Raw genomic sequence first — 72,089 nt, 5'->3', positions numbered from 1 at the left:
ATGTTGTTTGTTGCTTTTCCCTTGCTGCTTTAGTATTCTCTAATTTTTGTCATTTTGATCACAATATGTCTTGGTATGTTCCTCTTTGGTTTAATCCTTTTATGGAACTCTCTGCACTTCCTGGACTTGGGTGACTGTTTCCTTTCCCAGATTATGGAGGTTTTCAGCTATTATTTCTTCAAATATTTCCCCACACCCTTTCTTTCTTCTCCTTATTGGACACCTATAATTTGAATATTAGTGTGCCTGATGTTGTCCCAGAGATCTCTTAAACAGTACTCTTTTCTTTTCATTCTCTTTTCTTCTTTCTGCTCAGTGGCAGTAATTTCCATTACTGTCTTCCAGCTCACTGATGCATTCTTGTATAGTCTACTATTGATTCCTTCCAGTGTATTTTTTTTTCATTTCAGTTTTTGTAATCTTCATCTCTTTGGTTGTTCTTTATATTTTCTAAGTCTTTGTTAAAAACTTCTAAGTTCTCATTCTGTGCATCCATTCTCCTTCCAAGTTCTTTGATCATCTTTACAATCACTACTCTAAACCCTTTCTCAGGTAGATTGTTCATCTCCACATCACATAGTTCTTCTTCTGGTGTTTTATTTTGCTCCTTAGTCTGGAACATATTCCTCTGCCACCTAATTTTGTCTCAGTTGCTATTTGTATTTTTATGTATGTGGTAATTTAGTTACATTTCTTGACCTTGGAGATGTGGCCCTCTGTAGGAGGTGTCCTATGCATCCCAGCAGGGTACTCCCCTCTTGTCACCCAAGCTATATGCTCTAAGGGTTCCTTCTAAGAGAGCTGCATGCATCTGTCTGTTATGGTGGGATATGTGGACAGTCTGGTAAGTTTGGTTGGCCCTTAGTCTGGTTTGTTTCCAGGCCCTGCCTTGTGTGGGTGTTGCTGGCTGCTGTTCATTGGAGCCTGGTCACCAGGTGGCTGGTTGCAGAAACTTAGTGGGCCCCAGGGCTAGTGCTGGTGCAATAGTGGTCGGAGTCAGGATCCCAAAGACTCTGGGGCTATTGCCCACCAGCTGGCAGGTGAACCAGATCCTGGGGTTACTGACAGACTACTGGCAGGCACAGCTGGTTCCTGGAGTCTGTCTGCAGGGCCCAGGGACCCCAGAGCTTGTTTCAGATAGTTGTTGGTGGTGGGGATGTGATTCCTGATAGAGTTGGGAATGGGATCCAGGGTATCCAGAAGGTTGTGTTTGCCTGCTAGTAGGCAGGGTCAGGGCCCAACTTGTCCCAGGGTAGTGTCTGGCCTGCATCACAGGATCATAGTTTTCTTGCTTCTGGTGTCTGCCCCTGGTTGGTGAGGCTGGTTTGGAGGCTTGTTCAGACTTCCTGGTGGGAGGGACCAGTGCCTGTCCACTGGTGGGTGGAGCTGGGTCTTGCCCTTCTGGTGGGCTGGACTGTGTCTAGGGACTGTATCTATAATGGCCCATCTCTAGTTACCCTGCCTCCCAGGTAATGAGCATAAATGTGGCTGCAGGCTCTTTAGTCTTTAAGCAGCCTGTCTGTTGATGGGTGGGGCTGTGTCCCTGCTCAGTCAGTTATTTGGTCTCAAACTTCCCATTGCTGGAGCCTACAGTCTGTTGGGTGGGGCCAGGTCTTGGTACTAATGATCCAAGATGTCAGCTGCCAGGAGTATTAACACAGCTGAATCTTCCCCAGTATACATGCCACCGATGTTTATGTCCTTATGGTGAGCTGCAGCTGCCCACCACCTCTCCAGGAGACTACAAGACTAGTAGGTAGGTCTGGCCAAGGCTCCTATCAAATCACTACATTTTCCCTGGGTCCCAGTGCACATGAGATTTTGTGTGTGCCCTTTAAGAGTGAAGTCTCTATTTCTTCCAGTCCTATGGGGCTCCTGCAATTAAGCTCCACTGGCTTTCAAATCTAAATGCTTTCAAGGCTCATCTTCCTGGTGCTGGAAGCCTGGGATGGGGACACTGACGTGGGGCTCAGCACTCTTACTCCTGTGACAGAACCTCTGCAATATAATTATTCTCTAGTTTGTGTGTCACCTGACCCGGGGGTTTGAGATTTGATTATATTGTAAGTCCACCCCTCCTAACCATCTCATTGTAGTTCCTTCTTTATGTCTTTACCCAAAGAAGATCTTTTCTGGTAGGTTCCAGTCTTTTTCATTGATTGCTGTTCTGCAGATAGTTGTGATTTTGGTGTGCTCATGAGAGGAGGTGAGCTCAGGGTCTTTCTACTCAGCTGTGGTGGCTGCTTTCCTCTGTTTGATTTGTTCAAGTAAATAGCACAGGAATTTATTATCTGTATTGGGAACTAGAACAAAACCCCAAGTTCAGCTACAAGTTAGACAACAAAGTGCCAAGGGGTTTCATCAGGTTTAAATAGTTGTAGATAAAAAGGGAAAGAGGACTGTACTATTAAAAGATTCTGAGGAATATTCCCTGTATAAGGCTGATTGATTCCAGTCTAAAATCACCTCTTCATCACTCCATTCCATCATTGTTCTGCAGGAAGTACTCAGAGCAATCTTCATCTCTTTTCCCACAGGATAGTGGAATGGATCACTGACTGTGTGAAATTATAATAGGGAAGAACCTTTGTATTCTATTACAAGTTAATCACTCAAGGAATGTTACCTATAAGCTTAAATTATACATAATGGCCCATATCTAGTTACCCTGCCTCCCAGGCAATGAGCATTAACGGAAATACCTTTGTTTAGCTCACTGGAAAGCACCTGACCAAGCCCACCTGTGAATGGCTGCAGGAAGGACAGAATTAACACATCTCCTCCAGAGTCTGGCCAGAACCAGGACTTTACCCCTTCCTCTTTTAAATAGTATAAAGGAAGCCTGAACCCTAACTTGGGGAAGATGGTTCTTTGGGACACTAGTCCACCATCTTCTCATTCTGCTCACTTTCCAAATAAGGTCATTATTCCTTGTCCCAACCACATGTCTCGATTTATTGGCCTGTTGTACAATGAGCAATATGAGCTTGGACTCAGTAACAAGGTTTTCTGTTTGCCTTTTGTCCAGATAAATTTACAATATCTGGTTGAAGGGACCTCCCCAGAAGGGAAGACCCTTCCAGAACTTCTAATCAACATATTTGTTACCACCTTGCCATGGCTCACACTCCGCATGTCCTCACTGCCTCCCTTACCCAGGTGAGATTCCATGATTTATCATAACCTTTCCCATTTGACTGCTCACTCTCCCCCTCACTTAACACCCTCACTTTAGGATGGTGTCAGGTAGGGGCATTTCTCTCCAGTTCAAATAAATGACCACTTTGGCTCTAATCAGTAGCCCAAGGAGATATTGTTTTTATTTTAAAAATTATTTCATGAAAGGGAGGAGGGAGCCCATACTGTCATCAAATGAGAGTTGCTCTTTTCCTTTTCTCTATCAAGTTTATCTTGAGGTAAATTATCCTGCACATACTATGCAACTGATACCTGCATTTGATTTAAACCACCAATGGCAGGTGTTAAAGACAGCAGGCTCATTAACCAGTTTTTAAGTTCTTTGGGGCAAATACAGTATCATGATTCAGTGTAATCAATGCAGTTAGGAGCAAACAGCAAATATTTTCTGCATGAATTACTGATTGAATTCATTTTTACTATTCAGTATGAGAAAATACCTAACAGAAAAATGGAGTCTGGTGTAACAAAGTATGTGTTTGGTTTTGTGACACTATCTTTCCTTGAACAAATTAGAAGTTTAGAAGGAAGAATGGAGGAAATACAAAATAGAGACCAGGAAGGAGAAACTAGGAAGAGTAGGATATGCAAGGATACAGGTGTTCAAAGGAAGCCAGGCCTTCAGAGGAAGAAAACAGGACTGTGTATTTAAAAAACAACAACCCTGACCTCTCATTGAATATCTTTGCTGTCTCCCTCCCACATGCTGACAAAATGTCTCAAACGTGTTCTACAATATGTTCTGAAGTATAACCTTAAGCAGCTGTCCTATAAGCACAGAACTGAACACCTTCATTGTGCATTCTTCCTTCACTGAGAAAGATTGTCTTGCCTTATTTTTACATACATTCACACACAGAGAGAGAGACTGGGGTGAAAATGGGAGGGAGAGAGATTGAGAATGCACATACTGTGACCTTGTGAGACAATTTTAGTGTAGTAGTTATGAGTACAGAATCTAGAAATAGATGGTTAAGTTTGAGTCCTGACTATTGCTTGCTAGCTCTGAGCCTTAGGCAAGTTACTTAACCTTTTTGCCTCATATGTAAAATGAGGATAATAATTGTGCCTGCCCATAGCAGGAAGATTACATGAAAAATATAATACACTTAGATCAGTGCTTGCCACCCGATTAGTGCTATTTAATTTTTTAACGTAGCTTAATAACAAGATTCTATCTTGTGTGCATTATCTAGGCACTGCTGGGTGGATAGATCTATTGCAGGAATTATTAAGGAGATCAATGAAAAGGGAAATGGTGAGGATTCACTGGGCATGGCAAAGCTTCACTCAAGCACCTAAAAATCTATTTCAGTTAATAGAGAGTGTAGGTAAATACCATCAATGCTATGTAATTTTAATTGAGACCTTTAAATCTAGTGCCAGCATAGACTATAAATGCAGATTCCAAAAGTAGCAAAAGGGATTTGTTAATGTCTACAGACATTTCTTTCCATGCCCCTGCACTAGAAAGGCAAATAAAGTGAAACATCCAGAAAAAGAGTCAGCATGCTGAGACACTGAGAGTTCCGGTTGTATTTGATCCTTTCCATATTCAAAAGGTAAATGATTCTTCCTTCCAATGGGTTAGTCATCGAATAAGAATTGACAGATGCTACCACGCGGTCACCACAAGCTCTGAGGGGAGGATGCCCAGTTCCTATTCTGTTTGGTAATTATATCTGGTTGGGGGAAAGGCTCTACATACATCGAACAACTAGAACCATTACATGGCCATGTGGGTCAGGACCACCGGCTCTGAGTGGGGTCAGGGACAGTTGGTTGCTCTTGCCCATCACACTTGGATCTGTGTGATGGCAGGACTCCAGTTCCTGGAGTCTGGCTTGATTCGGTTGTGCATTCCCCATGCATTCAGTGAGGGGAGCTGAATGTGACAGGATCTCAGCCCTTCCAGGTGATGCAGCCACTGGTCACAGGGTCCCCCGACTCAGTTGGTGCTTCATTTGAGGTCCAGGAGAAGGCACTCACCTCCTCCCTGATGACCACAACCACCTTCTCATCAGTGGAGTGGGTACGAAAACCAAGCACCCAGCAGCAGGACCACAGACCACAGTTTACTGAATAGTACTTATTTCTGCACCCTGACGGACCCTGTGGCCCTGCCTGTGGCTCAGCCCTTCATCCTTGCCACACCTGAACTGGCAGGGCAGGTAACATGGGCTGCGAGCCCCCTCCACTCTCCTGCTGCACACTGAACCGGTTCAGCCCCATGCTCACTGCTCAACACCTGGCCTGGTGGCTGCCCCAGGAGAGAGGCCCTGGCTGGCCATGAGGCAGGGCAGGGCCCAGGACCTGTCACTTGTCACCCTGGATTCCATATGGTTCCATGTAGTTCCTCCATTGCTTCCATGCACATCCTCCACCACAAAGCTTTTTCCTAGGAGCTACAATGTTGAATCATTATTCCACTTGTTCTCTTATCTCATTTTGAATGCAAAGATCAAGCCACTGTGTCATTTGAGTTCACATTCCAATCCTTCATTTCGTCTTCTCTCCCTCTGTTGCCATTACACTACTAGTCATGACATCTTAGAGAAAATTCTTCATTTGTCTTGATTTCTTTGTTTACAGGCTGAAGCAGAAAGTCGATTTTGATAAGGAATTGTATGTACTGTCACAATATATATAATTTCGTGGTGTGGAAGAGGTCATCCACTTCAACTGCCTGTGCATAAAACTGAACCTCCATAAAATATTTCGATTAGTTTCTCTTTTTATCCACCTCTCTGGATCATCTTGCTAAATATCCACCATTAAGGGAAGTGACAACTTCATTGTAAGAGGCCTGGAGACAGAACTAAATATAAACCAATCATTTTATATCCTAGAGATTTTTTTCTTTTGGAGCAATATGCACTGGAAAATAAAACAAAATATATAAACTAAAAAATTCAGTACAAGGGGAATGCAAAAAAAAGCCTATGACCACTCTTCTTGTCTAGTTAATCTTCCCAGAACTGCCAGTTACCCTCACAAAACCCAGGTTTTTTATAGGTCCTTCCAGAGATTGTGTGCGTGTGTGTGTGTGTGTAATACAAATGAAAACAAAGTATACATACTTCACAGCATCTTGTTTTTATTCACTTTGATAATAATTTGATAGAGATCATATTAAATCTGTAGATTGCTTTGGATAATATGGCCATTTTAACAATACCAATTCTTCCAGTAAAAGACCATGTGATATCTTTCCATTTCTTTGAATCATTTTAAATTTCCTTTATCAATGTTTTATAGTTCCCAGGATATAAATCTTTTAAACTTGTGGTCAAGTTTATTCCTAAGAAATTTTTTGATGCAATTTTTAAAGGGATTGTTTTTGAAAAAGATATTGCTGTGATTTATGTCAAAAAGTGTTCTGCATATGTTTTCCAATAGCAGTTTTATACTACCTGGTCTTACATTTAGGTCTTTAATCCATTTTGAGTTTATTTTTGTGAATGGTGTTAGAGAATGTTCTACTTTCATTCTTTTACATGTAGTTGTCCAGTTTTCCCAGCACCATTTATTGAAGAGACTGTTATATAGTCTTGCCTCTTTTGTCATAGATTATATGACATTATATAGTCTTGCCTCTTTTGTCATAGATTTTCTCCATTATACAGTCTTGCCTCTTTTGTCATAGATTAATTGCCCATAAGTGCATGAGTTTATTTCTGGGCTTTGTATCCTTTTCCATTGATCTATATTTCTCTTTTTGTGTCAGTACCATACTGTGTTGATGACTGTAGCTTTGTAGTATAGTCTGAAGTCAGGGATCCTGATTCCTCCAGTTCTGTTCTTCTTTCTCAAGATTGCTTTGGCTATTTGGGGTCCTTTGTGTCTCCAAACAAGTTAAAATTTTTTTTGTTCTAGTTCTGTGAAAAATACCACTGGTAATTTGATAGGGATTGCATTGAATCTGTAGATTGTCTGAGATAGCATAATCATTTTGACAGTATTGATTCTTCCAATCCAAGAACATGGTATATCTTTCCATTTGTTTGTTACATCTTCAGTTTCTTTCATCAGTGTCATAGTTTTTGGAGTACAGGAATTTTGCCTCCTTAAGTAGGTTTATTCCTTGATATTTCATTCTTTTTGATGTGAGGGTAAATGTGATCATTTCCTTAATTTCTCTTATCTTTAATTATTAGTGTACAGAAATGCAACAGATTTCTGTGTTTTAATTTTATAACCTGCAACCTTACCAAATTCATTGATGATCTCTAGTAATTTTCTGGTAGTGCCTTGAGGATTTTCTATGTATAGTATCATGTCATCTGCAAGCAGAGACAGTTTTACTTCTTCCTTTCCAATTTGGATTCGTTTTATTTCTTTTTCTTCTTTGATTGATGGGGTCAGGACTTCCAAAACTATTTTGAATAAAAGTGACAAGAGTGGGCATTCTTGTCTTACTCCTGATCTTAGAGAGAATGCATTCAGCTTTTCACCATTGAGTATGATGTTAGCTGTGAGTTTGTCATATACGGCCTTTATTTTTGTTATGTTCCCACTATGCCCACTTCCTGGAGGGTTTTTATCATAAGTGGATGTTGAATTTTATCAAAAGACTTTTATGCATCTATTAAGATGATCATATGATTTTTATTCTTCAGTTTGTTAATGCAGTGTATCAGGTTGATTTGTGGATATTGAAAAAAACTTGCATCCTGGGGATAAAACCCACTTGATCATGGTGTATGATCCTTTTCATGTATTGTTGGATTCAGTTTGCTTATGTTTTGTTGAGAATATTTGCATCTATGTTCATCAGTGATATTGGCCTATAATTTTCCTTTTTTTGTGATATTTTCATCTGGTTTTGGCAGCAGGGTGATGGTGGCCTCATAGAATGAGTTTGGAAGTGCTCCTTCCTCTGAAAGTTTTTAGAGTAGTTTCAGAAGGACAGGTGTTAACTCTTCTCTAAATGTTTGGTAGAACTCTCCTGTGAAGCCATCTGGTCCTGGACTTTAGTTTGCTGGGAGTTTTTAATCACAGATTTAATTTGAGTATTTATAATTGGTCTGTTCATATTTTCTATTTTTTCCTGGTTCAGTCTTGGGAGATTGTACCTTTCTAAGAATTTGTCCATTTCTTCTAGGTTGTCAATTTTATTGGCCTATAGTTTCCTATAGTAATCTTTTATGGTTCTATTTCTGTGGTGTCAGTAGTAACTTCTTTTTCATTTACAATTTTACTGATTTGCATCCTTCCCCGCCCTTTTTTGATAAATCTAAGGGTTTATCCAGAAAAAAATAAATCTAAGGGTTTATAAATTTTCTTTATCTTTTTAAAGAACCAGCTTATAGTTTCATATTTTCTATTGTCTTCTTAGTCTCTATTTCATTTTTTTCTGCTCCACCCATTATGATTTCTTTCTTTCTACTAACATTGGGTTTTACTTCTTTCACTAGTTGCTTTAGGTGTAAGGTTACATTGTTTATTTAAGATTTTTCATGTTTCCTGAGTTAAGCTTGTATTGCTATTAACTTTCCTTTTAGAACTGTTTTGCTGCATCCTGTACAATTTGGTTCATTGTGTTTTCATTTTCATTTGTCTCCAGGTATTATTTTAATTTCTTCTTTGATTTCTTCAGTGATCCACTGGTTGTTTAGTAGCATATTGTTTAGCCTCCAAATGTTTTTTGTTTTTTGCAGTTTTTTTCTCATAATTGATTTCTAGTCTCATAGCACAGGGGTAGGAAAAGATGCTTATATGTTTTCAATTTTCTTAAATTTACCAAGGCTTGTTTTGTGGTCCAGCATATGATCCACCCTGGATAATGTTCCATGTGCACTTAAAATGAGTGTGTATTTTGCTGTTTTTGGATGGAAAGCTTTGTAAAGATCAATTAAGTCCTTTGGTTTAAAGTGTCATTTAAGGCCTGTGTTTCCTTGCTGATTCTCTGTCTGGATGATCTATCCATTGATGAAAGTAGAGTATTAAAATCCCCTATTATTACTGTGTCACTGTTAATTTCTCCTTTTATGCTTGTTAACATTTGCCTTATATACTGAATTGCTCCTGGGTTAGGTGTGTATATATATATATATATATATATATATATATATTTAAATTTGTTATATCTTCTTCTTGGATTGATTCCTTGATCCTTATGTTGTGTCCTTCTTTGTCTCTCATAACATTCTTTTTTTAAAGTCTATTTTGTCTGATATGAGTATGGCTACTCCAGCTTTCATCTGATTTCCTTTTGCGTGGAATACCTTTTTCTGTCCTCTCACTTTAAGTCTGTATGTGTTTCTAGATCTGAAATGGGTCTCTTGTAGACAGCATATATACTGTTCTTATTTTTGTATCCATTCAGCCAGTCTGTGTCTTTTGGTTGGGACATTTAATCCATCTACATTTAATGTAATTATTGATCTGCATGTTCTTATTGCCACTTTGTTAATTGTTTTGGATTTGTTTTTATGGGTCTTTTTTCTTTTCTCTTTTGTTCTCCTCTCTTGTTATTTGATGTTTATTTTTAGTGTTGTGTTTGAATTGCTTTTTTGTCTGTATATCTATTATAGATATTTGGTTACCATAAGGTTTTGATATAGCTCTCTCTCTCTTTCTCTACACACACACACACACACACGATTGTTTTAAGTTGCTGATGTCCTAAGTTCAAATGCATTTCAAATAGCCTGCATTTGTACTATCATCCTCTCACAATTACTCATTTAGATATAATATTTGTGTGTGGATGATTTTCTACCTTTACTGTATATTTGCCTTTACCAGTGAGCTTTTTCCTTTCATAATTTTCTTTTTTCTAGTTGTGGCCATTTATTTTCCACCTAGAGAAGTTCCTTTTAGCATTTGTTGTAAAGCTAGTTTGGTGATTCTGAATTTTTTTAGCTTTTGCTTGTCTGTAAAGCTTTTGATTTCTCCATCAAATCTGAATAAAATCCTCACTGGGTAGAATATTCATGGTTGTAGGTTTTTCCCTTTCATCACTTGAAACATATCTTGCCACTCCCACTGGCTTGCAGAATTTCTGCTGAAAAATCATCTTATAACCTCATGGGGATTCCCTTGTGTTATCTGTTGCTTTTCCATTGTTGCTTTTAATATTTTCTCTTTATCTTTAATTTTTGTCAATTTGATTATTATGTGTCTCTGTATGTTCCTCCTTTGGGTTAGTCCTTTATGGAACTCTCTGCACTTCTTGGACTTGGGTGACTGTTTCCTTTCCCATGTTAGGGAAGTTTTCAGCTATTATCTTTTCACATATTTTCTCAGACCCTTTCTCTCTCCCTTATCCTTCTGAGACCCCTATAATGCAAATATTGATGTGTTTCACTTTGTCCCAGAGGTCTCTTAAACTGTCTTTTCATTCTTTTTTCTTTATTCTGTTCTGTGACAATGATTTCTACCACTCTGTCTTCTAGCTCACTTATTCATTCTTCTGACTCATTTTTTCTGCTATTGATTCCTTCTAGTGTGTTTTTCATTTCAGTTATTGTATTCTTGAGCTGTGTTTGGTTGTTCTTTATATTTTCTCTTTGTTAAAACTTCTTGTAACTTCTCGTTCTGTGCACCCATTCTTTTCCTGAGTTCTTGGATCATCTTTATGATCATTACTCTGAACTCTTTCTCAGGTAGATTACCTATCTACACTTACTTGCTCTTCTGGGGGTTTATCTTGTTCCTTCATCTGGAACATATTCCTCTTACTTGCTCTTCTTACTTGCTCTTCTGGGGGTTTATCTTGTTTCTTCATCTGGAACATATTCCTCTGCCAACTCATTTTGTCTAAATTTCTTATTTGTATTTTTATGTATGTGGAAGGTTAGATGTTTCTCAACCTTGAAGAAGTGGCCCTCTATATGGGGTGTCCTACTTGCCCCAGCAGTGCACTCCCCTCTCATCACCCAAGGGCCAGGCACCAGCTGGTCCCAGGGTAGTTTCTAATCTACATTTGCAGCCTTGTTTGTCAGTCTGCAAGATTGTAGTTTTCTTGCTTCTGTGTCTTCCCCAAGGTGAGTGAGGTTGGTCTAGAGGCTTGTGGAGGCTTCCTTCTGGGAGGGGCTGGTGCCTGCCCACTGGTGGGTGGAGCTGGGTCTTGGCTCTCTGGTGAGCAGGGCCATGTCAAGGGGAATGTCTAGAGGCAGCTGTGGGCTCAGGAAGTCTTTAGGCAGCCTGTCTGTTGATGGGTGGAGCTGTGTTCTTGCCCTGTTGATTGGCTGGCCTGAGGTGTCCCAGCACTGGAGCCTACAGGCTGTTGGGTGGGGCCTGGTCTTGGTGCCAAAATGTTGGCTCCAGGAGACCTCATGCTAGTGTATACTCCCTGGTGCCTCTGCCAGCAGTGTCCTGTCCTCACAGTGAGCCACAGCCATCCTCCACCTTCTCAGGAGACCCTTGAAGGCCAGCAGGTAGGTCTGGTCTAAGCTCCTATGAAGTCACTGCTTTTGCCCTGAGTCCCAGTGTGCATGAGACCTTGTGTTCTCCCTCCAAGAGTGGAGTCTCTGTTTCCTCCAGTGTTGTGGAGCTCATGCACTCCAGCCTCACTGGCCTTCAAAACCAAATGCTCTGGGGGTTTCTCCTTCCAATCCAGAACTCCAGGCTGGGGTGCCTGCAATGGGGCTCAGAACTCTCACTCCTGTGTGAGAACTTCTGTGATATAATTGTTCTCCAGTTGGTGCATCACCCACCCAGGGGGTGTGAGATTTGATTATATCACAACTGTGTCCCTCCTACCATCTTGTATCTATTTTTTTCAAATGCCCATACATCCATCTTGGCTTAGAACTAATGTGTGAGATAGGATTTTTTTTATAATATTGTTTTACATGATAAGTAGTGAATTCTTACTCATAGGACCCAAAGAAAACATAATTTTTTTCTTTCTAAAAGTTTCAGAAGTGAGAAAATGAGTGTTATGACTATGCTTTTTTTCTAAATACAGAATGTAAATGATAGCCATAAATGGAAATCATTTTGCAATCAGAGAGAAAATATAGCACCATTACAGCTACTAAATAGAATAAAGTGGAATAGAGTTCCTTGCCCAAAAAAGAAAAGAAATCTAAACATTGCCTATATCTAAAACTGTATTTATAGTACCTATCCACATTTGAACCCATTCACGTGTCACTACCAAAGAAAAAAAAATGTGTGTTTCTTGAACACCAGGAGTCTTGGGGATTTTTCTTTTCCACTACAAATCCTCCAGAAAACCTCTTAGAATTCCTGTCCTTGAAGAAGGAGTCAAATTAGACAGTGAGAAATAACCCTCAATGAAGGTGAGATGGGCCCTCTCTAATCTAGTTAGTTTACTGTCCATTTCTAACAGTACCTGTCTATATTCTCATAGCTATAAAAAATGAGATTTATCAGATAAAAGAAAATCATTCAGATTTTCAGGTGCCAGATAAAAAACATGGTTATTCTCTGGAGTTTCTTTACTAGGAATAAGACTAGTATTATTAGGAAAGACTAATTTCTTTACTAGGAATAAGACTCATTCTACATTCTGGTGGTTCTCAGTAATTTTTAGCTGTTTTCTGAGAAGGAATTGTATGTATCAGTACAAGGCAGTCTTCTGAAATGATGGTAACAGCAGAGTCTCAATAAACTCTGGCTTGGTACTCCCAACACCATTCTAAATTAAGAGCATGATATTGTCATACAGCAATTTTTTCTATTTTTAAAAAATAAATCAAGTAAGGCTATAAAACAGACATATCAAAGGGCAAGATATTTTTATTCAAATAAACCTGTTTAATGAATTGTTCAGATATTTATTTATGCAACAAGTATTTATCAAGAAACTTCTATGTGCCAAACATTGATTTAGTGGTGGGGATACAATAATGAACAATGAAAAATAACCCCACACAAGTCCCAACCCTTTTGGAGTGCATTCTTTGGAAGGGTTGACAGGCAATAAACGAGGTAAATAAGTGAAAAACACATGATAGTAATAAGTGGTAAAAGAAAAATAATGTAGATGAGAAAACTTGAGGGCCATGATGAAATTTTAGATTAGGTGATCAGAGAGGACCTCATTGAAAAGTCAAGAAACTGAAATGAGAATCAAAACACTTCAGCTAACTTCATAATTACCCCCTCTCCCACCTTCAAGGACACAACTGCAAGGGAGAAGAAAACTATAACACAACGTACTAATTTGAACTATGCACATGTGTGCACAATCCAACTTAAGAAATAAAACCTTACAGATACTAATATAAAATCCCATATAATTAATGTTCTACCACTGTTTTATCCCACATTAAAAAGTAATCAGTATTCTTAATTTGGTGTTTATCACATCTATAATTTTTACTTTTTCTACATAGGATTGTATTTCTAAACCACGAGTGAAATCAAACTGTATGCATCCTTCTGTAACTTGTCTTTATTCAACATTACATATTTTCAGGGTTATCTCTAATGACAAAAATATTTCTAAGTCATTAATTTTAAACTGCTCTATAGACTTTTGTGGAATGACCATCTATTCTCTTGTTAGTTAATGGTCATTTAACTGCTTATTTCTGATATAGAGAGTGCAGTTGACTTACTTGAAAAGTTAATATGTATCTCTACCTTATTGATCATTTTAATTTTCAGTATAGACAATCATGTCATCTACAATACTTTGTTACTTCCTTTCTGATCAATATGTATCTCTACCTTATTGATCATTTTAATTTTCAGTATAGACAATCATGTCATCTACAATACTTTGTTACTTCCTTTCTGATCATTAGACATTTTATTTATCTGTCATGTTTTACTCTTCTGGCTAAAACTTCTCGTACAGTGTTGAAAAGAAATGGGCATAACAGTCATACATGTTTTGTTCCTATCTTTAAAAGAAATGCTTCAATATTTCATCATGTGATGTTATGGTTATTTGCTAGTTATGTTTGGTTTAGGAAGTTCTCTTCTTTTTTGAATTGAAGTATAGTTCGTTTACAATGTTGTGTTAATTTCTGCTGTACAGCAAAGTGATTCAGATTATATACATATATATATATATAATTTTTCATATATTTTTTCCATTATGGTTTATCACAGGATATCAAATATAGTTCCCTGTGCTATACAGTAGGACCTTGTTGTTTATCCATCCTATATATAATAGTTTGCATCTGTGAACCCCAAACTCCCAATTCATCCCTGCCCCAGCACCCCCTTGACAACCTCAGGTCTGTTCTCCATGTCTGTGAGTTTGTTTCTGTTTCATAGATAGGTTAATTTGTGTCATATTTAGGTTCCACATATAAGTGATATGATATGGTATTTATCTTTCTCTGTCTGACTTATTTCACTTAGTATGATAATCTCTATGTCTATCCACATTGCTGCAAATGGTATTATTTCATTCTTTTTTATGTCTAGGTAGTATTCCATTGTATATAGGCACCACATCTTCTTTATCTATTCATCTGTTGATGGACATGTGGGTTGTTTCCATGTCTTACCTATTGTAAATAGTGCTGCTATGAACATTGGGGTGCATGTATCTTTTGAATTATAGTTTTGTCCAGATATATGCCCAGGAGTGGGATTGCTGGATCATATGGCAAATCTATTTTTAGTTTTTTAAGGAACCTACATACTGTTTTTTATAGTGGCTGCACCATCTTACATACCCACCAACAGTGTAGGAGGGTTCCCTTTTCTCCACACCCTCTCCAGCATTTGTTATTTGTAGACTTTTTAATGATGGCCATTCTGACTGGTGTGAAATGTTACCTCATTGTAGTTTTGATTTGCATGTCTCTAATAATTAGTGATGTTGAGCATCTTTTAGTGTGCCTATTGGCCATCTGTATGTCTTCTTCAGAGAAATGTCTATTTAGGTCTCCGGACCATTTTTTTTTTTGATTCAGTTTTTTGTTTTTTGCTATTGTTGTTGAATTGTATGAGCCTTTTGCATGTTTTGGAAATTAAGTCATTTTCAGTTGCATCATTTGCAAATATTTTCTCCCTGTCTATAAGTTATGTTTTCATTTTGTTTATAGTTTCCTTTGCTGTGCAAAAGGTTGTTTGATTATGTCCCATTTGTTTATTTTTGCTTTTGTTTCTATTACCTTGGGAGACTGACCTAAGAAAACATTGCTATGATTTATGTCAGAGAATGTTTTCCCTATGTTCTCTTGTAGGAGTTTTATGGTGTCATGTCTTATATTTAAGTCTTTAAGCCATTTTGAGGTTTTTTTTGTGTGTGTGTGTGTATGGTGTGAGGGTGTTCTAACTTCCTTAATTTATGTGGGGTTCTCCAGCTTTCCCAACACCACTTGCTGAAGGGACGTTTTTCCCGTAGTATATTCTTGCCTCCTCTGTCAAGTGTTAATTGACCCTATGTGTGTTTGTTTATTTCTGGGCTTTCTAATCTGTTCCATTGATTCCTATGTCTGTTTTTGTGCCAATACCATGCTGCTCTACTTACTTTAGTTTTGCAGCATTGTCTGAAGTCTGGGAGGGTTATGCCTCCTGCTTTGTGCTTTACCCTCAGGATTGACTTGGCAATTTTGGGTCTTTTATGGTTCCATATAAATGTTAGGATTATTTGTTCTAGTTCTGTAGAAAAATGTCATGGTTAGTTTGATAGGGATTGTATTAAATCTGTAGATTGCTTTGGGTAGTACGACCATGTCAACGATGTTAATTCTTCCTATCCAAGAGAGTAGAATATCTTTCCATTTCTTTGAATCATCTTCAATTTCCTGTATTAATGTTTTATCATTCTCAGATCTTTCACCTCATTGGTCAGGTTTATTCTTAAGTACTTAATTTTTGGATGTGATTTTTAAAAGGATTGTTCTTTTACATTCCCTTTCTGATATTTCATTGTTAGTGTAAAGAAATGCAATCAACTTCTGTATGTTAATCTTGTATCCTGCTACCTTTTTGAATTTGTTTATCAGTTCTAGTAGTTCTAGTTTGGAGTCTTTAGGGTTTTCTTTATATAGTATCATGTCATCTGCATATAATGACAATTTTACCTCTTCTCTTCCTATTTGGATACATTTTATTTCTTTTTCTTGTCTGATTGCTGTGTTTCAGACTTCCATTACTATGTTGAAAAGAAGTGGTGAGAGTGGGTATCCTTGTTCCATATTTTAGCAGGAAGGCTTTCAGCTTTTCACCATTGAGTATTATGTTGGCTGTGGGTTTGTCATAAATAGCTTTTATTATATTGAGATATGTTCTCTCTATATCTACTTTGGTAAGAGTTTTTAAAATTTTTTTATCATGAATGGATGTTGGATTTTATCAAATGCTTTTTCTACCTGTACTGAGATTATTGTGTGGTTTTTGTCTTATCTTCATGTGGTTCATCACATTGATTGATTTCAATATGTTGAACCATCCTTGTGACACTGGGATGAATCCAACTTGGTTGTGGTGTATGATCTTTTTTATATGTTGTTGGATTCAGTTTGCTAATATTTTGAGGATCTTTGCATCTATATTCATCAAAGATATTGGCCTGTAATTTTCTTTTTTGATAGCATCTTTGGTTTTGGTATCAGGGTGAAGGTGGCTTCACAGAATGTTTTTTGGAGTGTTCCCTCCTCTTTAACCTTTTGGAAAAATTTGAGAAAGATCGATATAAGTTCTTTTTTATCTGTTTGGTAGAATTCGCCTTTGAAGATATCTGGTCCTGTACTTTTGTTTGTAGGGAGTTTATTTATTTTTTTATTACAGATCCTATTTCACTTCTAGTGATTGGTCTGTTCACATTATCTGTTTCTTCTTGATTCAATTTTGGTGGGCTCTTATGTTTCTAGAAACTTGTCCATTTCTTCTAGGTTGTCAAATTTGTAGGTAATTAATTGCTCATAATATTCTCTTATGGTTTTTTGTATTTCTGTGATATCGGTTGTTATTTCTCCTTTTTCATTTCTTTTGTTTATTTGGGTCCTCTCTCTTTTCTTCTTGTTGAGCCTGCACAGAGTTTTGTCAATTTTGTTTACCCTTTCAAAGAATGAGCTCTTGGTTTTATTAATTTTTTTTCTATTGTTTTTTAAAACTCTATTTTATTTATTTCCTCTGATTTTGATTTCCTTCCTTCTACTGACTTTAGGTTTTGTTTATTCTTCTTTTTCCAATTCTTTTAGGTGGTTATTTATTTGGCCTGTGTCGCTATGAACTTCTCTCTAAGAACTGCCTTTGCTGAAACCCATACATAGAGTTTGTGTGGTTCTGTTTTCATTGTCATTTGTCTCAAGGTATTTTTAATTTCCTCTTTGATTTCATCATTTACCCATTGGTTTTTTAGTAGCATGTTGTTTAGTCTCCATGTAATCGTTTTTTCTCATTTCTTTTTCTGTGGTTGATTTCTAGTTTCATGCAATTCTGGTCAGAAAAGATGATTGAAATAATTTCTATAGTCTTAAATATGTTGAGGCATGTTTTATGTCCTAGTTTGTTGTCAATCCTAAAAAATATTCCATGTACACTTGAAAGGTAAGTGTATGCTGGATTTTTTGTGTGTGTGTGTGGTGGGGGTGTGGGGGTGTGGATGCAATGTCCTGAAAGTATCAATTAAGTCTAATTTCTATTGTGTCATTTAGGATCTCTGTTGCCTTACTGATTTTCTGTCTAGAAGATCTCTCCATTGATGTGAGCAGAGTGTTAAAGTCTCCTACTATCATTGTATTCCCATAATTTTTTTCCTTTATGTCTGTTAGTATTTGCTTTACTTATTTTGGTGCTCCTATATTGGGTGCATATATGTTGACAACTGTAATATTCTCTTTTTGTATTGATCCTTTTATCATTATACAGTGTCCTTCTTTATCTTTCTTTATGGCCTTTCTTTTAAAGTCTACTTTGTCTGAGTATTGCAACCCCCACTTTCTTGTCATTTCCTTTTTATGAAATATCTTTTTACAACCCCAAATTTTCAATCTATGTGTGTCCTTTGTCCTAAAGTGAGTATCTTTTAGGCAGCATATTGTAGGCTCTCTTTTTTTTTTTAAATCCAGTCTGCCACTCTTTGTCTTTTGATTGAAGCACTGACATTTGACATTGACATTTGAGGTAATTATCAATAGATATGTATTTGTTGCCATTTTATACGTTGTTTTCCAGTTGATTCTGTATTTCTACTTTTATCCTTTTTGTTTTTCCATTTGTGTTTTAATGACTTCCTTTTGTATTATGTTTGTGTGTTCTTCTTTTTGGTTTTTGTGAATCTGTTATATGTTTTTGATTTGTGGGTATGCTATTTTTCAAGTATGCTAACCACTTCCTATTTCTACTTGCTTTAAATTATAGTCATTTAGACTCAAATGCATTCTAAAAGAAAGAAGAAAAAATCTACATTTTCTTACTATCTTCCTCCAGATTATATTATTTTGATGTCTTGTTTTACATTTTCATGTTTATCCTTTTGCTGTTCATTGTGATCATCATTGCTTTCAAAAAAAATTTATTTAAGAAAAATCTGTATACTGGCTTATATAAGTGATTTACTTTCCAATTGTGATTTTCTCTTTCCTATAGCTTCTTCTTTTCTGTTTAGAGAAGACCTTTCAATATTTCTTTTAGGATAGGTTTAGTATTGCTGTATTCTTTTCATTTTTGCTTGTCTGAGAAATTCTTTATCTCTCCTTCTATTCTAAATGATAATCTTTACTGGGTAAAGTATCCTAAGTTTCAGATTTTTTCCTTTCAGGCCTTTGAATATATCTTGCCACTCCCTTCTGGCCTGCAACATTTCTGTAGAGGAATCAACTGATAACCTTATGGGGGGGGGTCCCTTGTAATTAACTCTTCTTTTATCTCTTGCTGACTTTAGAATCCTCTCTTTATATCTTTTGCCATGTTAATTATAGCACATCTTGGTGGAGGTCTGTTTGGGTTCATCTTGTTTGGGACCCTCTGTGCTTCCTGTCCCTGGATATCTGTTTCCTTATTTAGGTTTGGGGGTTTTCAGCCATAATTTCTTCAAATACATTTTCAATCCCCTTTTCTTCTCCTTCTGGAATTCCTATTTCGCACAGATTGACCCACTTTATATTATCCAATAGTCTCTTATGTTGCTTTTTTTTTTTTTTTTTTTTTGGCTTTCTGTCTGCTGGGTGATTTCCATTATTCTATATTCCATATCACTTATTCATTCTTCTGCATTATTCATTCTGCTATTCATTGCCTTTAGCTCAGCTTTCATTTCATCTCAGCAAGAGTTTTCTAATTCTTCTTTGCTCTTTATAGTTTCTAGTTCCTTTTCATAATAATCTGCATTTCTATTGATAGTCTTTCTTAATTCCTTCAGTATTTTCATTATCTCCTTTTCAAACTTGGTGTCTACCAAACTAAAGATGTCTGTTTCATTTTTTTTTAAGGGAGTTCTCTTGACCTTTTAACTCGGAGTGGTTCCTCTAATTCTTCATTTTACTTATTTCTCTTACTCTGTGATTTTAGGAGAAATGGTTATCTACTGTGGTCTTAGAGGGCTATTTATATGTGTATCTGTTGGTTTAGTATTTTGGTTCAAGGGCTGTTTTTAGTATGGTTGTCTGCCAACTCTTTCCTCAGTGTGTCATGGCCATTATCCCCTTGATAAGGGGAGTATGACTGGTGGTGTGGTGACCAGAGCCTACACTAGATGTTGATCAGGTCATCCTCTTTGCTCTGTGGTTGTCACAGCCCTGTCTCAGGTAGGGTCTGCTCCCTAATTGTTGGAGTAGAAGCCCCCAGATTCATTTCTGAGCTGTGTTTCTGATCTGCAGTGTGAGGTAAGTGGTATCAGAGGGCTCCCACTGGGAAAGAAACTACTGAGTATTCCTCCACCAGAGCTGTCCACTGGGGAGTGCACTCTGCTGTGCCACCTGTCACAAAGTACACTGTTGTTGGTGCTTCCCTCAGCCCCTCCTCAACGCCAGCAATTGGCCCTTGTGTCACTCAGGTATTGTTTTCACAAGGCCGCTGATGTCAAGTCCCTGGACTGCAGTCGTCGTGCACCTGGACCCACTATGGGAGCTATGGAAGCAGCTCAGACCCTGGCCCAGCCTAGCCCAGCCCCCATGTGCACGCACCCACAATGTCCACACCTGCTAAGTCCAAATCCATCTCAGCCACAGGAGCACCTTTTGTCTGCTCTGATGCCCCGCAGGCACCCAGTTCACAAAGCCAGTGGTGGCTTGCACAGCTGTGGGGAGAGATTTCAGTTCTACTTCCTAAATTGTGTGGCCCCTGGGACTCAGCTATGATTTCAGCCCAGCCTCTCTCTGTGGGCCACCTGCTGGCACCTGCTTCAGGAGCCTGCTGAGGCGGCAGCTGGTACGTACACTCCCAGAGCCCACTGAGGTGGCGACTGGTGTGCAAAGAGGCTGCTGACGTGGGCTCCACCCCTCCCTTCATGTGCCACTTAACAGTGGTGCTTCACTTCTGTGGCAGGCCCTGGCTTCTTCCGTGTACACCCCTGGTTGCAGCCATACCATGCTCCAGCCCCTTCAGGCTGTCTCCGTGCAGCCAACCCCAGTCCTCTCCCTGGGTCTGTCCTCTAAACCCCGAGTTTCAGCACCCAGCCCCTGCCCTTACCAGGTGGACGCACATCTGGTGTTGGGAGCACAGGAGAGTGGCACAGACCATCTGTGCAGATCTCTCTTGTTCTGCCCGCTGCAAACTGGTTGTTGTGCTCTCCACTGAGCCTCTGAAGCTCTCCCTCTGTCCTGGTTGATCTCCCCACTGATGAGGGGACTTCTCAGTGATTGGGAAACTTTCCTCTTTCTCACCTCCCTCACAGGGGAGCAGTTCCCATCCTGCTTCCTTTTTTTTTTTTCTTTCATCCTACCCAGTTATGTGGAGATCTTTCTTGTCCTTTCAAGTTTTTAACATCTTCTGCCTGTGTTCAGTAGGTATTCTGTGAGAATTGTTCCATATGTAGATGTATTTTCCATGTATTTGTGGGAGGAGGCAAGTTCCACATCCTTCTACTCTACCATCTTGATTTCAATTCCAGAAGTTTCCTTCTATTACTGATTTGTTAAGATGATTTTATTATACATGAGTGTAGAATCTTATTAAATGTATATCTGCATATACCAAAAGGATCACATTACTTTTCGTCCTTATTCTTTCAACATAATAAATTATATTATTAGCTCTTCTGGTGCTGAGTTTTCCTTGCATTTTTAGTACAAATACAACTTGGTCATGTTTAGTTGTGTTTGTTAATATTGCTATATTCAGTTATGAGATCTTTGTATTAAGTAAACTTAGCCTACAAATTGCTTTCTTTTTTCTTTTTTAACATCTTTATTGGGGTATAATTGCTTTACAATTGTGTGTCAGTTTCTGCTTTATAACAAAGTGAATCAGTTATACATATACATATTTTCCCATATCTCTTCCCTATTGTGTCTCCCTCACTCCCACCCTCCCTATCCCACCCCTCCAGGTGGTCACAAAGCACCGAGCTGATATCCCTGTGCTATGCGGCTGCTTCCCACTAGCTATCTACCTACGTTTGTTAGTGTATATATGTCCATGACTCTCTCTCGCTTTGTCACAGCTCACCCTTCCCCCTCACCATATCCTCAAGTCCATTCTCCAGTAGGTCTGTGTCTTTATTCCTGTCTTACCCCTAGGTTCTTCATGACATTTTTTTTAATTCCATATATATAGATGTTCACATACGGTATTTGTCTTTCTCTTTCTGACTTACTTCACTCTGTATGACAGACTCTAGGTCTATCCACCTCATTAAAAATAGCTCAGTTTCGTTTCTTTTTATGACTGAGTAATATTCCATTGTATATATGTGCCACATCTTCTTTATCCATTCATCCGATGATGGGCTCTTACGTTGTTTCCATGTCCTGGCTATTGTAAATAGAGCTGCAATGAACATTTTGGTACATGACTCTTTTTGAATTTTGGTTTTCTCAGGGTATATGCCCAGTAGTGGGATTGCTAGGTCATATGGTAGTTCTATTTGTAGTTTTTTAAGGAAACTCCATACTGTTCTCCATAGTGGCTGAACCAATTCACATTCCCAACAGCAGTGCAAGAGGGTTTCCTTTACTCCACACTCTCTCCAGCATTTATTGTTTCTAGATTTTTTGATGATGGCCATTCTGACTGGTGTGAGATGATATCTCATTGTAGTTTTGATTTGCATTTCTCTAATGATTAATGATGTTGAGCATTCTTTCATGTGTTTGTTGGCAGTCTGTATATCTTCTTTGGAGCAATGTCTATTTAGGTCTTCTGCCCATCTTTGGATTGGGTTGTTTGTTTTTTTGTTATTGAGCTGCATGAGCTGCTTGTAAATTTTGGAAATTAATCCTTTGTCAGTTGCTTCATTTGCAAATATTTTCTCCCATTCTGAGGGTTGTCTTTTGGTCTTGTTTATGGTTTCCTTTGCTGTGCAAAAGCTTTGAAGTTTCATTAGGTCCCATTTGTTTATTTTTGTTTTAATTTGCATTTCTCTAGGAGGTGGGTCCAAAAGGATCTTGCTGTGATTTATTTCATAAAGTGTTCTGCCTATGTTTTCCTCTAAGAGTTTGATAATTTCTGGCCTTACATTTAGTTCTTTAATCCATTTTGAGCTTATTTTTGGTTACGGTGTTAGGGAGTGATCTAATTTCATACTTTTACATGTACCTGTCCAGTTTTCCCAGCACCACTTATTGAAGAGGCTGTCCTTTCTCCACTGTACATTCCTGCCTCCTTTATCAAAGATAAGGTGACCATATGTGCGTGGGTTTATCCCTGGGCTTTCTATCCTGTTCCATTGATCTATTTTTCTGTTTTCGTGCCAGTACCATACTGTCTTGATTACTGTAGCTTTGGAGTATAGTCTGAAGTCAGGGAGCCTGATTCATCCAGTTCCGTTTTTCGTTCTCAAGATTGCTTTGGCTATTCGGGGTCTTTTGTGTCTCCATACAAATTGCAAAATTTTTTGTTCTACTTCTGTGAAAAATGCCAGTGGTAGTTTGATAGGGATTGCATTGAATCTATAGATTGCTTTGGGTAGTAGAGTCATTTTCACAATGTTGATTCTTCCAATCCAAGAACATGGTATATTTCTCCATCTATTTGTATCATCTTAAATTTCTTTCATCAGTGTGTTATAATTTTCTGCATACAGGTCTTTTGTCTCCTTAGCTAGGTTTATTCCTAGATATTTTATTCTTTTTGTTGCAATGGTAAATGGGAGTGTTTTCTTGATTTCACTTGCAGATTTTTCATCATTAGTGTATAGGAATGCCAGAGATTTCTGTGCATTTTGTATCCTGCTACTTTACCAAATTCATTGATTAGTTCTAGTAGTTTTCTGGTAGCATCTTTAGGATTCTCTATGTATAGTATCATGTCATCTGCAAAGAGTGACAGCTTTACTTCTTCTTTTCTGATTTGGATTCCTTTTATTTCCTTTTCTTCTCTGATTGCTGTGGCTAAAACTTCCAAAACTATGTTGAATAAGAGTGGTGAGAGTGGGCAACCTTGTCTTGTTCCTGATCTTAGTGGAAATGCTTTCAGTTTTTCACCATTGAGAATGATGTTGACTGTGGGCTTGTCATATATGGCCTTTATTCTGTTGAGGAAAGTTCCCTCTATGCCTACTTTCTGCAGGGCTTTTATCATAAATGGGTGTTGAATTTTGTCAAAAGCTTTCTCTGCATCTATTGAGATGATCATATGGTTTTTCTCCTTCAATTTGTTAATATGGTTTATCACATTGATAGATTTGCGTATATTGAAGAATCCTTGCATTCCTGGAATAAACCCCACTTGATCATGGTGTATGATTCTTTTAATGTGCTGTTGGATTCTGTTTGCTAGTATTTTGTTGAGGATTTTTGCATCTATGTTCATCAGTGATATTGGCCTGTAGTTTTCTTTGTGACATCCTTGTCTGGTTTTGGTATCAAGGTGATGGTGGCCTCATAGAAGGAATTTGGGAGTGTTCCTCCCTCTGCTATATTTTGGAAGAGTTTGAGAAGGATGGGTGTTAGCTCTTCTCTAAATGTTTGATAGAATTCGCCTGTGAAGCCACCTGGTCCTGGGGTTTTGTTTGTTGGAAGATTTTTAATCACAGTTTCAGTGCTTGTGACTGGTCTGTTCATAATTTCTATTTCTTCCTGATTCAGTCTTGGCAGGTTGTGCATTTCTAAGAATTTGTCCATTTCTTCCAGGTTGTCTATTTTATTGGCATAGAGTTGCTTGTAGTAATCTCTCTCATGATCTTTTTTATTTCTGCAGTGTCAGTTGTTACTTCGCCTTTTTCATTTCTAATTCTATTCATTTGGGTCTTCTCCCTTTTTTTCTTGATGAGTCTTGCTAATGGTTTATCTATTTTGTTTATCTTCTCAAAGAACCAGCTTTTCGTTTTATTGATCTTTGCTCTTGTTTCCTTCATTTCTTTTTCATTTATTTCTGATATGATTTTTATGATTTCTGTCCTTCTAACTTTGGGGTTTTTTGTTCTTCTTTCTGTAATGCTTTAGGTGCAAGGTTAGGTTGTTTATTCGAGATGTTTCCTGCTTCTTAAGGTGGGCTTGTATTGCTATAAACTTCCCCCTTGGAACTGCTTTTGCTACATCCCATAGGTTTTGGGTCATTGTGTCTCCATTGTCATTTGTTTCTAGGTATTTTTTTATTTCTTCTTTGATTTCTTCAGTGATCACTTCGTTATTAATTAGTGTATTGTTTAGCCTCCATGTGTTTGTATTTTTTACAGATTTTTTCCTGTAATTGATATCTAGTCTCATGGTGTTGTGGTCGGAAAAGATACTTGATACAATTTCAATTTTCTTAAATTTACCAAGGCTTGATTTGTGACCCAAGATATGATCTATCCTGGAGAATGTTCCATGAGCACTTGAGAAAAATGTGTATTCTGTTGTTTTTGGATGGAGTGTCCTATAAATATCAATTAAGTCCATCTTGTTTAATGTATCATTTAAAGCTTGTGTTTCCTTATTTATTTTCATTTTGGATGATCTGTCCATGGGTGAAAGTGGGGTGTTAAAGTCCCCTACTATGAATGTGTTACTGTCGATTTCCCCTTTTATGGCTGTTAGTATTTGCCTTATGTATTGAGGTGCTCCTGTGTTGGGTGCATAAATATTTACAATTGTTATATCTCTTCTTAGATCGATCCCTTGATCATTATGTAGTGTCCTTCTTTGTCTCTTCTAATAGTCTTTATTTTAAAGTCTATTTTGTCTGATATGAGAATTGCTACTCCAGCTTTCTTTTGGTTTCCATTTGCATCTTTTTCCATCCCCTTCCTTTCAGTCTGTATGTGTCTCTAGGTCTGAAGTGGGTCTCTTGTAGACAGCATATATAAGGGTCTTGTTTTTGTATCTATTCAGCCAATCTGTGTCTTTTGGTGGGAGCATTTAGTCCATTTACATTTAAGGTAATTATCGATATGTATGTTCCTATTCCCATTTTCTAAATTGTTTTGGGTTCTATATTATAGATCTTTCCCTCCTCTTGTGTTTCTTGTCTAGAGAAGTTCCTTTAGCATTTGTTGTAAAGCTGGTTTGGTGGTGCTGAACTCTCTCAGCTTTTGCTTGTCTGTAAAGGTTTTAATTTCTCCATCAAATCTGAATGAGATCCTTGCTGGGTAGAGTAGTCTTGGTTGCAGGTTTTTCTCCTTCATCACTTTCAGTATGTCCTGCCACTCCCTTCTGGCTTGTAGGGTTTCTGCTGAGAGATCAGCTGTTAACCTTATGGGGATTCCCTTGTGTGTTATTTGTTGTTTTTCCCTTGCTGCTTTTAATATGCTTTCTTTGTATTTAATCTTTGACAGTTTGATTAATATGTGTCTTGGAGTATTTCTCCTTGGATTTATCCAGCATGGGACTCTCTGTACTTCCTGGACTTGATTAACTATTTCCTTTCCCATATTAGGGAAGTTTTTAACTCTAATCTCTTCAAATATTTTCTCATTCCCTTTCTTTTTCTCTTCTTCTTCTGGAACCCCTATAATTCAAATGTTGGTGCATTTAATGTTGTCTCAGAGGTCTCTGAGACTGTACTCAGTTCTTCTCATTCTTTTTTCTTTATTCTGCTCTGCAGTAGTTATTTCCACTATTCTATCTTCCAGGTCACTTATCCGTTCCTCTGCCTCAGTTATTCTGCTATTGATCCCATCTAGAGTACTTTTAATTTCATTTATTGTGTTGTTCATCGTTGCTCGTTTCATTTTTATTTCTTGTAGGTCCTTGTTAACTGTTTCTTGCATTTTGTCCATTCTATTTCCAAGATTTTGGATCATCTTTACTATCATTATTCTGAATTCTTGTTCAGGTAGACTGCCTATTTCCTCTTCATTTGTTAGCTCCTGTGCATTTTTATCTTGCTCCTTCATCTGCTGTGTTTTTCAGTCTTCTCATTTTGCTTATCTTACTGTGTTTGGGGTCTCCTTTTTGCAGGCTGCAGGTTCGTAGTTCCCGTTGCTTTTGATGTCTGTCTCCAGTGGCTGAGGTTGGTTCAGTGGGTTGTGTAGGCTTCCTGGTGGAGGGGACTAGTGCCTGTGTTGTGGTGGATGAGGCTGGATCTTGTCTCTCTAGTGGGCAGGTCCACATCTGGTGGTGTGTTTTTGGGTGTCTGTGGCCTTGTTATGATTTTAGGCAGCCTCTCTGCTAATGGGTGGGGTTGTGTTCCTGTTTTGCTAGTTGTTTGGCATAGGTTTTCCAGCACTGTGGCTTGCTGGTCATTGAGTGAAGCTGGGTGCTGGTGTTAAGATGGAGGTCTCTGGGAGATTTTTGCTGTTTGACATTATGTGGAGCTGGGAGGTCTCTTGTTGACCAGTGTCCTGAAGTTGGCTCTCCCACCTCAGAGGCAGAGCCCTGACTCCTGGCTGGAGCACCAAGAGCCTTTCATCCACACGGCTCAGAATAAAAGGGAGAAAAAGTAGAGAGAATTAGTAGAAGTATGAAGAAATAAAGAAAGGAGGGAAGGAAGGAAGGAAAGAAAGAATGTAAAGTATAAAAAAATTATTAAAATTAATTATTAAGAAAAAAATTAAAAACCAAGGGACGGATAGAACCCTAGGACAAATGGTGGAAGCAAAGCTATACAGACAAGATATCACACAGAAGCATACACATACACATTCACTAAAAGAGGAAAAGGGGAAAAAATCATAGATCTTCCTCTCGAAGCCCACCTCCTCAATTTGGGATGATTCGTTGTGTATTCATGTATTCCGAAGATGCAGGGTACATCAAGTTGATTGTGGAGCTTTAATCCGCTGCTTCTGAGGCTGCTGGGAGAGATTTCCCTTTCTCTTCTTTGTTCTCACAGCTCACAGGGGCTCAGCTTTGCATTTGGCCCTGCCTCTGCGTGTAGGTCGCTAGAGGGCGTCTGTTATTTGCTCAGACAGGACGGGGTTAAAGGAGCCGCTGACTCGGGGGCTCTGGCACACTCAGGCCGGGGGGAGGGAGGGGCACTGTGTGCAGGGCGGGCCTGCGGCGGCAGAGGCCGGCATGACGTTGCACCAGCCTGAGGCCCGCCGTGCGTTCTCCCGGGGAAGTTGTCCCTGGATCCCGGGAACCTGGCAGTGGCGGGCTGCACAGGCTCCATGGAAGAGGGGTGTGGATAGTGACCTGTGCTCGCTCACAGGCCCCTTGGTGGCAGCAGCAGCAGCCTTAGCATCTCCCCCCCCCCCGTCCCTGGGGCCTGTGCTTTTAGCCGCGGCTCGCGCCCATCTCTGGGGTCTGTGCTTTTAGCCACGGCTTGCGCCCGTCTCTGGGGATCGTGCTTTTAGCCACGGCTCACGCCCGTCTCTGGAGTTCCTTTAAGCAGCACTCTTAAACCCCTCTCCTCGTGCACTAGGAAACAAAGAGGGAAGAAAAAGTCTCTTGCCTCTTCGGCAGGTGCAGACTTTTCCCCGGACTCTCTCCCAGCTAGCCGTGTTGCACTAACCCCTTCAGGCTATGTTCAAGCCGCCAACCCCAGTCCTCTCCCTGCACTCCAACCGAAACCCGAGCCTCAGCTCGCAGCCCCGCCCACCCTGGAAGGTGAGCAGACAAGCCTCTTGGGTTGGTGAGTGATGGTCGGCACCCATCCTCTGTGCGGGAATCTCCCCGCTTTGCCCTCCACACCCGTTGCTGTGCACTCCTCCGTGGCTCCGAAGCTCCCCCCTCCACCTCCCGCAGTCTCCGCCCGCAAAGGGCCTTCCCAGTGTGTGGAAACCTTTCCTCCTTCACAGCTCCTTCCCACTGGTGCAGGTCCCATCCCTATTCTTTTGTCTCTGTTTTTTTCTTTTTTTCTTTTGCCCTACCCAGGTACGTGGGGAGTTTCTTGCCTTTTGGGAGGTCTGAAGTCTTCTGCCAGCATTCAGTAGGTGTTCTGTAGGAGTTGTTCCACGTGTAGATGTATTTCTGGTGTATCTGTGGGGAGGAAGGTGATCTCTGCATCTTACTCTTCTGCCATCTTCCTCTTGTAGCTTTTTTAAAAAGTTGAGGCTATTGTTGTACAGTATTATATAAGTTTCTGGTATACAATGTAATCAGTCATAATTTTCAAAGGTTATGTTTCATTTATTGTTATTATAAACTATTGGCGGTATTCTCTGTTGTACAATATATCCTTGTAGTTTATTTTATACATAGTAGTTTGTATCTCTTAATCCTCTACCTCTACCTTGACCCTCCTCCCCCTTCCTTCTCCTCACTGGTAACTGCTAAAACTAGCAGTTCTCTATATCCATGAGTCTGTTTTGTTATAATCACTAGCTGCTTTTTTTTTTAGATTCCACATATAAGTGATATCATATTGTATTTACATTTTTCTCTGTATGACTTATTTCATGTAGTATAATACCCTCTAAGTCCATCCATCTTGTTACAAATGGCAAAATCTCATTATTTTTTATGACTGAGTAGTATTCCATTGTATATATAGCCACATCTTCCTTATCCATTAATCTGTTGATGGACATTTAGGTTGCTGCAATATTTTGGGAATTGTAAATAATGCTGCTATGAACATTGGAAGTATAGTATCTTTTTGAATTAGTGTTTTGGGTTTTTTATTTACCCTGGAGTAGAAATGCTGGGTCATATGGTAGTTCTATTTTCAGATTTTTGAGAATATTAGAATATATTTTAAAAATCAAATTGGGGAATTTTTATTTATCTGTTTTTTTCTATCATCATCTGCTTCTCCTTTCCATTTTATTTTTTTGGATGGCTTGTATTTTTTTATACCTCTGTTGGTTTGGAAGTTGTATATTTTATTTCTGTATAGTAATGTTATGATTAAAAATGTAAAAAGCACATCAGATATGTTAACGTATAAAGGGTCTATGATTTGTTCTCTATTTTAGGGAAATTGGATGTAATGACTCAGAAAATATATAGAGCACCAACCTACTGACACATCATAAATGACTTGAAATCAGGATTTAGTTCATGTTTAAAATCTCCTTTTCTGTACTTCATGTGGGACAGAATGAAATGTTATATTAACTGTGAGTACATTAGGCTATAATATAACAATTCTGCAAGGTAAGCATCAGTATTTTTTATAATTAAGTTGAGGTATAAATTCAAGCAACTTGCCAGAACTCATGCTAGTTAATGGCTAAAATTTGATTCAATGTCTGCCCAGTCCCAGAGCCCACACTCTTCCCCCCACACGCTCACACTTGACCTGATGCTGCTCCTAGGTGATGACTCAATATTCGGAAAACAGAGTGGGGAGAGTGGCCATGATGGAGAATACAGAAAGACCCTGAGCTCACTTCCTCTCACAAGCACATGAAAATCACAACTATATGCAGAATAACCATCAATGAAAAAGACAGGCACCTACCAGAAAAGATATTCTATAACTAAAGACATAAAGAAGGAACCACAATGAGACAGGTAAGAAGCACAAGCTCGCGATATAATCAAATCACATAATGCCTGGGTGGATGACTCACAAACTGTAGAATTATATTGCAGAGGTTCTCCCACAGAAGAAATAGTTCTGAGCCCCACATTAAGCTCCCCAGGCCAGGGTTCTGGCACCAGAAAGATGAGCCCCCAGAGCATTTGGCTTTGAAGGCCAGCGGAGTTTAATTGCAGGAGCTCCACAGGACTGGGGGAAATAGATACGTCACTCTTAAAGGGCACACACAAAATCCAGCATGCACTGGGACGCAGGGCAAAAGCAGTAATTTGATAGGAGCCTGGGTCAGACCTGCCTTCTGGTCTTGGAGAGTCCTGGAGAGGCAGGGGGCAGCTGTGGCTCATCCTGGGGACACAGACACTGGTGGCAGCCATACTGAGGAACATTCAGCCACATTAACACTCCTGGATGCTGACATCTTGGATCATTAGTGCCAAGACCTGACCCCGCCCAAAAGCCTATAGGTTCCAGTGCTGGGACGCCTCAGAGCAAAACAACTAACTGGGCAGGGACCCAGTCCCAGCCATCAGCAGACAGGGTGCGTTAAGACTAAAGAGTCCACAGCAACCTCTGGAAATGCCCCTAGACATAGCCCAGCCCATCAGAGGGCCAAGACCCAGCTTCACCCACCAGTGGACAGGTACAGGCCTGTCCTGCCAGGAAGCCTGCACAAGCCTCTAGACCAGCCTCAACCACCAGGGGGCAGACATCAGAAACAAAACTATGATACCACAACGCAGGCCCTACCCTACCCTGGGACCAGCTGGACCTGCCCACTAGCAGGCCAAAGCAAACTTCCAGACATCCTGCTGCATCAGGAACACCCTCTCCCTGCAACGATCTGAAAAAAGCTCTGGGGTCCCTGGGACCTGCAGCCAGACTCCAGAAACCAACTCCACCTGCTAGTGGTCTGGCACTAACCCCAGGATGTGGCTTCACCTGCCAGTGGATTGGCAACAGCACCAGAGTCTTCGGGACGCTGCCTCGCCCACCAGTGAGCCAGCACTAGCTCCATGGCCCCCTAAGATTCCACAGCCAGTCACATCATGACCAGGCCCCACTAAACAACAGCCAGCAGCACCTGCACAAGGCAGGTCCTGGCAACCAACAAGACTAGGGGCCAACCAAGCCTACCAGGCTGCCCACAAAGTCAGCCGCCACAACAGAAGGACCTATGCAGACCTCTTAGGGGGAACCCCCAGAGCATAGAGCTTGGGTGACAAGAGGGGAGTGCACTGCTGGGACTCACAGGATGCCTCCTACAGAAGACCACATCTCCAAGGTCGAGAAACATAACTTACCACATACATAAAAATACAAACAGCAACTTAGACAAAATGAGGAAGGAATGAAGATAAAACTCCAGAAGAACTATGTGGAGATGGGCAATCTACCTGAGAAAGAGTTCACAGTAATGATCATAAAGATGATCAAAGAACTTGGGAGGAGAATAGATGCACGGAGCGAGAAGTTAGAAGTTTTAAACGAAGAGTTAGAAAATATAAAGAACAACCAAACAGAGATGAAGAATACAATAACAAATGAAAAATAAACTAGAAGGAATCAATAGTAGACTAAATGATTCAGAAGAAAGAATATGTGACCTGGAAGACAGAGAAGTGGACATCACTGCCACTGAAAAGAAAAAAAAAAGAAAAGAAATGAGGACAGTTTAAGAGACCTCTAGGACAACATCAAGTACACTAATATTTACATTAGAGAGTCCCAGAAGGAGAAAAGAGAGAGAAAGGGCCCAAGAAAATATTTGAAGACATAACAGCTGAACACCTCCCTATCCTGGGAAATGAAACAGTCACACAAACCCAAAAGTACAGAGTCCCACAGAGGAACACACAAAGACACATTGTAATCAAAATAACAAAGATTAAAGATAAAGAGAGGATACTAAAAGCCACAAGGGAGAACAACAAATTACAGGGCAACTCCCATAAGGCCAGCACAAAATCTATAGGCCAGAAGGGAGTGGCATGATATACGTAAGGTGATGAAAGGGAAAAACCTACAATCAAGAATACTTACCCAGCAAGGCTCTCATTCAGATTTGAAATCAAAAGGTTTACAGACAAGCAAAAGCTAGAAGAATTCAGTACCACAAAACCACTTTACAAAAAATGCTAAAGGAACTTCTCTAGGTGGAAAAGACAATGTCACAGATAAAAACAAGAAAATTAGGGAAGGACAAAGCTCACCAGTAAAGGCAAACATACAGTCAAGGTATGAAATCATCCACACACAAAACTAGTAGTGAGGTTCAAAGACAAAAGTAGTAAAATCATCTGTATCAACAAGCAGTTATGGGATACATGAAACAATTAGATGTAAAATATGATATCAAAAATAGTAATAGTGAGGGCAGGGGAATACAAATGAAGGGTATGTAAAACATCTTTGAAATGAACAGACCACCAACTTAAAAACAATCACATATATAGAGACTGCTATATAAAAACCTCATCGTAACTACAAACCAAAAATATGATATATAGAAAACAAAGAAAAAGGAATCCAAACATAACACTAAAGTTGCTCAACAAATCACAAAAGAGAACACAAGAAAAGGGAAAAAAGATCTACAAAAACAAATCCAAAACAATTAACAAAATGGCAATAAAAGCATACATATCGATAATTACCTTAAATATAAATGGACTAAATGTTCCAACCAAAAGACATAGACTGGCTGAATGGATACAAAAAAAAGACCTGTAAATATGCTGCCTACAAGAGACTCACTTCAGATCTAGAGACACATACAGATGGAAAGTGAGGGGATAGAAAAAGGTATTCCACACAAATGGAAATGAAAAGAAAGCTGGAAGAGCAATACTTATATCAGACAAAATAGACTTTAACATGAAAACTGTTACAAGAGACATGGAAGAACACTACATTATGATCAAAGGATCAATCCAAGAAGAAGACATAGCAATTATAAATATATATGGACCCAACGTATATATTTACATATAGGTCCTTCTGGGACTCTCTAATGTGAATATTAGTACACTTGATGTTGTCCTAGAAGTCTCTTAAACTGTCCTCATTTCTTTTCATTCTTTTTTTCTGTTCAGTGGCAGTGCACCTTAACATACAAGGCAAATATTTACAGATATAAAAGGAGAAGTTGACAGTAAGACAATAATAGGGGTCTTTAAAACCCACTTACATCAATGGACAGATCATCCAGCCAGAAAATCAATAAGGAAATGCAGGCCTTAAATGACACTTTAGGCCAAAGAAGTTAATTGATATTTACAGAGCATTCCACCAGAAAGCAGCAGAATACACATTCTTTTCAAATTCACGTGGAGCATTCTCCAGGATAGATCACAAGCTAGGACATAAAGCAAGCCTCAGTGAACTTAAGAAAATTGAAATCATATCAAGCATCTTTTCTGACCAAAACACTATGATACTAGAAATCAACTACAAAAATAAAACTTCAAAAAAAAACCTAAGAACACATGGAGACTAAACAATATGCTACTAAACAACCAATAGATCACTTAAGAAATCAAAGAGGAAATCAAAAAATACTTAGAGATAAATGAAAATACTACAATCCAATACCTATGGGATGCAGCAAAAGCAGTTCTAAGAGGGAAGTTTATAGCGATATGAACTTACCTCTCAAATAAACAATCTAACCTTACACCTAAAGGAACTAGAGAAAGAAGAACAAACAAAACCCATAGTTAGTACAAGGAAAGAAATTATAAAGATCAGAGCAGAAATAAATAAAATAGAGACTGAAAAACAATAGTAAAGATCAGTGGCATTAAAAACTGTCTCTTTGAAAAGAAACAAAATTGATAAACCTTTATCCAGACTCAACAGGAAAAAAAAAAGAGGGCCAAAATCAACAAAATCAGAAATGAAAAAGAAGTTACAAATGGCCATAAGAGACTACTTCAAGCAATTATATGCCAATAAAATGGATAACCTAGAAGAAATGGAAAAATTCTTAGAAATGTACAATCTCCCAAGACTGAACTAGGAAGAAATAGAAAATATGAACAGACCAATTACCAGTAATGAAATTGAATCAGTAATTAAACTCCTAACAAACAAAAGTCCAGGACCAGATACCTTCATAGGTGAATTCTACCAATCATTTAGAGAAGAGGTACCACCTGTCCTTCTGAAACTATTCTAAAAAAAACTGCAGAGGAAGAAACACTTTCAAACTCATTCTCTGAGGCCACCATCACCCTGATACCAAAACCAAAGATGCCACAAAGAAAATTACAGGCCAATATCAGTGATGAATATAGATGCAAAAATCCTCAACAAAATATAAGCAAACTGAATCCAACGATACATTAAAAGGATCATACACCATGATCAGGTGGGATTTATCCCCAGGATGCAAGGATTTTTCAATATCTGCAAGTCAATCAACCTGATATACCACATTATCATGTGGTTTTTATCCTTCAATTTGTTAATCTCAATAGACACAGAAAAAGCTTTTGATAAAATTCACCATCCTTTTATGATAAAAACTCTCCAGGAAGTGGGCATAGAGGGAATATACCTTAAAATAATAAAGGACATATATGACAAACCCACAGCTAACATACTCAACTGTGAAGAGCTAAACACATTCCCTTTAAGATCAGGAATAAGACAATGATGCCCACTCTTGCCACTTTTATTCAAAAGTTTTGGAAGTCCTAGCCATATCAGAGAAGAAAAAGGAATAAAAGGAATCCAAATTGGAAAGGAAGAAGTAAAACTGTCTCTGTTTGCAGATGACATGATACTATATACAGAAAATCCTAAAGATGCTACCAGAAAACTACCAGAGTTCATCAATGAATTCGGTAAAATTACAGGATACAGAATTAATACACAGAAATCTGTTGCATTTCTATACACTAACAATGAAATATCAGAAAGAGTAATTAAGGAAACAATCCCATTTACTATTGCATGAAAAAGAATAAAATACCTAGGAATAAACCTACCTAAGGAGGCAAAAGTCCTGTACTCCAAAAACTATAATATGCTGATGAAAGAAATTGAGAATGACACAAACGGAAAGATATAATGTGTTCTTGTATTGGAAGAATCAATATTGTAAAAATGACCATACTTCCCAAGGCAGTCTACAGATTCAATACAATCCCTAGCAAATTACCAATGGTATTTTTCACAGAACTAAAACAAAAAAATTTTAAATTTGTGTAGAAACATAAAACCCTGAAATGCCAAAGGAATCTTGAGAAAGAAAAACGGAGCTGGAGGAATCAGGCTCATTGACTACAGACTATACTACAAAGCTATAGTCATCAAAACAATATGGTACTGACACAAAAACAGACACATAGATCAAGGAAGAGGATAGAAAGCCCAGAAATAAACCCATGCAGCTATGGTCAATTAATCTATGACAAAGGAGACAAGGATATACAATGGAGAAAAGACAGTCTCTTCAATAAGTGGTGCTGGGAAAACTGGACAGCTACATGTAAAATAATGAAATTACAACATTCTGTAATACCCTATACAAAAAAAAAAACAAAACAAAACTCAAAATGGATTAAATGCCTAAGAGTGGATACTATAAAACTCCTAGAGGAAAATATAGGCAGAACACATAAATTGCAGCAATTCTTTTTTGTATCCATCTCATAAAGTAAGAGAAAGAAATAAAAGCAAAAATAAACAAACGGGACCTAATTAAACTTAAAAGCTTAAAAGCAAAGGGAACCATCAATAAAATGAAAAGACAACCTACAGAATGGGAGAAAATATTTACAAATGATGTGATTGACAAGGGGTTAATTTCTAAAATATACAAATAGCTTATACCACTCAATGTTGAAACAAAACCAAATACCCCAATCAAAAAAAATGAACAGAAGACCTAAATAGACATTTCTTCACAGAAGACATACACATGGCCAAAAAGCACATGAAAAGATGCTCAACATTGCTAATTATTAGAGAAATGCACATCAAAACTATAATAGGTATCACCTCACACCGGTCAGAATGGTCATCATCAAAAAGTCTACAAATAGGGACTTCCCTGGTGGCACAGTGGTTAAGAATCCACCTGCTAACGCAGGTGACATGGGTTTGATCCCTAGTCTGGGAAGATCCCACATGCTGTGGAGAAACTAAGCCCATGCGCCACAACTACTGAGCCTGCATGCCACAACTACTGGAGCCCGTGCTCTGCAACAAGAGGAGCCACCGCAGTGAGCAGCCCATGCACCGCAACAAAGAGTAGCTCCCGCTCACTGCAACTAGAGAAAGCCTGCACACACAGCAATGAAGACCCAACACAGCCAAAGCAAATTAAAAAAAAAGGTCTACAAATAGTAAATGCTGGAGAGGGTGTGGAGAAAAGGGAACCCTCCTATGCTGTAGGTTGGAATGTAAATTGGTAGAGCCACTATGGAGAACAGTCTGGAGGTTCCTTAAAAATGTAAAAACAGTTACCATATGATCCAGCAATCCCACTTCTGGGTATATATCTGGAAAAGATGAAAACTCCGGCTGGAAAAGATACAAGCACCCCTATGTTCATAGCAGCACTATTCACAATAGCCAAGACATGGAAGCCACCTAAAGGTCCATAGACAGATGAATGGATAAAGAATACATGATACACAGACACACACACACACATACAATATACAATGGAATACTACTCAGCCATAAAAAAGAATGAAATAATGCCATTTGCACCAACATGGATGGACCCAGGGATTATCATACTAAGTGAAGTAAGTCAGACAGAAAGACAAATATCACACGATATCACTTATACATGGATTCTAAAAATATGATACAAATGAACTTATTTATAAAACAAATAGGCTCACAAAGAAAACAAGCTTATGGTTACCAAAGGGGATAGCAGGGCTGGGGGAGATAAATTAGGAGTTTGGGATTAACAGATACATGCTACTGTGTGTAAAATAAACAAGGAACTACTGTATGGCACAGGGAACTATATTCAATATCTTGTAATACCTATAATGGAATAGAATCTGAAATATACATGTATATAAATAACTGAATTACTTTGCTGTACATCTGAAACACTGTAAGTCAACTGTACTTCAATTTAAAACAAAACATTCGGGAAACAGAACCAACTCTCAGTTAGGTGGGACGTGGTCACACAGTGCCTTACACAGTAATATTTCAGCTATGACACTCTGGCTTATTAATCTCTAATAAAAACTTTGTAGTCATCATTCTCAAAAAATGCTCTTTATTCATTCACATATTATTGCATTTAATGCTCACTTCATACCCATGAACAGAGGAAGCAGAAAGATAATTCCTTCACAGATGAAGAGTTTGAGATCCATAACAAAGTCCTTTTTCCCAATTAACAGCGAGTGAACAGAAGATCAAAAACCAGCTCTGCTTTCAGCTCTCCAACTTTACCCTTCTTTCTTGAAGACAGTGTTCAGCCCTCATTTTCACATGTTTATTGTTATTAAAAATATCTTTAGCAACAAACTTAAAGTATAATCAAAAATCCATACTTTAAAATGTAAAGAAATTATATTTACATATAATTTTTCACATTAACTCATTCAAACTGTAACTGTTATATTACAGGTGTTGGTTGAAACATCTAAGCATCTTAGCATTTTGTCTTCATGTCATGCAAACTAAGTCCTAACCACTTTCGACCACTACTGATACCAGGAGACATTCCACCAGTAATTATTCAATTGGAAAATTTCATTGAAACAATCTGAATAAATCATTTTTGCTGCAAGATTACATCCACTAAAATGTCATGAAAACGAGTGGGTAAGTAATAAACAAATTTGCAAATTGTGTTAAAGGTCAGGCCCACTATTAACATGGACTAAATCAATCTCAATAAAAGACATTTTTAAAATAAGAAAAAAATAATTCGAGTGGCCCAAATACATATACTTTGTTACTATGATTAATTACATGGGCATCTGTATTAGGATTGGTAAAAGCAGCATGTGGAAGAAGAAATAAGGTACAAGACCTAGGAAAACTACTCGAAAGGAACAAGGCTAAGATGGCCACTCAGAGAATGGGCAGTATTTCCTCCTGCTGGGGCAGGTGAAAAGGAGAACCAGTGTGTGTCTGTGTCATAATTATTCAAGTCTACACCTCATCCCATGAAGTGTAGCTTGGGCTGCAGTTAACAGAATAAACAAATTGTGACTAGCACAATTTTTTTTTTTTTACATCTTTATAGGAGTATAATTGCTTTACAGTGGTGTGTTAGTTTCTGCTTTATAAAAAAGTGAATCAGTTATACATATACACATGTTCCCATATCTCTTCCCTCTTGCGTCTCCCTCCGTCCCACCCCTCTAGGTGGTCACAAAGCACTGAGCTGATCTCCCTGTGCTATGCGGCTGCTTCCCACTACCTATTTTACGTTTGGTAGTGTATGTATGTTCATGCCACTCTCTTGCTTTGTCACAGCTTACCCTTCCCCCTCCCCATACCCTCAAGTCCATTCTCTAGTAGATCTGTGTCTTTATTCCCGTCTTACCCCTAGGTTCTTCATGACATTTTTTTTTCTTAAATTCCATATATATGTGTTAGCATATGGTATTTGTCTTTCTCTTTCTGACTTACTTCACTCTGTATGACAGACTCTAGGTCCATCCACCTCATTACAAACAGCTCAATTTCGTTTCTTTTTATGGCTGAGTAATATTCCATTGTATATATGTGCCACATATTCTTTATCCATTCATCCAATGATGGACACTTAGGACAATTTTGATATAACACCATTCCTAAGAATATATTATATTTTATCAATCTTTTTCTCACATGCACAAACACACACACAGTCATAGAGGTAATTCTGAAACAAGGAGAAAATCAGAACTCACAGTTTACCACAAATGCACACCATCCAACTCAGAAACCCAGGTGCTCCAGAATCCACAGAAGGCATGAAAATGGTGCTCAGAGAGCACCATTTTCAGCTCTGGTTTTTGCTTTTTTGAATGGTGACCCTAATATCCTTTTCCAGTTCCAGTAAGTTTTGGTAAAATTTTTCAGCAGTGTCTTCATCTAGGTCTATCTGGAAAAGAAACAAAGATGGGGATGACTACGAAGGAAAAATGAAATGAATAGTATTTGAATAAAAGGGAGCCATTTAAATAACACAGGTAAGAGAACCCAAAATAGGGCCAGTTGGAATGGGCTGTGGTGGCAGCCATGTGGGGAATGTTAGGAATCCTGAGGACACATTAACTCTCCATCCAAACTCCAACACTCACCAAGCCTACTGATGCTTCCCTTAAATAGCAAGACTGAAAGATCTGAGCTTTGCTGTCTCCCCTAACTGCTGTGTACCTAGTAACAGAAGACACCAAACATCTGTGATATAAAAAAGGCCAAGAGAGGAAAATCAAGAATTTTTTTTTTAATTCCAACTGCTACTTACTTCCTAATATCCACATTCTTTAGTAAAAAGAGCCCTGATCTTAGCTGAGCTCACTGCCCTGCAGATGAAAGACTACATTTCCAGCCTACACTGAAGTTAGTGGTACCAGGTGACCATGTTCTGGCCAATGAGATGTAAGTGTTGTATGGTACCTATCCAGGACTCTCTTTAAAAGGAATGAGGCACCCCTTTCTTTCTCCCTTCTTCCATGCGGCTCCCCTGAGCTATAAGGATGAGGGCCACACCTCAGGGATGACTGAAGGAACCTGGGCACCTGACAATTTGCAGAGCTGCCAGGCCAGGCTAAGGTTGCCTCTCCAAACTGCTTTACATGCAAGAAACCTAAGCTTTTATCTTGTTTAATCCACTATTATTTTACACTCTTCTCTTTTATGTAGAAAATCTAATTTAACTTACACACTGTACGTAAAAGCAAACTTTCAGCCCCTATAAAGTGTTTGTTATCTCTTTCCAAGTCAACACAGAGCCTAAACTTAAAAAAAGCCTCTTTCTTCATGAAGCTAAAAGGCTAAAAAATGAAAGAAAACTTTATAACATTTTGGAAAAAATATTTCTATTCGTTCAATCATATTAGTGTTTTTTCATGTTGTAACTGGAAAAGACATTATAGCTCTCTTTAGTTCAACCCAACCTTTAAACAGAACAGAGAGCTGACTTCCCAAAATTAATCAAAGGTTAAAACATATTCTGCAGTGCTGGGAAAATGGCAGAAGAGTAAGACGTGCAGATCACCTTCCTCCCCACAGATACACCAGAAATACAACTACACGTGGAACAACTCCTACAGAACACCTACTGAATGCTGGCAGAAGACCTCAGACCTCCCAAAAGGCAAGAAACTCCCCACGTACCTGGGTAGGGCAAAAGAAAAAACAGAGACAAAAGAATAGGGACGACACCTGCACCAGTGGGAGGGAGCTGTGAAGGAAAGGTTTCCACACACTAGGAAGCCCCTTCGCGGGCAGAGACTGCGGGAGGCGGAGGGGGGAGCTTCGGAGCCACAGAGGAGTGCACAGCAACGGGTGCAGAGGGCAAAGCGGGGAGATTCCCGCACAGAGGATCGGTGCCGACCGGCACTCACCAGCCCAAGAGGCTTGTCTGCTCACCCTCCGGGGGGGCGGGGCTGGCAGCTGAGGCTCGGGCTTCGGTCGGAGCACAGGGAGAGGACTGGGGGTGGCGGCTTGAACATAGCCTGAAGGGGTTAGTGTACCACGGCTAGCCGGGAGAGAGTCCGGGGAAAAGTCTGCACCTGCCGAAGAGGCAAGAGACTTTTACTTCCCTCTTTGTTTCCTAGTGCGCGAGGAGAGGGGTTTAAGAGCGCTGCTTAAAGGAACTACAGAGACGGGCACGAACCGTGGCTAAAAGCACGATCCCCAGAGACGGGCGCGAGCCGCGGCTAAAAGCACGGACCCCAGGGACAGGGGGGAGATGCTAAGGCTGCTGCTGCCGCCACCAAGTGGCCTGTGTGCGAGCACAGGTCACTATCCACACCCCTCTTCCGGGGAGCCTGTGCAGCCCGCCACTGCCAGGTTCCCAGGATCCAGGGACAACTCCCCCGGGAGAACGCACGGCGGGCCTCAGGCTGGTGCAACGTCATGCCGGCCTCTGCCGCCGCAGGCCCGCCCTGCACACAGTGCCCCTCCCTCCCCCCGGCCTGAGTGCGCCAGAGCCCCCGAATCAGCGGCTCCTTTAACCCCTGTCCTGTCTGAGCAAATAACAGACACCCTCTAGAGACCTACATGCAGAGGCAGGGCCAAATGCAAAGCTGAGCCCCTGTGAGCTGTGAGAACAAAGAAGAGAAAGGGAAATCTCTCCCAGCAGCCTCAGAAGCAGCGGATTAAAGCTACACAATCAACTTGATGTACCCTGCATCTTCGGAATACATGAATAGACAACGAATCATCCCAACTTGAGGAGGTGGGCTTTGAGAGCAAGATCTATGATTTTTTCCCCTTTTCCTCTTTTTGTGAATGTGTATGTGTATGCTTCTGTGTGAGATCTTGTCTGTATAGCTTTGCTTCCACCATTTGTCCTAGGGTTCCATCCGTCCTTGGTTTTTTAATTTTTTTCTTAATAATTAATTTTAATTTTAATAACTTTATTATACTTTACCTTCTTTCTTTCCTTCCTTCCTTCCTTCCCTCCTTTCTTTCTTTATTTCTTCATACTTCTACTAATTCTCTCTACTTTTTCTCCCTTTTATTCTGAGCCGTGTGGATGAAAGGCTCTTGGTGCTCCAGCCAGGAGTCAGGGCTCTGCCTCTGAGGTGGGAGAGCCAACTTCAGGACACTGGTCAACAAGAGACCTCCCAGCTCCACATGATGTCAAACAGCGAAAATCTCCCAGAGACCTCCATCTTAACACCAGCACCCAGCTTCACTCAACAACCAGCAAGCTACAGTGCTGGACAACCTATGCCAAACAACTAGCAAAACAGGAACACAACCCCACCCATTAGCAGAGAGGCTGCCTAAAACCATAAGAAGGCCACAGACACCCAAAAACACACCACCAGACGTGGACCTGCCCACTAGAGAGACAAGATCCAGCCTCATCCACCACAACACAGGCACTAGTCCCCTCCACCAGGAAGCCTACACAACCCACTGAACCAACCTCAGCCACTGGAGACAGACATCAAAAGCAACGGGAACTACGAACCTGCAGCCTGCAAAAAGGAGACCCCAAACACAGTAAGATAAGCAAAATGAGAAGACAGAAAAACACACAGCAGATAAAGGAGCAAGATAAAAATGCACCAGACCTAACAAATGAAGAGGAAATAGGCAGCTTACCTGAAAAAGAATTCAGAATAATGATAGTAAGGATGATCCGAAATCTTGGAGATAGAATGGACAATAGAATGGACAAAATGCAAGAATCAGTTAACAAGGACCTAGAAGAACTAAAGATGAAACAAGCAATGATGAACAACACAGTAAATGAAATTAAAAGTACTCTAGATGGGATCAATAGCAGAATAACTGAGGCAGAGGAACGGATAAGTGACCTGGAAGATAAAATAGTGGAAATAACTACTGCAGAGCAGAATAAAGAAAAAAGAATGAAAAGAACTGAGGACAGTCTCAGAGACCTCTGGGACAACATTAAACGCACCAACATTCGAATTATAGGGGTTCCAGAAGAAGAAGAGAAAAAGAAAGGGACTGAGAAAATATTTGAAGAGATTATACTTGAAAACTTCCCTAATATGGGAAAGGAAATAGTTAATCAAGTCCAGGAAGCACAGAGAGTCCCATACAGGGTAAATCCAAGGAGAAATACACCAAGACACATATTAATCAAACTGTCAAAAATTAAATACAAAGAAAGCATATTAAAAGCAGCAAGGGAAAAACAACAAATAACACACAAGGGAATCCCCATAAGGTTAACAGCTGATCTCTCAGCAGAAACCCTACAAGCCAAAAGGGAGTGGCAGGACATACTGAAAGTGATGAAGGAGAAAAACCTGCAACCAAGACTACTCTACCCAGCAAGGATCTCATTCAGATTTGATGGAGAAATTAAAACCTTTACAGACAAGCAAAAGCTGAGAGAGTTCAGCACCACCAAACCAGCTTTACAACAAATGCTAAAGGAACTTCTGTAGGCAAGAAACACAAGAGAAGGAAAAGACCTATAATAATGAACCCAAAACAATTTAGAAAATGGGAATAGGAACATACATATCGATAATTACCTTAAATGTAAATGGACTAAATACTCCCACCAAAAGACACATATTGGCTGAATGGATACAAAAGCAAGACCCATACATATGCTGTCTACAAGAGACCCACTTCAGACCTAGAGACACATACAGACTGAAAGGAAGGGGATGGAAAAAGATATTCCAGGCAAATGGAAACCAAAAGAAAGCTGGAGTAGCAATTCTCATATCAGACAAAATAGACTTTAAAATAAGGACTATTAAAAGAGACAAGGACACTACATAATGATCAAGGGATCGATCCAAGAAGAAGATATAACAATTGTAAATATTTATGCACCCAACACAGGAGCACCTCAATACATAAGGCAAAAACTAACAGCCATAAAAGGGGGAATCGACAGTAACACATTCATAGTAGGGGACTTTAGCACCCCACTTTCACCCATGGACAGATCATCCAAAATGAAAATAAATAAGGAAACACAAGCTTTAAATGATACATTAAACAAGATGGACTTAATTGATATTTATAGGACAGTCCATCCAAAAACAACAGAATACACATTTTTCTCAAGTGCTCATGGAACATTCTCCAGGATAGATCATATCTTGGGTCACAAATCAAGCCTTGGTAAATTTAAGAAAATTGAAATTGTATCAAGTATCTTTTCCGACCACAACACCATGAGACTAGATATCAATTACAGGAAAAAATCTGTAAAAAATACAAACACATGGAGGCTAAACAATACACTAATTAATAACGAAGTGATCACTGAAGAAATCAAAGAAGAAATAAAAAAATACCTAGAAACAAATGACAATGGAGACACAATGACACAAAATCTATGGGATGCAGCAAAAGCAGTTTTAAGGGGGAAGTTTATAGCAATACAAGCCCATCTTAAGAAGCAGGAAACATCTCGAATAAACAACCTAACCTTGCACCTCAAGCAATTAGAGAAAGAAGAACAAAAAACCCCCAAAGTTAGCAGAAGGAAAGAAATCATAAAAATCATATCAGAAATAAATGGAAAAGAAATGAAGGAAACAATAGCAAAGATCAGTAAAACTAAAAGATGGTTCTTTGAGAAGATAAACAAAATAGATAAACCATTAGCCAGACTCATCAAGAAAAAAAGGGAGAAGACTCAAATGAATAGAATTAGAAATGAAAAAGGAGAAGTAACAACTGACACTGCAGAAATAAAAAAGATCATGAGAGATTACTACAAGCAACTCTATGCCAATAAAATGGACAATCTGGAAGAAATGGACAAATTCTTAGAAATGCACAACCTGCCAAGACTGAATCAGGAAGAAATAGAAATTATGAACAGACCAATCACAAGCACTGAAATTGAATCTGTGATTAAAAATCTTCCAACAAACAAAAGCCCAGGACCAGGTAGCTTCACAGGGGAATTCTATCAAACATTTAGAGAAGAGCTAACACCCATCCTTCTCAAACTCTTCCAAAATATAGCAGAGGGAGGAACACTCCCAAATTCCTTCTAAGAGGCCACCATCACCTTGATACCAAAACCAGACAAGGATGTCACAAAGAAAGAAAACTACAGGCCAATATCTCTGATGAACATAGATGCAAAAATCCTCAACAAAATACTAGCAAACAGAATCCAACAGCACATTAAAAGGATCATACACCATGATCAAGTGGGGTTTATTCCAGCAATTCAAGGATTCTTCAGTATACGCAAATCTATCAATGTGATAAACCATATTAACAAATTGAAGGAGAAAAACCATATGATCATCTCAATAGATGCAGAGAAAGCTTTTGACAAAATTCAACACCCATTTATGATAAAAGCCCTGCAGAAAGTAGGCATAGAGGGAACTTTCCTCAACATAATAAAGGCCATATATGACAAGCCCACAGCCAACATCATCCTCAATGGTGAAAAACTGAAAGCATTTCCACTAAGATCAGGAACAAGACAAGGTTGCCCACTCTCACCACTCTTATTCAACATAGTTTTGGAAGTTTTAGCCACAGCAATCAGAGAAGAAAAGGAAATAAAAGGAATCCAAATTGGAAGAGAAGAAGTAAAGCTGTCACTGTTTGCAGATGACATGATACTATACATAGAGAATCGTAAAGATGCTACCAGAAAACTACTAGAGCTAATCAATGAATTTGGTAAAGTTGCAGGAGACAAAATTAATGCACAGAAATCTCTGGCATTCCTATATACTAATGATGAAAAATCTGCAAGTGAAATCAAGAAAACACTCCCATTTACCATTGCAACAAAAAGAATAAAATATCTAGGAATAAACCTAGCTAAGGAGACAAAAGACCTGTATGCAGAAAATTATAACACACTGATGAAAGAAATTAAAGATGATACAAATAGATGGAGAAATATACCATGTTCTTGGATTAGAAGAATCAACATTTTGAAAATGACTCTACTACCCAAAGCAATCTATAGATTCAATGCAATCCCTATCAAACTACCACTGGCATTTTTCACAGAAGTAGAACAAAAAATTTTGCAATTTGTATGGAAATACAAAAGACCCCGAATAGCCAAAGCAATCTTGAGAACAAAAAACGGAGCTGGAGGAATCAGGCTCCCTGACCTCAGACTATACTCCAAAGCTACAGTAATCAAGACAGTATGGTACTGGCACAAAAAACAGAAAGATCAATGGAACAAGATAGAAAGCCCAGAGATAAACCCACGCACATATGGACACCTTATCTTTGATAAAGGTGGCAGGAATGTACAGTGGAGAAAGGACAGCCTCTTCAATAAGTGGTGCTGGGAAAACTGGACAGGTACATGTAAAAGTATGAGATTAGATCACTCCCTAACACCATACACAAAAATAAGCTCAAAATGGATTAAAGAGCTAAATGTAAGGCCAGAAACTATCAAACTCTTAGAGGAAAACATAGGCAGAACACTCTATGACATAACTCACAGCAAGATTCTTTTTGACCCACCTCCTAGAGAAATGGAAATAAAAACAAAAATAAACAAATGGGACCTAATGGAACTTCAAAGCTTTTGCACAGCAAAGGAAACCATAAACAAGACCAAAAGACAACCCTCAGAATGGGAGAAAATATTTGCAAATGAAGCAACTGATAAAGGATTAATTTCCAAAATTTACAAGCAGCTCATGCAGTTCAATAACAAAAAAACAAACAACCCCATCCAAAAATGGGCAGAAGACCTAAATAGACATTTCTCCAAAGAAGATATACAGACTGCCAACAAACACATGAAAGAATGCTCAATATCATTAATCATTAGAGAAATGCAAATCAAAACTACAATAAGATATCATCTCACACCAGTCAGAATGGCCATCATCAAAAAGTCTAGAAACAATAAATGCTGGAGAGGGTGTGGAGAAAAGGGAACCCTCTTGCACTGCTGGTGGGAATGTGAATTGGTTCAGCCACTATGGAGAACAGTATGGAGGTTCCTTAAAAAACTACAAATAGAACTACCATATGACCCAGCAATCCCACTACTGGGCATTTACCCTGAGAAAACCAAAATTCAAAAAGAGTCATTTACCAAAATGTTCATTGCAGCTCTATTTACAATAGCCCGGAGATGGAAACAACCTAAGTGCCCATCATCGGATGAATGGATAAAGAAGATGTGGCACATATATACAATGGAATATTACTCAGCCATAAAAAGAAATGAAATTGAGCTATTTGTAATGAGGTGGATAGACCTAGAGTCTCTCATACAGAGTGAAGTAAGTCAGAAAGAGAAAGACAAATACCATATGCTAACACATATATATGGAATTTAAGGAAAAAAAATGTCATGAAGAACCTAGGGGTAAGACAGGAATAAAGACACAGACCTACTGGAGAACGGACTTGAGGATATGGGGAGGGGGAAGGGTGAGCTGTGACAGGACATGAGAGAGGCATGGACATATATACACTAACAAACGTAATATAGATAGCTAGTAGGAAGCAGCCCTATGTCACAGGGATATCGGCTCAGTGCTTTGTGACCGCCTGGAGGGGTAGGATAGGGAGGGTGGGAGGGAGGGAGATGCAAGAGGGAAGAGATATGGGAACATATGTATATGTATAAGTGATTCACTTCGTTATAAAGCAGAAACTAACACACCATTGTAAAGCAGTTATACCCCAATAAAGGTGTTTAAAAAAAAAAAACATTCTGCAATGCATTTCTATGAAATGCTAATAAAATACTTTGGTTTATAGAATTAAACATTTTCTCCCCTTGGTAAACCAATTATTCCTTCAAGATCAATAGATAGTAAGTCCAAACAAATTCTGAGGGCCTAAAAGTAAGCTCATTAGTTTACAATAGAGTTCCCAAAGTGTGTTCTTTGGGATGATGTTAAGCATTATGTAAAATTTAAAGAGAAAAGAAAAAGTTGTATAGTCAAGAATAGCTTGCAAGCAGCAGGATGAAACACGTCACGCATATTTCTTAACTGTATCAACCTCTCAAAGCCTTTACTGGGCTAATGTGCATTGTGCATGTCTCTGAAAGAGGGACATATAATATGAAGCATTTCTCAAATTTACTTGGCTGACAAACTGCTTTCTGCAAATCTTCTCAAGGAACTATCCCACAAAAGGTATTTGGGAAACACTGGAGGTTCATAGGTTCATTTTCAGTAAACATATACCACGGGAAGCAGAGAGCCTGGTTCCCCTTAGACCTCAAGCTACTGACATAGACAAGATCACTGACAATTTTGACTCTGACTTAGCTAACTTATTTGCTTCAATCTAATTTTATTTTATGCCGATTCCTCCTCACAATAAGATAGGCAGTGAAAAATGGGAAGCTAAAGTAAACCTTACTCATGACAAAAATACAACAAAATTAGGACTTCACTGGTGGCGCAGTGGTTAAGAATCCGCTTACCAATCCACCTACCAATGCGAGGGACACGGATTCGAGCCCTGGTCCAGGAAGATCCCACATGTCTCAAAGCAACTAAGCCCGTGCGCCACAACTACTGAGCCTGTGCTCTAGAGCCCGTGAGCCACAGCTACTGAGGCCCGCGCACCTGGAGCCCGTGCTCTGCAACAAGAGAAGCCACTGCAATGAGAAGCCCGTGCACTGCAAGGAAGAGTAGACCCCGCTCGCCGCAACTAGAGAAAGCCCACGTGCAGCAACGAAGACCCAATGCAGCCAAAAAAAAAAAAAAAAACAACAAAATTAATCCCTTACAGGGTCAAAATAAAACTTTTTTCATTTTTCTAATATGTAACTAGGTTTATTTTTATTATTTATCTGGCTGTGCCGCATCTTGGTTGCAGCAGACAGGATCTTCGTTGCCGCGTGTGGGATCTTTAGGTGCAGCATACGGGATCATTTTTAGTTGTGGCATGCAAGACCTAGTTCCCTGACCAGGGATCGAACCCCGGCCCCCCTGCATTGGGAGTGCTGAGTCTTAACCACTGGGCCACCAGGGAAGTCTCCTGTAACTATGTTTAATTTCATTTTAGGTTACACAGAGTCTACAAAACACAGCATTCATTTTTTTTCCAAACTCCATCCCGTTCCTCCTCAAAACACCAGTCTATTAAAGCTAACAGTTGTCATAAGTGGAACTGAACACTCAAAGGGAAGCTAACTTCACTCAGAAAGATGCTTTATATTTCATCCAACTTGTGACACATTTCTTGAGCACCTGCCATGTGCAAGGGAACATGCTAGGAAAGGGGGTGCAATCCCCCCCTCCTCATGGAGCTTATCCTTGGACAAGGTGGCCCGCTACTGAATGAATACTACACAGAACTGGCATAAGAGGTCAAAAAAGCCTAGCATGAAAGCATCTGACCTGATGTAAAAGGTCATGTGAAAGCTGTGATCTTAAAGATAAACAGTAGAAATGAATCAATAGAAAGAAGGGTAAGAGCAGTTTAGGTGGAGAGAAGGTGTGCCATGGCTGAGAGGCAGGAGAGAGCAGAAAGAAATGAAAACAGGCCCACATGATGCCAGCGAGCGGAGACAGGAGGCCCAGGAGAGAGAAGCTGGGCAGCTGGTAGGGCTGGTCAGGAACCCAGCAGCAACCTCTTCAGTGAAACAAAGGAAACATTTACCTTTTTGGACGTTACGTAATTGCTTCCAAAGCCAGTGGTGGCACTCAGATATTTCACCAGAGGATCGAGAGACTCGGGCTTTTGGTGGAAAAGCCAGACCTGGAAAAGAAGAGGGTGTCAGTGATTCTTCTCTTCTGCCCAAGGTGAGTGAGGCTGGAGGGGATGTACAATCGGCACTTTACAGAGCCCCAGACAAATTCTAAAAGTCCTCCTGAACAGCATCAGCTCACTGTGATGCCTTCATGAACCACTACTATAATTCGAAGGAAGACAGTAGGGCAGCCTGCTTAATAGCATCCTGTGAAATTTTTATTTAAAGCAAAAAACCATATTTTAGCTGTCTCTTCTCTTAATCCCCAGATTAAAGTTCATGGCATGTGGTCTGGAGCTTATTCAGAGTGGATACTCAGCTCACGCCACAGTAAAGTATGGGTCACTGATGTGATATTTTATTAATAGATAAGCACACACACGTACAACTTTCAAAAGATGTACGTGGTAAAAAGTCTTCCTCCCCAATTTTCTAGCCACCCAGTTCTCCTCTCTGGAAGCAAACACTCATGCTACTGTTTTGTATGTTCTTCTAAGGAAATCTATTTGCTTAAAAACATATATATCCATTTCTCTTATGCAAATGGAAGCAAAATATACACACTACTCCACACTTTGCATTTTTCACTTGAACAGGCCTTGGAGATACTTTCAAATCAGTATATGAAAATTTTATTCTCTTTTAAAGTAGCACAGTATTCCATTTCATGGATGTGCTATACTTTATATAATCAGTTTTCAACTGCTAGACCTAGAGGTTCTTTCCAGTTTTTGCTATTACAAACCTCACTGTGATGAATGATGAATACATCATTCCATATAAGTTTGAGTACATCTATAAGATAAATATCAAAGATGGAATTGCTGGGTTAAGGGTATGTGTGTTTATTATTTTGAATGATCTCGTCAAAGAGTCCTTCATAGAGGCTATATGAGTCTACTCTCCCCCAGCAATGTAGAAGAGTGCTTATTTCCCTAGACCACTGCCAATATAGTACGTTATCAAACTTTCTAATCTTTGCTAATCAGAGTTGAAAAACAGTTTTTCATTATAGTTTTAATTCGCATTTCTCTTAGTAGAAGTAAGATTAGGCATCTTTTCATATGATTAAAACAGTTTCAAAACTCTCTGTTCATGTCCTTTGCCTATTGTTCCAATAGGTTGTTTTTCTGGATTTGTTGAAGCTCCTTAGATATTAAGAAAATGTAACCCTTTATCTATGGTATGAGTAGCAGGTGTTCTTCCACTTTGTGGTTACTCTTTCGAGTATATGTGTAGTGAGAATTTTAGTCATGTAAAATTTTTTTACTTTTATTAAATCAAAATTTTCAGTCTTTTCTTTTATGGTTGGTTACTGGGCGCAGCTAAGCCTCCACACTCTTAAATTATTTTATAACTTCCCCGTTTTTGTTTTTTTTTGGCAGCACCAAGCAGCCTGTAGGATCTTAGTGCCCCACCCCCCGTATTTTTTTCTAGTAACTATATTTTAATTTTTATGGATCTTTTAACTTACCTAGAATTTTATTTGACAGTAAGGTAAGAAGAAAAGATCCTATTCTATTATTTTCTGAATAAACCATCTTTTCCCCATTGTTTTGGAAGGCCATCATTATCATATACCAAATCCCTGTATGCTGTGGGCCTATTCTCAACTTTCTATTCTGTTCCACTGATCTGTCAGTTCACATGCCAGAACTATACTTTTTTCATTAAGATGGTCTTCTTTAAAATCTCAAATGCTGAAATACACAGAATCCTTTACAATAAGCCTTCTCTCATTTACTCCTATAATTCCTATTTTACAGTTAATAGTAAAAAGCTTAGATGAGTGAAAAACATGTGCCCAAGGGTTCACAGCCAGAAACTGGAGAAATGGAATTTGAACAGAATTACTGTAATTCTATAGTAATAGAATTATATATAGCACATTCTTAACCACCGTGCTTTAGGCCACTCAGGTTCAAACCATTTAAGGAGATAAAACTTATCCAAAGATTGAAGAGATTCTTGCTACACACGTGGTGTGCTCAAACCCTCATTTGTATCCACCAGCATATATAACCATCACTAAGTGGTAATTACCTCCCACCCATCCACACTGAAGGAAATTACAGCAGGGTCACAACAAACTTTTAAAACTGTGACACTGGGGTCATGCTGCTCATCTCATCCAAATCCAACCTATCCTTCAGAGCCCGGATTAAGCCCGACTCAGCAAGCAAAGCCTCCTCCAACTAGTCCAGCCCCCCTGTGATCCTCCTTTCTGATTATCCCTACAGTACTTGCCACCAGATGACAGAATGTCTTACTTTCTTGTCTATTTTCTCTATTCATTCTTTTTTTCTAAACATGACTCTAAGCTCCTTAGTAACTTCTAACTATTTTGACTTCTAACTAGATTTTGACTTCTATTTCCACACCACCGACACTCAATACATACTTGACCTCTAGACTTGATTTTCAGTGACATAAATGTGCGGAATGAGTGCCCTAAAGGACTATTCATTATCTTAAATAGTTTGACATATACCTTAAGATATAATTAAAATTAGTTTAAAAGTACTAGCTTCTACTGTGTGTCTCTACAATCAATGCATTTGTTTCTGCAATGTTTACCAAAAGAAGAATGCCAAGTCAATTCCCTTAACGTTTGCCTTAATTTCAATTCAGCCACGATTTAAGAATCTGTTAAGTATGAGCACTACAGTGCTAGGCTCTTGGGTTTTCAAGATGCCTAGCAAAAGTCCTGAGGGAGCTAAATGGAGTGAGGGAGACACACACACAGAACTGACTTTAGTACAATAGAATTTCAACCAGATGGTGTAAAGCACAGAGGACAAATAAATTTCATCTTGTATGATGATTCTGATCCATTAGTAGTGGATGTCGTTGGGCCTTGAGTTGAAAAACACTCAGAGACATCATTTATGTAAGCAGAACAGAGTATTATGATCCATTACTAATGTCTGCCATTGATGAGGAAACACATGCAATCCACACATGTGCGATTTAAGGAAACGAACTTGTTTTCTAATAAAGTAACAACTCGATTCTCGAATATTAACAGAGAAAAGAGAACCTTCCCATAAGGAAGTGGAGGTGGACTTTGTTGCCTCTACTCTTGACCCATGAAACACACCTTCTCCACAGGAAATCTCACACTGACTGCCCAGCCACCGTCTTGCTTTGCCTGCCGCTGCAGTATTCCACGCTGTGCTCTCCTCCGGCTGCTCATGTATTTTGCTTCTACAGAAGTGCTGTCCCCACAACCATGGTATCCAGTGCCATGAAACATACTAAACTTTCAAAGTTCACTCCTAATGCTCAGAACTTAGTCCTAAACAGGACCTTGATTATTCAGAGCTTGTTCTCTTATCTTTTCTGTTAAGATTGTTTCTAAACCAGTGAACTTACAGTCTACATCTGTGAAGTGAATACAATATATTAAAACTCTAGTAACATACCAGTGCTTCTGTTCCATTGTATGGTGTCAACGTGAAAGCATTTGCGAAAAAGCGGAACTAAGAAAAAGAAAACCATATTCATTTCGTGGTGGTTTAGTCACAAAAGCATTATTCATTTAAATATTAATAAAAGACAACCTGCATTTCTTATTATAGAGCATTTTTTAAGTTTCAAAAAATAAAGAAATCTAAATAAGAAATATCACTTAATCTCCATTACTCCAATCAACCACTTTTAACATGAAGGCATATTTCCTTCTCATCTTTTTTCTCTGCCTGCTATAATGGAGGGATATTTTTTTCCTGAGCTCTACAAGGAGGGACATTTCCTAAAAGCAATATTTTCTAATGTGTGCTGGAGGACACTGGTCCTGCAAGATGGTCAAAATACAAAACAAACAAGCAAAAACATGATTCTATGATCATATAATGCACAATCGTACACTTTTGGGGAACTTTTAATGCATCTGACTACATTAAAAGCTCAGAGAAATCCAGTTTGATATCGTTTAACTCGTTATTGACCGGGGGATTTTTGCAGAAACTAATGCCTGTAGCCGATAATTTGTTATGAATATTGAAACGTCTCTAGTCAATAACGTTTGGGTAACAAAAGACGTATTAATATGTCTCTGAGACGTATATAACATATTACTGAGACATAATATACGTCTCAATAATGTGTGAACACAGGTTTCCCAAAATTATATAATCATAGAACTCTTGGGATCTATGGTGCATGACCAAAGAAACATTCCCTTAAAGAAAAGTGGACACTCAGATGGTGGTACAGTCGGAATATCAGGTAGTATGAAGCAGAGATTACATACTAAGTAACGTCAAAACCCTTGAATGAAATGGAATTCTGCCACCTTTAGATTCAATTTCTTATTTCCCAACCCTTAAACACAACTTTTTGGTTCCAACTCGAACAGCTTAAGTAAACTAAGACAAGAAGTATTCATCACTTACCAGCCATATGATTGGCATGATCAACGTCCACACAAAGGGAGGCATAATTCCATATGTCAAATTGGTCAACACCGTACCTGGGCACGCTACACTGGAATACAGACCCTGGGAACACAGAGAGGGGTAGCAATTAATTTTAATTCAATACACTTTGAGTCACCTATGTGCTAGTTAATAAAGGAGATACACAAATGAGCCAGCAAGCCAGGGCATCAAGGATCTATGCTCTAAGTTGTCCTTGAAGCTGGGTAGACCATTTCAGTCTAAGAATCATGTACTGAGAACTCACTCTGAGAGGCACTCAGGATGCAAAAAATAGTAAGATAAAGTCTCTATTCTCAAGAAACTTAGAGAACAAAGAATAACCAAGCTTGAAGCTGGACGAGAGAAGTAGGACCTGGTTACCTGAGTTTTCCATGTTAATAGCTTAATTGAAGATCAGCTGACCAATCAAAATAAGCTGTGACAAAGCGAGAGAGTGGCATGGGCATATATACACTACCAAACGTAAGGTAGATTAGCTAGTGGGAAGCAGCCGCATAGCACAGGGAGATCAGCTCGGTGCTTTGTGACCGCCTGGAGGGGTGGGATAGGGAGGGTGGGAGGGACGGAGACGCAAGAGGGAAGAGATATGGGAACATGTGTATATGTATAACTGATTCACTTTGTTATAAAGCAGAAACTAACACACCACTGTAAAGCAATTATACTCCAATAAAGATGTTAAAAAAATAATAAGCAGTTAAGATAAAAAAAGACATACACAGTAAAGTCTCTGCCTGCAAGAAGTTTCTGATCTAGTAAATACAACTAAACCTCAACTGTGTCTGTTTCCCTGCAGGTATATAAGGTCCATATCTCCAGCTTGAGTTGGGAGCTCCTGGCATCAGAGAGGAATGAGGGCTGTGTGTGGTTCCACAAAGACCTCCTCCAACTGAAGATCTCTAAATCAGGTTCTTAGCCCAGGACTCATCATTTTAGAAAGATCTGTTCTATAAAGAGAGCCCCAGTTAACATACGGCACGTATTAGTAATAGAAGAGGCCCTGGGTGGTCTTTAGTAATCCTTGGAGCACTGGGATTTGTTTTACTAGTTTATTTGGTTTAATTTTCACTGCATTTTACCTTATTTTGATGTTGACCATTTTAATTTATATTTTTATTACTTTTAATCTTATTATTTTTCTTTTAAACAAAAATAGAAAATGCCAGTGTAGCACAGTCAGTTCAGTGGACAGAAAGTACCCTGAGCATCAAAAGCTGGAAGGTCTTCTTCTTTATTCAGTGCTGCAAGGGCCTGGAGGTGCCTGACACGGATAATCCAGCCCCCGAGAGTCCCCCTGATTTACCAACAGTCCTCTGAAAACAGTCAGGAGTCTTAGAGACCAAAAATTCTTCCCAAGAATATTTTGCCCCAAAGATAGCTAAGGAAAATTTCTTATTCTGGGAACTAGCCAGGAACAGTTAGGGCCTTTTCAGCCCTAAATGAAGACATCTGTGAACTAAAATCCAGGGCTTCCAACACATACAACTTTCTGACATTAAGCAACAAAAGAAACAAGCAAGGAGGCCGTCTTATCCAAGACTACAGTCACCCCACACGTTTAATCCTAGGGAATGAGTGTGACGACCCTGAGTACTTCCACAAGGCCTGTGTGAGGGGCCATTCATGGATGGTTAGTCTTTCAGGTAGCTTGTACAGACCTAACAACATTTCCAGTCAGACAAGGCTTCAAAGGGAGGTAGCTCTTTATTAGCTACTTCTCTATTCATAAAAGCCAAGGAGAAAAATCACAGGCTGCAAAATAATCACACAGATTTTAGGAGGTGGCAGCATTAGCTAAATCTCCCTTTTCTGTAAAAGATGAAATCCCAAAATTTATTTGACAATTGAGACACGCAAAATCCCAGAGCTTATTATGAAAAGAGAAGCTAATCCACTCTGACCTTACCCCTAAAAGGGAGTTTCCAGAGGACAAGCAGTTGTGACAAGTTTTTAAACATCTCAAGAAATCTCAGGAGGAGGCTCACAACTGGACCCACACACTGAGCTCAAATAATAACAAGAAGAACAGTCAACACACAAACACACATAAGCACACGCACACACAGGTGCAGACCACATGACCACAGACACCCATACCCAAGCACACATACCACATATACAATCACATTCATATACATATGCACACACCCAAAAACACCATACATGTGCATGTGGATAGGCACACTCACACGTGTATGCATGCACACAAGCACACACCCTCCCACCCCCCACGCATTCACGCCCACATGTGTGCAGACACATGCACACACGCACGCAAGCACACACACACACATTCTGAGCACAAAGCATGGCTGTGACTGCTTCGTACCAATCCCATCATTCAAGCCTCCCAACAAATCTATGAGGCAGGCACTATTATTATCCCTGTTTCTCAGATAAGGAAACTGAAGTACAAGGAGATTAAATAATTTGTCCAAGTTTACAAAGCTGGTGACAAAGCAAGGATTCAAATGCATTTCTAGAGAATATGCTCATAGCTTCTACTTTTATACCACCCTCTTCACTAAGAGGCTTGATTCTAAGAGCCAGTTCTCAGAAGTGAGAATTCCACCTGATGAAGGTCTCCATTGCAGAATCAACCAGGTCTAGACCATTATGTAAGGCTTAGATTGCTGTACCTAAAGTGTGATCAAAGAACGTCCCTTAAGGGCAGATAGTTTCTGCACTGTCTTTTTATTTTTCCTTCCTCCTCGATTCTGAGTCTGAGCCAGTACCCTAAAAATGGTCTTTTGTAAATATTAGTGGAATTAAATTTCTCCCCAGTCCCACACTCAAAAAACACAGTCAAAGCAAATAAAGGAAAATGCCCATGGGAAAGACCAGAGATTTCCAGTTAAGATTTTAGACCTGGGCAAGAGAGACACACAAAGAAGCACTAAGTTCCAGACCACAGAGGACACAAGGAGCCAGCATGACTGACAACAGCTGCTCTCAAAACCCGGGTCCTCACAGAGACAGAGCTCTGCAGCCTCACCAAAGGTCACCACTCTCCAGAAGGCTTTCTAAGTACCAACTGTCTTATAACATCAGATATAATAAACACTGGGTGGCCGCATGGCTTAGTGGGAAAAATCCAAGCTGTGAAGTTAGCCATGGGCTCAACTCTGAGCTCTACCCTTTACTAGCTGCGTGACTTCTGGGTAAATGACTTAAGGGCTCCAATCTTTCGTGTCCTCATATGAAAATGGGAATACTCAGACCTACTTACTATGATGGGAAAGGTATTAAATGACATACATAGATAAAAAGGACAGCACCTAAAACATAGCAAATGCTTAACAGTAACTACTGACATTGTTAGTAGTATCATTCTGTTATATAAAATATAGCTCTTGAAGAGCTATGGAATGGTGAGTGAACCCCCATATATCTAAAAGGTCAGGAGCTAATTATCTCGGCCCTAAAACTTTCCTATACACCAACTATCAGTCTTCATCATGTCTTATCTTGTCCTCATAGTAATCCTGCTCAAGAAACAATATTTCATCTTCTAAACTACCATAGTTACTAGAAAGCCAGCCATCTTACTAGGAAATCAGTGGTAGTTCAGAAATCACTGCCCTGCCATTTCCATATCACTGAGACAGGCCTCACCCGCTGGTTGAAGTTCCTGTTCAAAGCCACACTCAGAAGGTCAATAGCATATTTGGAAGAGCTGTAGGGCTCCTGGCCTTTGCTGTGCTGGATGTCCTCAAGGTTGAAATTAGATTTCACTGCATTACGAGATGATGTCCAGATGAGCTGAGATGGACTGTCACTCTGACACAGGAGAGATTCCAGTTCCCGAATCTGAATGAGGAATAAAAGAAACAAAAAATGTATCAAAATATACTGAGGGAGTACAAGATAACAATTTTAAAACCAATATAAATGTACACTAGAATTGAACAGGTATGTCATTGGTAGAGTGGGACACAGGTACACAAGAGAAGAGACTAGACTGATCTATGTGGTAAGGGATTAGAGTTAGAGACATCAGTGTGAACTCATGATTAGCTTAATAAAGATTCAGATGGTTACATACAAAATATTTACAGATATTTATACATAAATGGGTTAGTATGCACATAGATACATCCTTGCTCTGTTAGCTGAGAGAGCCTAGAAGCAAATGCTATCTCAACAGCAATAAGCACCCATACCTTGGTTTCTAATACCATTCTCCAATAAAAGGAAACAGATCTCCTTAGGAAAATGGCTGATTCTAAGACTGGGATAGGAAATACGTAAGATGAGTCTTAAACATCATGTGATGCCAGAAAGGATGTGCTCAAAACAAAACCAGAAAGCCATAATGATGAGGGCACGTCGAAGATATAGAGGTTCCACAGGACAGAAAGCCTAGAAATAAACCCACGCAGCTATGGTCAATTAACCTAAGACAAAGGAGGCAAGAATATACAATGGAGAAAAGACAGTCTCTTCAATAAGTGGTGAAGGGAAAACTGGACAGCTACATGTAAAAGAATGAAATTAGAACATTCTCTAACACCATACACAAAAATAAACTCAAAGTGGATTAAAGACCTAAATGTAAGACCAGATAGTATAAAACTCCTAGAGGAAAACATAGGCAGAACATTCTTTGACATAAATTGCAGCAATATCTTTTTGGATCCACCTCCTAGAGTAATGAAAATGAAAACAAAAATAAACAAATGGGACCTAATTAAACTTAAAAGCTTTTGCACAGCAAAGGAAACCATAAACAAAACAAAAATACAACCTACAGAACGGGAGAAAATATTTGCAAATGATGCAACCAAAAAGGGATTAATTTCCAAAATATACAAACAGCTCATACAGCTCAATATCAGAAAAAACAAACAACCCAGTCAAAAAATGGGCAGGAGATCTACATAGACATTCCTCCAAAGAAGACATACAGATGGCCAAGAGGCACATGAAAAGATGCTCAACATCGCTAATTATTAGAGAAATGCAAATCAAAACTACGATGAGGTGTCACCTCATACCAGACTACAAATAATAAATGCTGGGGAGGGTGTGGAGAAAAGGGAACCCTCCTACACTGCTGATGGGAATGTAAACTGGTACAGCCACTATGGAGAACAATATGGAGGAGCTCTACTAAAAATAGAGCTACCATATGATCCTGCAATCCCACTCTTGGGCATCTGGAGAAAACCATACTGCAAAAAGATACATGCACCCCAATGTTCATTGAAGTACTACTTATAATACCCAAGACATGGAAGCAATCTACATGTCCATCAACTGATAAATGGATAAAGAAGATGTGAGATATATATATATATATATATATATGCCACAATGGAATATTACTCAGTCATAAAAAAGAATGGAATAATACCATTTGCAGCAACATGGATGGACCTATCATACTAAGTGAAGTAAGTCAGAGAAAGACAAATATCATATGACATCACTTATATGTGAAATCTAAAAAAATGATACAAATGAACTTATTTATGAAACAGACACAGAAAACAAACTTATGGTTACCAAAGAGGAAAGGTTGGGGGGGAGGGATAGATTAGGAATTTGGGAATAACATATACACACTACCATATAAAAAATAGATAACCAACAAGTATAGCACAGAGAACTATACTCAATATTTTGTAATAATCTATATGGGAAAAGAATCTGAAAAAAAAAGATATGTGTGTGTGTGTGTGTGTATATATATATACACACACACATACATGTACGTATAACTGAATCACTTTGCTGTACACCTGAAACTAACACAACATTCTAAATCAATTGTACTTCAATAAAATTTTTAATAAATAAATAAATTTTTTAAAAAGATATAGAGGTTCCAACTGAAAGAACTCCCAATGGCCCAAACTAAAATAATTTGAGCAAGAAAATAAAGTAGTATTTATAATACAAAGGAGAAAAATATATATCCATGAATCTGCATGGATATAACAAATGATTTTTTTCAGTTTTACTGAGGAATAATAGGCCAATAAATAAGTGATTGGAAAAAGATTTAAGTGGAGGAAAATAGACAAATCTCCCTTGCAGAGAGCTACTTGCAATAACTACTCTACTCTTAAGGAGGTCAAGCACAACCCCTTAAGTGTGGGCTACACATAGTAACTCTTCCAAAGAGTACAGTATGTAAAGGGAGAAAGAAACAAGTAACTTAATAGTGGAAAAACCTGACAAACACTGATTCAAGTCAGGGGATCAAAAAGAACATCAATATACCTAGAGTCTGTCATACAGAGTGAAGTAAGTCAGAAAGAGAAAAACAAATACCATATGCTAACACATATATATGGAATCTAAAAAAAAAAAAAGGTTCTGATGAACCTAAGGGCAGGACAGGAATAAAGACACAGACATAGAGAATGGACTTGAGGATATGGGGAGGGGGAAGGGTAAGCTGGGATGAAGTGAGAAAGTAGCACTGACATATATACACTACCAAATGTAAAATAGATAGCTAGTGGGAAGCAGCCGCATAGCACAGGGAGATCAGCTCCGTGCTTTGTGACCACCTAGAGGGGTGTGATATAGGGAGGGTGGGAGGGAGGGAGACGCAAGAGGGAGGAGATATGGGAACATATGTATAATTGATTCACTTTGTTATAAAGTAGAAACTAACACACCATTGTAAAGCAATTATACTCCAATAAAGATGTTTAAAAAAAAAAAGAACATCAATACTGATAAAACATATTGATTGGATGTGATGAGAATGGCACTCCATCTCTGTGGTCTTCTTCCTAAAAACACATTTTCTCAAATCTAACCATGAGGAAAACAGACAAATCCCAATCAAGGGACCATGTACAAATACCTGAGCAGTAATCCCAAAACTGTCAAGGTCTTCAAAAACAAGGAAAGTGTGAGAAACTATCACAACCAAGAAGAGCCTAAGGAGATTTGACTATTAAATGTAATGTGGTATCCTAGAAGGGGTGCTAAAACTGAAAAGGGACATCACACAAAATTAAGAGTTCTGAATAAGGTATGGACTTTCATTAATAGTAATGTATCAATATTGGTTCACTAATTGTGACAAATCTACCATACTAATGTAAGATGTCAATAATAGAGGAAACTGGGCATAGTGTATGCAGGAACTCTCTTTGCAATAATTCTATAAATCTAAGATTATCCTAAAACTGAAGTTTTATTAAAGAAAAATCTAGGAAATCTTCCAGATGTGCAATGAACATTTACATCAAACACAATCAAGAGAACTCACGAACATGAGATTAAATCAGTTACCTGGTTCCACAACTGTAATATTGCACTGTGCCTGGAACTTTACAGAAATTCTCTCTACTCTTTTAACAGCCCTAAAAGTTTGGTCATTTATAATCAAACTGGGGATGGATCCATTTATATAATGCATTTACATCTGGACATAGAATCCAAGTTTGTGATCCATAAAAAGTTGTAAGATTCCTAAAACTAATTTGGAGAGAGTGGAAGGCATCATCAACCTTCCTATCATTTTATTTGATAAATCAATCCCAAAACCCCTGCTGATAGGCCTACCTATATAAGGATACACAAAGATAAGTCATGTCACAAGGACATCTGTAATAACTGTGCCTTTGGCCACAACTCTCCTCTGCCATTCCCCCAACCTGGATTACCCCAATACTAGATATCCTTAACAACTTAATTTTTTAAACAATAGATTCATCAAAAAATTAACAGACTATTAACAGCAACAATTAACTTACCCTCTACCACTGCCAATTAATTTAATAATTTGAAAAGAGAGCAAAGAGGAGAGGATTATGAAAAGATAAAGGAAATATTAGATAATGAATCCCTGTAGAGCTATAAAACATGACCATATAAGAATTCAATCCCAGCCTGAACTATATTTTAACTTTTGTCATTGAAAAGGTAATACCACATATTTTTTTTAAGATTCATGTTTCATTCTAAAGGATCTAGAATGAAACATGAATCTCCCACTCATCCCTGATGCTCTAGCACCCCAGTTCAAAGGTATCCACTGTTCCCAATTTCATCTGTATCATTCTAGAAATAGTATATACATGTATATACAATGTGTAAAGATATATATTTTTGTTTGTTTACACAAATGAGATCACACTATACAAATTACAACCTGCTATTTCTTCTCAATAATGAAATACTAGAGGCTATCCCATGTAAGTGCAAAATATTTATCGGATTTCTTTTAGTGGTTTCACAATATTCCAATGTTTATGTATATCTTAAATTATGTATATACAGGCTAGTCCTCAAGGAGGTCCAATTTTGAGGGAAATTAGGTTTAAGGTGAAAAAAGTGATCATGAATATAAAAGTGTCAGAGATACAAGTTCTACGCAAGCAAACCCAACATTAGAAGGAGTTCTTCTCGCACCAAGGAATTAAAAGCAACTGGCAACATATCTGGCCATTACTTAATCTAGATATTAAAGCTGTCCTATGAGACTAAACCTGAGGAAAAAGCACAGAACAACCTAGACAAGTTGCACATCCCTTGCTTAACTTTATAGTTGCCTGAAATTGTGGCACACCAGACTGGATGCTTAAAAAAAAATCTCAAATCAAGATAGTAAAAGATTAACCATGAAGTAATGTTTAATAATGGCTTCCCTGTCACCCCATCCTATCTGATGCAAAGCCCAGTTTCAAAGACCATTTAGAACAGTACTGGTGCACTTACTCAGTTCTGTACATTGTTTCTGAAGGTGCTTGTGTGTTTATACCTTACTTTCTCTCCGATCTCTAAAGCTGATGTCAAAAGAAAAAATATACCAGTAGGCTGCTTTAAGCAATGTCTTCAAAGAGTAGAGTGATCACCCTATTTAAACACGCAAAGATTTAATGCTAGCCATAAACTAATGAGCTTAACGAAACAGCACTGTGATCTATCTATGCAAGTGTTTAGGATCACAGTACTAAGTGTTGGCTTATTAAGCCCAAAGCCTTTTTACCAGGATAAAGTGGCCAAAGACATTGGTTGCAAACACCTCCTGGAGGCCATCGGCAGTAATCTTTTCACTCTGGGTCAGCACTCCTTCAGCTGTAGAGAATATATGAATCGCTTTTCTGAAACAGTAGAAGACAATTGCATGACTTTTTAAAGCTTTTTTAACTGAAGATACTAAACAGACACCCCCTCCTGCCTTCCCCCACCCTAAAACTACATTTTCCTTGATTCTGTAATAACAGGAACAAAAATACCTATTTCTCAGAGTGGGTTATCATGAGTACTAAATCAAATGCAAAAATGCTTTCTTGCCCCAATTCACAGAAGGACTTACACAGTTATAGCTCATACTACCAATAGGAACCTGAGTCTCTCAAAAACCTGCTGCAAAAACTCTCGTCACCTCTTTCCAAACCAGGTTACAAGTCAGCTGCCCTGGGGAAATAATAGCTACGCCAAGAAGAAAAAGTCATCCCCTGAACACTGACTTTTAACTGCTGAACAAAGTTAAACAGGCTGTTTTATTATCAGGAATTCTTGAAGCATCGAATATACTAATTGATTTGCTGTGAGATCTATGTCGTAGGTCAAGACCAGCGTGGAATTTTGTGTGTAGGGCTCTGTTTAATGGCAGAGAAGTAAAACATAAGTAGCAGTATAGGAAATAGCATGCAGTGAGAGTAATATCTGTTTATGAATAAGTACCCTGGGTCACAAAATAAGATTTATTTCTTACTGTAGGTTGTGGTTAAACATTTTTGGAAGCCACTCTAATAGTGCATATAGAGAATCTCCCAGGAAGGTATTTAGGTCTGTACATTTCCCCAGCCTACTGGTCAGGGCACCTGGCATACAGCTGAGAAATTGCTTCTCAAGTTGCCTTCCTGGGTATTAGAGTCTCACTGACAATTCTGCCTAGTTCTGAAATGTTCTTGCTAACAGACACAGTCAGGCAGACCAAAATTGACCTGCCAAAACGTCCAACCACTCAGAATGTCCTGGGGACCAAGAACACAATAAGAATCATGACTTGCAACGTTCCTCACAAAGATGAAACCTTCTTTCATGACATGGCTGCAACACGCCCTTTCTGTCTTCATCCTTCTCAACACCCCCTCATCTCAAGTTATCCTACTGAGGGCAAAACTAGGCAAAGTAATAAACACCTTCCTTCTAATCAGTTCACCTAGAAGACGGAAATTACCTTGAAAAGAGGCCACAGAAAAGTGCTTTGATATTTAGCTGTGGATTAGGCATGATCCCAGCATTCAGATATACATAGTCAAATCTCTGAAACCTGCAAGTAAAACCAAGAAAAGATCGTTAGTTATCTCTTTGAGCAACTAGAATAAAGAAGGCCTATGAAGGACAGAAAGTACTTTCTGAACCAAAAAGATGGCCATAGCAAGCTAAAGCATCAGTATTACATTCTCAACAGTTTTTCTTTAGCCATGGTAAATATTTGAGTATTCTTTTTTTTGATGGTGGCTTCAAACAGAATTTGGAGAGCTATAACGGGCTTTGAAGTCCAATCTTCTCTGATCAATGCCCCTTCCAGCTTAGTCCTCCCAACAAGGCACTGAAACAACTTTCTATTAAACCCATTCTCCTTCTGGTCTTAGAAAGTTTTTTGCATTTTTTTTTAATTCACATCTTCCCTCATTGACAAGTGAAATCTATGTAATCTGATCCATCAGTGCTGGAATCTGAACGCCAAGATATCCACTAGAGCATTAGATCCATGTGGAAACCTCCCCTTGTTCATGGCCAGGTGCTCTGTGTCATAAAATGATGAAAGCTCACAAGAATACAATGAGATTATAGAAGCTGAATGGGGGTAAGGTGCTTCCGATAGGCTCCCTCCAGGACACGTGTGAAATGCTGACTTGCGAAGCCTTTTTCACCAACGTAAACCTTGATCTAAGTGTATTCTTTTTGAACTAGATTCAAGGTAAGTAGAGCCCGTGCTCATTACACTTACAGACACTATGAATATTCAAAATGTCGCCTAGAATTCTGTGCACCACACTGTCTCCCTGTCCTCCGTATAACCCAGGACAACACGGGCCACAGCTACTAAAGCTGGTACCTCAGGATCATACATGGTTACCAATACACACCACACACGACATTTCCTGATCATCCTATAAGTAATCAACAGCTGCATGGCTCTAATTATAAACTGACTGTTTAAACTGCTCATACTGATACCATCAGGTTATCCATGTACGAGCCACAGAGACAGTATGGGTCCAGCTATTGCTAGTTGTTCCATTATCTAACTTGCAAACTTTCACCTAAGTATACTAACAAATCTCGCTGGGAACGGAGAGGGAATGTGTAGCAAAGAGTGGAAATGGCAAATTTCCAAATTCAGGTCTGGCTGCTGTTAAACGGCATAGTACCCTTGAAAGCTTAAATGACTGACACAAGTGTTCTATTCTGGATAAAACGGAACCACTATTCCTTATCAGTTTTCAGCGGCACAAATCTAATAGAACAGAGTATCACAGGTGGAAAGACCAGCATCAGGAACGGTGCTGCTTCAGCCAACTGGAAAGGGCCCTTCTCAAGCTCTCTTAGCCTCTAAATTTAGGTCCACAGTCGAAGATATCCATTTGGGCCATGAAGGGCAAGACATCCTTCGTATAAGCAAGAGATCTATCTGGACACTGTCACATATTCCCAAATTTGTCAGTATCACTACAACCATCATTTCCTAAATTCGGATAATACCACCCACCTCAAAGAGAGCTGTTTTGAGGATTAAATAAATACATCAACGCTGCACTTAAATGCTGACAGGCAGCTGGGACAACTCACCATCTTAGTGCTACCTTCTTCCCCACAGCCTCCCCCCTTATGTTTGGGTCGAATTACTAAATATCTTACTAAATACTAAATTACTAAAACTGTGATAACCTATCCTGAGCCTTTGAAGGCAGTTGAGAATAGTCAGTACTATGAATGTTGCAACATGAAATCTCAAAACTGTACTGAAATGGGCTACGACTAACTGAGGATGAAGGTTCTATTCTGCTAAACAAGGCAATAACTAAACCTATACAAAACAGGATGAGAGAGCCAACTGGCTGAGAAGGTTTGGGGACAGAAAGCCTGCAAACACGACTTGAAACTCATAACTGCTCTCCCGACTTGAAGGTTTTAAATCAGCAAGGACACTGACTGTATAGTTTCACAGACTTGGAGACAAGTTATGGAAAAGTAGATGTGAAACCTAGAAAAGCTCAGTTTTTAGAAAGACAGTGTGACAGAAAATTCTAGGAGCTCAGCAGTAGAGGAGAGCAAACCCTCATTTACAAAGGGCTAAGGCTGCAGGGAAAACTGTGCCGAAGAAAACCAGTTTCACTTTGTAACTTGTACATGTGGAACAGGGTAATGCAAATTGCTATCAATAAACATATACAAAATGCAAACTATTGCAAACTTCCCTGGTGGCGCAGTGGTTGAGAGTCCGCCTGCCGATGCAGGGGACACGGGTTCGTGCCCCGGTCCGGGAAGATCCCACATGCCGCGGAGCGGCTGGGCCCGTGAGCCATGGCCGCTGAGCCTGTGCGTCCGGAGCCTGTGCTCCGCAACAGGAGAGGCCACAATAGTGAGAGGCCCCCGTACCGCAAAACAAAAACAAAACAAAAGCAAACTATTATTCTTCAGCCAACGCTTTAACCAAGAAGGTCTTCCTTATGTATACTGAAGTTCATTTTATTGTCCAAGGAAATAAAGCAGCTCTTGCTTTGTAAGGGCCTCAATTACAAAAATATAATTAATAATTTATTGTTTAAATTAAATGACTGATTAAATTTAATTATTCCAGATATTGCTAGGACTCAGCATGGACTAGTGCAGGGTTCTTGACTTTTTGATCATAAATTCCTCTTAGAATTTAATAAAAAGCATGCCCTCTCTCTCCAGAAAAATGCACTGTGCACCCATATGCAATTTATTGTACACACTTTCTGGGAATTTATACATCCAAGGACTCTATCCCTTCATATACTAAATATTTATCAAATGTTTATTACATGCCAATTACTGTCCAGGTATGAACAAATTTTTAGTGGCCTGGGGAAGTTTCTTCACTTGGCAGTACCTGCCCTACCACTTAATGAAGTTCTTATGTGAAGGAAAGATGCAAAAAATGCATTCAAACATCAAAGGACTTACACTAACATAAAGCTTCACAACTGACCACATGTCAAAATACACTGATAAATTAATCTTCATGGAATGGTCATGATTTTGACTGAGAATGAAATTTTGGTACTGAGGCAAGGCAATAACGGGTCACTCTATACAGATTTCCTCAGCGTAACTTCTTTTTATACTGCACCTATTTCTTTTTTAGGTTTTCCTATCCTTTCTTATTCTATTAGCTGTTGTGTTGCACGATCACATGAGAGAAAAGCCATCCACAAGAGGCATACCTTTGCTTGAGCTCCTTGGAGGCCTGGAACACTGACGGCAGGCTGCTGACATCCACCTGCACGGTGGAGACCTCGGCGGTGGGGTGGGAGGCCAGCAGAGCAGTGCGGACGGCTTCCGCTTTGCTCATGTTCCTGCACGCCAAGCACAGGTGAAGCTCATGGTCTTCCTCCAGCAACCGCCTGCAGAGGGCTAGGCCAACGCCACTGAAAGGACAATTCAGATACAGGATATGCATTCAATGAGATGGTGCCAAATAGAAGCATTTCTCCCTGGCTCAGAAGACTGATTTTGTCAGCTTGAGCCCCAACCAGGAGCCCAGGTAGACAGAAAGAATTCAAAAATTATGTATATATGTGCCACATCTTCTTTATCCATTCATCCGATTATGGACACTTAGGTTGTTTCCATCTCCGGGCTATTGTAAATAGCGCTGCAATGAACATTTTGGGACATATATACACTACCAAACGTATGGTAGATAGCTAGTGGGAAGCAGCCGCATAGCACAGGGAGATCAGCTCGGTGCTTTGTGACCACCTAGAGGGGTGGGATAGGGAGGGTGGGAGCGAGGGAGATGCAAGAGGGAAGAGATATGGGAACATATGTATATGTATAACTGATTCATTTTGTTGTAAAGCAGAAACTAACACACCATTGTAAAGCAATAAAAAAAATAATAATGTTGCAATAAAAAAATGTAAAAGAAAAAAAAATTATGTAAAGAAGGGGGAACCCTCCAACTCTAATAGTCACTGGCTCAGGACGCTGTCCCGTTTGTGTCTCTTTCATTCTGCAAAAGCTCGATGACCCAAATAACTCGACTGCAAATCAGAGTTCTCCTTTAGCATTTCTTTTAAGACAGAGTTTATCCTGCCAGTGGTTTTCACTTTACACTGATTATGACACTCATGAAAGTGATTCAGTACATCACCAGCAAATGTGGAAAAGAACATCTTATTAGTGTTTTCCGGTGTGCATGTTTTACTCCGCTAAGTTCCTCGAGGGCAAGGGCTCTACTATCTGTTGGTATCATGGCCAGTAGCAGGAGCACCAGAAATTCCTGATAAGGAATGGATGAATCTTTCAAGGAAAAGGTATAAGTAACATGGCAGGAGATACAAGTCCCTCTCAACTGCTATGATTGAATAACCAACAGGAAGAGAAAGAACTCAACATGATTAAGTAGAAGATAGGAATGGGACATATAAGATGGGTACCAGGAGAGAGAAGCAGGGATGAGTACAAGTGTCAAAGATAAATGACCTCCTTCAGAAAGAGCATTGTGAAACCACATAATGGGGACAGCATTCAGACCAGGTTGGCTGATAACAATGAAAACCTGGGTAAATGGGTTTTCTTCCAAGACTTAAGCTGATTCCAGGCAAAAAGCCTAGTACCATCAGTAACCTGAGCATCAAATATAGCTATGTTTATTCATCCCCACTTGAGAATAGGCCTTTACTACAAATATACAACTGCACGTATCACAATATTTGTAAAAGAAACAAACACACAAAATCAAGTCTGACTTATTTAAGCAACTTCCACATAGGAAGCACCGAACCAGTTGTTAAAGTTACTCAGGTGAGGGCACGCTAAAATTCTGCCCATTACAGACACCTGCCAGGTTTGGCTTAGTCAACATGGACATGGCCAGATAACTGAAAGTGAACTAATTTTAAATGACATTTAACATATCCTCAGTCTTAATCCCCCCAAAACTCTAAATGCAACAATTAGAAAAATGGTTTCGTTACTTTCATCCTCCACACACTGTTCACTTAATAGCAAATGAGAAGTAAAACAGGCACTAGAAGAGGCTGAATCCAAATGCCCAACCCTGGAGTAATTACTCATTGGCAGTATGGTTATTTGCACTCCTTTCATGCCTTAACAGGAAAAAGTTGCTTTTCTCTGAGTTTCTGAAGAGTATATATACTAGGGGTCTAGCACGGTGTTACATGGAATGAGATTTTCCCCCCCAGTGTTCTAACGCTCATGGACGCTGAAATTTACCTAGGGCCAGAAGCCTAGCACAAAAAAAACAGCTGGAGTACAAAATATGGCAACCTGGTCACGATTAAATTACCAGTGATGAGAAAGTCAAAGACGGGAAGGAGGCGAGGTCTGCGTGGGAAGCGCCCTTTCCCTGGATACAGACAGTATCGTCATTGAGAGACTCATCTCTTAGTGGCGCTCTAGTTTTCTTTCCGCTGTCATGTTTAATTCAAAGCACCAGTTACTGAGCCCCTCACTGGGCCGACAAGTCCGGTACCTCGCGCAGTGGGGGACCCAGGGAAGAGCGGGCCAGGGTCTCGGCCATAGTCCCCACCGAGGCAGGGTCAGCGACGGGAGCTCCCAGGGTCGGTCTGCGGCAGGTCCTCCTGGTCCGGTACTTCCTGCTCCCTCGGACCGCCCCCCCACTCCACCCCGCCGCCGCCGCCAGTATCGCGATGGAGCCCTCACCTGCTCGCCCCGGTGATCAAAACCACTTTCCGCATGGCCGCGCACCCTATCACCACGCACCCAGGAAGCAGGTACCGCGCAAGGCTTCTCACAAGTATTATACTTTGACCCGTATCCCCGCCCCGGCCGCGCCCCCAGCCCTTCAATCAGGGCCCGGCGGGGCCCCGCCTCCCTTTGCGTCATCTACTTCGCGCTGGGTCCCTCCTCCATCGCAGCCCGCCTTCCGCTCGCGGCGCGGGGGCGGGGATGGAGTGAGATAGGCCGAGGGGCGGAGCCGCATGTCGCCCAAGGCCCAAGCCAATCCGGGCTCTCCCCGCCCCTGACCCTGCTCGCCCCGCCCCTCGGCGGAGCAGGTGTCCCGCCCCAGACCCTGCGCGCGCCGGGGGCGTAAGGCGTTTGTCTTGCTTGGGCTGTGCTCCCAGCAGAGCGGTAGGGTACGGGCTTCGTGGTATACACAGGGTCGATACCCTGGCGCCTCCGATTGGCGCTTCACTGCAGGAAGACCTCAGGATATTTGCACCAGAGCTTCTCATTTTAGAGGAAAGGTTTGAATCTAGGAACTGAAGTTTGGGGACTATCATCTACTTAGTTTTCCATCCAGGCACTGTGCCACTTAACAGCCCAGCTGCCCCAGAACTCCTCCTCCTCTAAAAGACTCATCTTCGCGAAAATGAACATTTGTTTTATTAAGAACTTTACGTAGAATCAAGCATGAAGTACCAATTTTCAAAACTTGGAATATGGTATGGAACCAGAGAATCTCAGAACTCCGTAGGACGCAATGGGTCGTGTACTGTAACCTCCTATTTCATTATGTTTCAAACTCTTTGTGGTAAAAGACCCGCTTTGTTTTTCAAAGCCATCCCAGATGGGTACTTTTGTAATATACAATAAAAATAAATTACTAGAAAAAAGAAATAAAATGCAAAAGGCATACAAGCCCCAATTTTTTTTATTAGCTTCAACAGATGATACTCTGCCAAACTGCTGTAAAAACTTACTTTAGGGGCTTCCCTGGTGGCTCAGTGGCTGGGAGTCCGCCTGCCGATGCAGGGGACACGGGTTTGTGCCCTGGTCCGGGAGGATCCCACATGCCGCGGAGCGGCTGGGCCTGTGAGCCATGGCCGCTGAGCCTGCACGTCCAGAGCCTGTGCTCCGCAACGGGAGAGGCCACAGCAGTGAGAGGACCGCGTACCGCAAAAAAAAAAAAAAAAAAAAAAAAAAAAAAAAAAAAAAAATTACTTTAGGTTTCTGGATTATTGTGGACTGGTAACAATGTGACCATCACCAGTCCCGGTCCACACTAAGGAATACTGCGCATCATGTATCAAACTCTGTGGAACACGCTTTATTTCACAGCCTCTTTCAAAATTTTAGTTATTTATAAACAGCAATGATCTCTGAAAGATATGACTGAGATCATTTATATTGGCTTTTGAATACCCTAGAGGTTTTGATTAATTTAGTATCAGTTAAGTATGAGATAAATCCTATACCAATAAAATTAGACTGAAAGAATAAATGTGATTATTAAAGATTTGATTCCTAAATTATCAATTCTTCTTTATTATTTGGGTGAAACACAGCTACTATCCTTAATCCCACTTTCAATTATTCTAAGAGGCCACAATTTAATAATATTTTCTCAAAGTCTTGGGGTAAAATTAACCCCATGTTGGGCTGCACCCTGCAGTCTTGCAATCCTTGCAACTGCCCAGTCCCTAGACCAAAGAAAGAACCAGAAGTCAGCTACAGAGACATCAATGATTTATTGCACAGGGAACCTTACAAGTCAGAGGCAATGATCCTGGAGTGACACCCCACTGTGTATGGCCAACAGCAGGCAGGACAAGGCAGCAATCTTCGCTACACAGTAGAGGAGAAGGTTATCAGTAATAGGGGATTTGACATCAAAAGAGCTCCTTGGTTGCCAGGGGGACTGCTGGAAGGTCTTGTTCTTTGGTTTAGCAACCATTGCAAGGGCCAGATTTTCTTGTTGATGATCAAACATACTGGAGTCATTCTGGTCCTCGGGCTAGAACAATAGTTAGCTGGGGGGTGGGCTGATCATAGAGGTAGTTACTAATTAAACTTTGTGCTTAGGAGAAGGAGGCAGTCATGTGCATAAGGTAAGGGTGAGGCAGGGCCAGGTAGGGCAGGGCTGTACAGAGAGCAAGAGAGAGGCCATCTTATAAGGCCTGACGGTACACCCCAAACTTTAGAATCTAGACCCAAAGTCTCCTTTTAGAGTGTCTTAGAGCTCTGAGATGACTTGTAAAACGAATAAGAGAGGGGACACAAGTGTTGTGTGGCTATCCTATGAAAAACTCTTTCCTACAAATAAGGTGAAGATGCAGCACCTTCACAATCTAAGGGTGACAACCAGTGTAGGACTGACTGTGACTTAAGGGAAG

The 72,089-nt window shown here is 39.5% G+C and overlaps 1 protein-coding gene across 1 annotated transcript; it reads right to left on the bottom strand.

Moving 5' to 3' along the window:
* Positions 1–36,863: 36,863 nt before the first annotated feature.
* On the bottom strand, positions 36,864–69,825 carry HSD17B7 (hydroxysteroid 17-beta dehydrogenase 7). Its single transcript, XM_060033349.1, has 9 exons — positions 69,676–69,825; positions 67,209–67,412; positions 63,968–64,060; positions 62,768–62,882; positions 57,427–57,621; positions 53,767–53,871; positions 52,795–52,851; positions 49,279–49,377; positions 36,864–39,121 (listed from the first exon to the last, which is right to left on the bottom strand). Exons 1-9 carry the CDS (start codon positions 69,708–69,710, stop codon positions 39,020–39,022), a joined length of 1,005 nt encoding a protein of 334 aa, XP_059889332.1. The 5' UTR covers positions 69,711–69,825; the 3' UTR covers positions 36,864–39,019.
* Positions 69,826–72,089: the final 2,264 nt, after the last annotated feature.

This window comes from Delphinus delphis, chromosome 1 (assembly GCF_949987515.2).
Source record: "Delphinus delphis chromosome 1, mDelDel1.2, whole genome shotgun sequence".
Classification (NCBI taxonomy): domain Eukaryota; kingdom Metazoa; phylum Chordata; class Mammalia; order Artiodactyla; family Delphinidae; genus Delphinus; species Delphinus delphis.
The sequence above is the reverse complement of the archived record's forward strand: the minus strand, read 5'-3'. Positions and strand labels throughout refer to the sequence as shown.

What these genes read in the sequence shown, in the direction of transcription:
- HSD17B7 (XM_060033349.1), bottom strand. Translation starts at nt 69,710, where the DNA reads ATGCGGAAAGTGGTTTTGATCACCGGGGCGAGCAG. An exon ending in TTGATCACCGGGGCGAGCAG is followed by an intron (nt 67,413 to 69,675) that starts GTGAGGGCTCCA and finishes TTGTCCTTTCAG; the next exon opens with TGGCGTTGGCCTAGCCCTCT. An exon ending in ATTACGTAACGTCCAAAAAG is followed by an intron (nt 39,122 to 49,278) that starts GTAAATGTTTCC and finishes TTTCTTTTCCAG; the next exon opens with ATAGACCTAGATGAAGACAC.